The sequence below is a fragment of the Physella acuta genome, unplaced genomic scaffold (assembly GCF_028476545.2).
Source record: "Physella acuta isolate Inbredline_101_S28 unplaced genomic scaffold, ASM2847654v3 ptg000638l, whole genome shotgun sequence".
Lineage (NCBI taxonomy): Eukaryota > Metazoa > Mollusca > Gastropoda > Physidae > Physella > Physella acuta.
In genome coordinates, this window is record NW_026732157.1 from 205,748 (window position 1) to 277,836 (window position 72,089).

General features: G+C 36.7%; 4 protein-coding genes across 4 annotated transcripts; all 4 read left to right on the top strand.

Annotated features, from left to right (window-relative positions):
- Positions 1-7,525: 7,525 nt before the first annotated feature.
- LOC131948320 (uncharacterized) lies at positions 7,526-17,001 on the top strand. Its single transcript, XM_059309897.1, has 3 exons — positions 7,526-7,559; positions 13,510-13,646; positions 14,159-17,001. Exons 2-3 carry the CDS (start codon positions 13,513-13,515, stop codon positions 15,312-15,314), a joined length of 1,290 nt encoding a protein of 429 aa, XP_059165880.1. The 5' UTR covers positions 7,526-7,559; positions 13,510-13,512; the 3' UTR covers positions 15,315-17,001.
- A 12,301-nt stretch (positions 17,002-29,302) lies between these two features.
- LOC131948321 (uncharacterized) lies at positions 29,303-33,666 on the top strand. The gene is made up of 3 exons (XM_059309898.1): positions 29,303-29,317; positions 30,156-30,292; positions 30,802-33,666. Exons 2-3 carry the CDS (start codon positions 30,159-30,161, stop codon positions 31,958-31,960), a joined length of 1,293 nt encoding a protein of 430 aa, XP_059165881.1. The 5' UTR covers positions 29,303-29,317; positions 30,156-30,158; the 3' UTR covers positions 31,961-33,666.
- A 2,217-nt stretch (positions 33,667-35,883) lies between these two features.
- On the top strand, positions 35,884-42,563 carry LOC131948317 (nucleolar protein 11-like). Its single transcript, XM_059309892.1, has 7 exons — positions 35,884-35,996; positions 40,679-40,804; positions 40,973-41,095; positions 41,277-41,355; positions 41,479-41,559; positions 42,104-42,211; positions 42,387-42,563. The coding sequence occupies exons 1-7, from the start codon at positions 35,989-35,991 to the stop codon at positions 42,507-42,509; spliced, it is 648 nt and encodes a 215-aa protein (XP_059165875.1). The 5' UTR covers positions 35,884-35,988; the 3' UTR covers positions 42,510-42,563.
- A 4,415-nt stretch (positions 42,564-46,978) lies between these two features.
- On the top strand, positions 46,979-50,078 carry LOC131948314 (uncharacterized). Its single transcript, XM_059309888.1, has 2 exons — positions 46,979-47,079; positions 49,298-50,078. Exons 1-2 carry the CDS (start codon positions 46,979-46,981, stop codon positions 50,076-50,078), a joined length of 882 nt encoding a protein of 293 aa, XP_059165871.1.
- The last annotated feature ends 22,011 nt before the right edge of the window (positions 50,079-72,089 follow it).

The following is a 72,089-nucleotide window of genomic DNA, read 5'->3' on the forward strand; positions in this document are numbered from 1 at the left end:
AGGGTGCTATTTGGCGCGCTAGGTTATCCTCTGAGCACCATTGCGCTTACGTTAGTTTTAGTCAGTACGCGGCGCCCCTGCGGCAGTGTAATCGGGGGCTCCCGAGAGCGCCCCTCTACGTCCCTGACACCTGGGCGGTCACCAAGGTGTGTTCTACCTCACTATTACGGTTAAATATGATTCAAGCGTAGGCATTGTTTACATTTAAATAACTCAGTTTTAGAAAGCTAGGTCACACGTCTAAGAATTTAGGATTAGTAACGCAATGATAAAACAGTTAAAAGTAGACCTATATATTATTATTTTCTATATAAATTTCATTTTGTTCGGGGGGGGGGGGGGTAGACTTTCTTCGGGGGGGGGGGGGCGGATGTCTATAAAAAATATATTTAAGTAGATATAATATAGTAATATAGTAGATAGAGTTTATAGAATCTATAGTCTGATATAGATACTATAGACTAAAGTGACCCACGCTTTTCTTTATAGTTATTTAAATATTAGTAATTAGTGTATAATTTATTTTCTCCATTTTTAGTGCATTATTACATAAAAGCTTGTCATTAAAACATTTTTAAATAAATTTTTTTGTTATAATACAAGGCAATCATGTTTCGTTGTGAAACTAGATCTAGAATCTTGATCCAGAATCTAGGTCTAGATCTGTATATCTACCATCTAGAACTTAGCTCCCTAACAACGCGTTTACACTTACGACATGTATACTATATATTTCTGGAGCACAATGCCCGCCAAAAGTTATTTTTATCTGGAACAATTTTCTCCACAGAACATGTGTACTTTAGTGTTCACACTTACAAAACATGTTACAGAACATTTTATATAAACATGCATCACCTTTGACCCGGAGCGTCTGCTATAAAGGCCCAGATAATTAAAATAAAGAATAATAAAAGTAAAAAAAAAACGTAGATAGTGGGTACGCAGGTTTATTGTTATAAAAAGGAAAATGGTGTAGCCACGGGGCTTCCGATTCAACAATGAATTATCTAAAAATAGAGAACATGCAAGATTTTATAAATTTTATTGGAGTGCCAGCAACTGGAGCCAGAGTTTCTTCCAGTAAAGCCCCCCCCCCCCCCCCGAAAAAAATCCTACCGCCCCCCCCCCGAACTAAATGAAATTTATATAGAAAATATATACTTTTAACAGTGTCCGCCCCCCCCCGAAGAAAGTCTACCGTCCCCCCCCCCCCCCCCGGAGAAAAAAGTCTGGAAGAAACACTGACTGGGCACGGGTCGTAGACATGACCCATCCCTCCCTTCCCGCAGTACAATCATCAGTTCCCACCCCAACCCTGAGGTAGATTATGAATACAACGGAGACAGAAGCCATCGACATGTAAACAGCTTTATTTGTTAACCGGAGAGGACGGAAGTAAATGCACAAGGGACATCACTCAAGATAACAATATAAATATAATACTAATACAGAGAGTGAGTTCCCTTGACCTCACAATTAACTCAATCTATTACATCCCTTTACCCTTAGAACACAATAACACATCTCTCAATAGAACAATTGATAGTATCCTAAAATCACCAATTATATTGTAACATGAACACTATGGTAGATTACATCCTTACAAACAATGCACAATATGCTACAACATAATCAAAATACAAAACAATAATGTCAAAGTCCTTTTGACCTTTAGAATCATAGGTCTAACTTATTTGGGACTTTGATTGTCCTGCTTGACCTTCTCAGTGGCTTCTGATTTGGTGACTCAAGATTCTGACCATCTGGATTCTCTATCTCAGGAGGTCTAGGATTTAAATCATTAACTCCAGAATTTACATTTTCTGACTCTAGACAACTTGGTTCACTCATATCAACAGAACTTGGTTGTGGAACAAACTGAGTTGGTGTGAACTGATCAGACTTGGTGGGATTGACAGATTCACACTTATTATCTGCACAAGTTATTTTTAACTGGTCTGCATGTCTACGGACAATAAGTCCATCACTTGTTTTTACTTTATAAGACACAGGTCCTGTACATTGAACAATTTGACCTGGTATCCATTTTTCCTTTCTCCCATGATTTCTTAGATACACATTCTTATTAACACCAAATTCTCTTTCAATGAATGTCTTGTCATGATTTAATGGAACTATTTTTGAATTGGCATCTGGAAGTATTATGCTGTTATTCAGATCCTTAATTGACATAGATTTCTTTGATTGATCAATTTTCTCAGGTAATCTGATAGTGCTTTCCTGGTAACCAAAAAATACTGTTTAAAGTAATATTCTGGACCATATCACTTTGCAACTGTGATCCAGTATTTGAAGTGGGTGTATTAAATGGCAAAAATCTTTTTTTTTTCTTTTGATGTTACCCTTTTAGTTTCTGTAAGTGCTAATGATGTTAGCAAAGTTGTTTGATGATCACATTCCTTCTTACTAATGTATTCTCTTTAAAACATTTGAAATTGCCATATCACCATAATCATTTATTAAGTTACAAATACTTTGTTTAGGCAATTCTGACTGATAATGGACTGCATCTTCTCCATCTTTTATATTATCTTCACAAAGGGTTTTATTTCTTATTTAATATGGCTTTAAGTCATCATTCACAGACTCTTCAGGCCAACCATTCTTACAGTACTCATATACTTTTATTAAGCACTCATCTTTTTGTGTTTCTCTTTTAATATCATTCACATTTATATTGGAGTTATCCATGAAAGTGAAGAGAACAAATACATCTTCTGGTACATAGCTAAGGCTTTGGTTTTTTAAAAGTAATCTACTAAGACTATCTGCACTATTCTCAGATCCAGGTTTGTATTTCAATTCATAATTGTATGCAGTTAGTGTGATAGCCCATCTTTGAATTCTTGGTGAGGCATGCTCAGGTAGGGTTTTGTTTTCTCCAAATAAACCTAGCAATGGTTTATGATCTGTAAAGATGGTGAACTTCCTACCAAACAGAAACTTATGAAATTTCTTAACACCAAAAATGATGCCTAAGCCTTCCCTATCTAACTGAGAATAATTTTTCTCAGCCTGGTTCAAAGATCTACTGGCAAAAGCAATGGGTCTGTCACCCTTCTCATCCATGTGGGACAAGACTGCTCCTACACCATTTGGTGAAGCATCACATGTTAATATAAGTCTTTTCCCTGGGTCATAGTGAGTTAGTAAGGTGTCAGCAGACAAAGCCTCTTTTGCTGTATTAAAAGCAGCTTCTTGTTGTTTACCCCCGTGCCAAGTTGCATTTTTCTGTAGCAGCTTGTACAGTGGTGATAGTTTACCAGACAGATTTCCTATGAACTTTGCATAGTAATTTATCAAGCCCAAAAAAGCTCTTAGTTGTTGGGTATTTTCAGGTTTGGGTGCTTCTTTAATGGCTTTTGTTTTCTCAGGTTGAGGTCTGATGCCTTGTTTGCTTAATATATAACCAAGAAAACTAATTTCTGTCAGCATGAATTGACATTTATCTTTGTTTATCTTTAAACCTTTTTCACCAACAATTTTCAATACTTTATCAAGTGTTTTAAGATGTTCAGTGTCATTCTTACCAGTTATGTACACATTGTCAAAGTACACACAAACATTTGGAATATCCTTAAAAATACTGTCCATGACAGCTTGGAAAATTCCAGGGCTAGATGATATGCCAAAACATAGTCTTTCATATTGGTAGAGTCCTTTATGTGTGTTTATTGTCGTATAGACTTTTGAATCTGGATGCAGTTCTAGTTGAGTGTAAGCATGACTAAAGTCTAATTCAGTGAATTTGTCTCCTCCTGCCAAATTCAAAGAGATTTCCTCAATGTTAGGAATAGGGTACCTATTTAGCTCTATTTGCTTATTCAGTGTAGTTTTATAATCTCCACAAATTCTTATAGAACCATCCTTCTTTAACACTGGCACAATGGGCGACGCCCAATCGGAATAGTCTACCTTCTTTATGATGCCATTAGATTCCAATCTACTTAGCTCATTTTCTATTTTATTCCTCATTGCATAAGGTGGAACTCTAGCTTTGCAGTATCTTGGATTTGTGTCTTTAATGCTTAACTTCACTGTTCTATCATTTAGTAATCCTGGATTACTAAAAACACTTTCATTTTCAGATATAACTTTATCTAGTGAAGTAAGACTAGATTCTTTTGCATTGGTCAATAAACAAATACTCTCCCAATTTAACTTAAGATCACTTAACCAGTTCCTACCTAGTAATGGCGGTCCATTTCCTTCAACCACAAGAAGAGGAAGTTTAACACTTTGACCATTATAACTTACATGAACCATACACTCTCCTATTACCGGAACATTGTCACCAGTGTATATTGTTAGACACTTGTGACACGGCTGTAGAGACACTGATCCTCCTGTGACAGCGTCAAAATCTTTCTTTGTTATGACTGTTAGAGATGCTCCAGTGTCAAGTTGGAAGCTGATGCTCTTACCGTTGATATTAACTGGTACATTGATGGGAGCATGACTTATTGATTTCACAGAGAATAGGTTGAAATCCGGCTGCGAATCAGTTTGAGCATTTTCACAGGTAGAGTGGTTCATTGGTTGGGTTAGGTAGTCTTGGTGAGAGTTAACATAGTGCTGCTTTTGGTTGCGGTACTGTCTTGACTGGCTAGATTTAGCAACAGACGAAGACTTTGCAAAGCAGGCCTTGGCAATGTGACCTTGCTTACCGCACTTATAACAAGTTGCTAACTTGAACTTGCACCGATGAGATGCCTGGGGACCTTTGCATCGATGACATTTTTGATAATTATTACTAGATTTAGATCTAGGATTTGAACGAGCAGGCTGTTTAGCATAAGTTGGAATGCTCTGATGGGGTTGATGTTTATTGACTAACCTGCTGTTTACTGCATGGATCTCTGAAGGTGCTAAAGATCTCGCCGCATCTGATGACTGCTGGAATGACATTGCAAGTTGTATTGCTTTTTCCAATTTTAGATCTGACTCGAGCAGCAACTTTCTTTGAATATCAGGGCTGTTTACACCTGTCACAAACTTTTCACATAGTCTGTCAGACAGCGTATCGCCGAATTCACAAAATTCACTTAAATGACGTAAAGCAGCAACATATTCTGATATTGACTCGTTTGGTTGACGAGTCCTACTGTCAAATCTAGCTCTACATAAAAACTTGGATGGGGTAGGCGCATGGTGGTCTGTTAGCAATTTGCTCAGCTCGTTAAAGCTCTTGGTAGTTAGACTAGCTGGTGCGCATAAGTCTTTTAGTAGCCTAAATTGTTGAGGCCCTATGACTGTTAACAAAATAGCTCTCTTTTTGGCTTCTATCGTCACGTTGTTTGCTTCTAGGTAAAAGCTTAACCTCTCTAGGTAATCTTGAATGATTTCATCATTCGCATCAAATTCTTTTATTTGGCCATACAGCGCCATAATTCTAGAAATAATTAGCTAATAAGCTCTAGCAAACCTCTGTTTTGCGTAAGTAGGTGCTCTTTCTAGTAGATGTTTATCCTTCGTCGCCAAATGAGGTAGATTATGAATACAACGGAGACAGAAGCCATCGACATGTAAACAGCTTTATTTGTTAACCGGAGAGGACGGAAGTAAATGCACAAGGGACATCACTCAAGATAACAATATAAATATAATACTAATACAGAGAGTGAGTTCCCTTGACCTCACAATTAACTCAATCTATTACAAACCCCATGAGCCATTTCCCCAGCTTCTTTGCTTGTGAACAGGGTAAAATATTTGTTTGCTGAAAGGCCCGATTTCTTCGAAAACTTGCATCAGCCAAGTTCATCAAACGAATTGAGATCGCGTTATAACTATACTGAGTCTATTATTAAGAAAAAAAGAGGATCTAGTTTTTAGAGTAGGGCCTATGACACTCATTCCCTCCTTCCTTCCCCTCGTTGCTTTATGTTAATTATGTCCCATTTTAAACCTAAATAATTAGCCTATGACTTTTTATCTGCCAGTTTTTATAGTCATTTGATTATGTTTGATCCCACGAGCACATTCTGGCTGGCTTATAGATTTATTCATGTCAGACTGAAACTGAAAATATGTTGATACACTTAAAAAAAATATTGGTCAAGGAAAAATTGGAGATACATTAGGTTAACTTATATTTTTTAATTAATTATTATTTTCGTAATTAATACCAAACTGGTTTTAAGGCCAAATTGTAATGCCTTAGAATTACATTTTTTTCATTAAAACGTGTTTGGAATGTATTTAAAGAAATAATAAGTAATTATACAAATGTAATTTTTAGTAGGGCCTAGAGAAGTTATAAATTATGAAATCGTGTGCTCAAAAACTCAAGATCAGTATGTTAAATTTTGCAATCATCTGAGACCTAGGTGCGCTTATGGTGAACGGAAAAAAAGTCACAGAAAAAAAAACACAGAAAAAAAGTCACAGTTTTGCTAGGAAAAAAAGTCACAGAAAAAAGTCACAGTGGAAAAATTTTATCGGAAAAAAAAGTCACAGAAATAAAGTCACAGAAAAAAACAACAACACAAAAATCTTTTTAGAAATATTTTTATTAATTTGTTAAGAATTGTAAAATTGTGTATGTTTATTGTTGTGGGTTGTATTTTTTGATAGCATAAATTATTTATAGACGTTAAAAGCATTATGATTTATAACAATTGTAAGTTGTAAGTAAAAATACTAAAAGATAATTAACACAACAATCTCAACTTTTGTTACGTATTTAGTTAAATACGCGGTAGAAAAGTTAATTATAAAAGAAATTTAGGCACATTTTGCCGTAGGCTATTCTCTGGTCGGCCTCTCCTCAGTAGGCATTGTCCGAACATATTTTGTGTTGTTGACGTTATGCGTCAATGACAGCCTTTGAACGTTGTCGGCTTTCTGTTTTGATCCTAAGTTTTGTTATGTAATGAGCGTGATAAATGTGGGCAGCAAAGGTGGTTGAACTAAACATAACTATTGTTGCCATGAGTTGAGGGCAGCAAGTCAGATGAACTTACCATTTCACGGTAATTTAATATTGGTATTTGAAACAAAAAAACACGATGAAAAACGTGGACTTTGGAGCATTCTATTAAATGCTACTAATCTTAAGTTTAAAATATTACTTCATAATAAATATTTTTAGATGAATTATAAAAATTTCTATTATGCGTATACAGCCTACATTACATTTAATTAATCTTAAGTTAATTTGCACTCTCTAAATATTTAATACATTAAAGCATTAGCAAATATCATGCAAATATATATTTGTGACTTTTTTCCTGTGACTTTTTTTCCTGTGACTTTTTTCTGTGTTTTTTTTTTCCTGTTTTGTTTTCCTGTGACTTTTTTTTTCCTACAATCGCGCTTGTTTTATCTTTGTTTTCACTCAGTGCGAATACAAAAACTTGACCCAGAACATAAAAAGGGGCGCGGTTTTGTGCCCGGCGACTCAGAAGATGTTCCGTATACCCGTAACATGTTTAGTATACACTTTAGTAGGTCAAGTCTAGTACACATGTCGTAAGTGTAAACGCGGTGTAATAATACTACACTTCCATGCCAAAAGATTCAAAGAACTAAGAGTATCAGGAAACTAGGCCTACTATAAAAAAACTATTAAAAAACTATTAAATATAGATCTAGATCTAGGCCCACATCTATCTAGATCTAGATTCTAAATTTAGAACTAAGATCCTTACATTCTTAGTAGGCTAGAATCTTAATACGGCTAGAATCTATCCCCGTCTGGGAATATCCACTTCGTCTTGGCCTAAAAAAAGATGGCCGATGTTTTTGTAGACTCTTGTCTTGATCTAATTCTAAACATTCTAAAAATGTAAACATTAGTAAGTAATAGATTCTATATCGTTTTACGTAAAATCGGCCGAGACTAGTAATGTGAAAAACGGGCGCCTCATTAAATTTTAGTAATTATATCACATTTTTAGGAGGATTTAGGTTTCGAAGTGACTAGCCCTAGACTACTCGGAAGAAGATTTTTCATTTTCTCCCCAACGTCTCCACTTAATCGGCAAAAGATAGCTGGCAAAAGATAGCTCTGCGCATGCGCAGTGACCTATGGCTAGGGTTAGAATTAGGGTTAGGGATTGGGATAGGGTTAGGGATATGGTTAGGGATAGGATTAGGGTTGGTGTTAGGACTGTTAGGGTTCTGCGGTTGTAAACACACGCATGCCCAGTCCCATTGAAAACATCACCACGATGGCAAGTAGTAGTTTCTCTCCATTGCGCATTCGTATCTTATTCCTGCTAGCATCAGCCTTTATGTTTTAAACTTACAAAAAATGTTTCAAAGTTTCATTAATGTACCTGTTTCTATACAATCGTTACTGGTAAGGTAATCTATCGTTTTTAGGTACGTAAAATCGCCTGCGACTAGTAATGTGAAAAACAGGTCAGGTGACTCCTTAAATTTTAATAATTATTTCACATTTTTAGGAGGATTTATGTTTTGAAAAATACAAAAATGTTCCCTTGTTTCATTTAAGTACCTGTTTTTAAACAATTGAATTAAAACTTTTCAGTAATAAATGAAGACTAGCGATGTTTCCAACAGATGCAACCATGCTCATTTTCGATACCAGCCATTTTGTTTCTTTTTTTTATAGTAAACTTATAGCGCAAGATTCAGGGGAAGCCACTCTAACTTACAGATGGCCGCTTTTTACATAGCAAATCCTGCTCGCAAACACTGCTGTTTAAAGATAATTTCTTGCCTATATTGATATATTTAGCCATTGATTTAGCTTTATTATTCATTTATCTATAATATTTGACACAAATATATCACAATATACTTCTATTAAAGCCTTGACAATGAGTTAACTTTTTTGTACATTACTAGCCGCAGGCGATTTTACGTACCTAAAGCGATAGATTACCCATTTAAGGACAGTTTATTGAATTGCCCCTGATGGTTATATATTTATTTATTATTCAATTAGGCCTATCGGAATATTGATGGTATTTCCAGTGTCATGAGTGTCCAACAATAGATAATGACCATTAGTCATTAGGCCTATAAATATATAGATCTAGATCTATTTACATATATTTCTATTGTGAATAGTGAATACTAGTAAATTAGTGATAGTTCATGGACAGTGTACTATGGAAGTATGGCAGGACATGAACAGTCCACCATGTAGTACATGGACAGCCTATTTATTGTGGTAGGACATGGACAGCCTATTTATTGTGGTAGGACATGGACAGCCTATTTATTGTGGTAGGACATGGACAGCCTATTTATTGTGGTAGGACATGGACAGCCTATTTATTGTGGTAGGACATGGACAGCCTATTTATTGTGGTAGGACATGGACAGCCTATTTATTGTGGTAGGACATGGACAGCCTATTTATTGTGGTAGGACATGGACAGCCTATTTATTGTGGTAGGACATGGACAGCCTATTTATTGTGGTAGGACATGGACAGCCTATTTATTGTAGTAGGACATGGACAGCCTATTTATTGTGGTAGGACATGGACAGCCTATTTATTGTGGTAGGACATGGACAGCCTATTTATTGTGGTAGGACATGGACAGCCTATTTATTGTGGTAGGACATGGACAGCCTATTTATTGTGGTAGGACATGGACAGCCTATTTATTGTGGTAGGACATGGACAGCCTATTTATTGTGGTAGGACATGGACAGCCTATTTATTGTGGTAGGACATGGACAGCCTATTTATTGTGGTAGGACATGGACAGCCTATTTATTGTGGTAGGACATGGACAGCCTATTTATTGTGGTAGGACATGGACAGCCTATTTATTGTGGTAGGACATGGACAGCCTATTTATTGTGGTAGGACATGGACAATCAAACAACAATATCATTTTTAACTTAGATTTTTGCTTTACATTCAGAAATCCTAGCTTTGTTGCCTCAAAGCTTTTTCCATTCCTAACTAATAGCACCTGTTTAACATAGACATTTAAAAAAAATTCCTTGAATACTCACTACACTTAGAACTTTATCCCTGTTAAAATAAGAATAAACTGAAACTGAAATCTAGTTTAGTTTATTTTAAACTAGGCATACTGCCTAGCTTCGCTTAGGTTTTTAAAAAGCATTTGAGAATTTGTATACTTAATTATTTAGCGATGGATTGGGTGTGGAGTGCTTTAATTTAATAATTTAAACAGTAATGCTAACTTTAGAAAAAATGTTTTTGTTTGTCATTTAAATTCCGTTCTCAGAAATATATTGGAAAGTACGCAATGTATAACTAAAATGGAATTAGAACTACACAGGTTCCATGAACAGTATATCTCATAGTTTATATTACATTGCCCTTTGAAATTTATTTATTTATTTAATTATGATACGTAACTAAATTAACAACTTAATTTTGTACTAAAACAAATGCTATACTTTGTCATTTTCTGTTTAAAATAGTATACAATTATTTGAAAAATAATAATTTTATAAACGATACCTCCCTTGAAAACTGAACGTATGACGTATGTCTTTGTTTACCTTTTTTTTTTTTACAAACAGTTGCTATGCTTATATAAGAAATTACGGTATATGAACATATTTAACGACTATAATGGCTGTTTCCGAGGGGAATACATTTTTTTGTTACCCTCCAGGGTTGGTCTACAACGTCATATAATATTAAGGGGATTGTTCGTCAATTTATTTATATATATATCTCATATAAGGAGAACTTCACTCACGATCATCTTTTAGCCCTCGTCGAGGGCTTTGAGTCTGACCAACAGTTTTTCCATACGGCATAGTCATCTATAGTAGTGTATGCAAAAACTTAGCATGATGTCCAGACGATAAGTAACCTAAAAATTGTGTTATAATTTCCCTGTTTTTGCCATAAAATACAAAGATTATATAGGGAAATACGACTGGTCAGTTTTGACCCATTTCCCGATTTTTCCAGGACATGGCGAGTTTTTTGTAACACCCCAAAGTCTTCTTCTACCACCTCACAAAATTTCAAGGGGGGTCGTCGGAGGAAAACTTTTTTCGTAATAGAGCTCATATAAAGAGAATTTCTCTCGCTGTCACTTTTTAGCCCTCGTCGAGGGCTTTGAGTGAAACCGACAGTTTTCCCTAAAGGTCAAGCCATTCACCTAAGAGTATACAAAAAATTAGCCAGATATACTGAGTTTAAGTACACTAAAATCCGCTTTGAAATGACCCTCTGTTTTTCCCATAAAATACAAAGATTATATAGGGAAATACGACTGGTCAGTTTTGACCCATTTACCGATTTTTCCCGGACATGGCCAGTTTTTTGTGACACCCCAAGGCGTTCTTCTACCACCTCACAAAATTTCAAGAGGGGTAGTCGTCGGAAATTTTTTTTTGTAATAGAGCTCATATAAAGAGAATTTCACTCGCGGTCACTTTTTAGCCCTGTTCGAGTGCTTTGAGTGAAACCGACAGTTTTCCCTAAAGGTCAAGCCATTTACCTAAGAGCATGCAAAAAATTAGCCAGATGTAAAGACGGTCAGTGCCTTCAAATCCGTTTTGAAATCACCCTCTGTTTTTCCCATAAAATACAAAGATTATATAGGGAAATACGACTGGTCAGTTTTGACCCACTTCCCGATTTTTCCCAGATATGCTGAGTTTTTTGTGACACCCCAAGGCATTCTCCTACCACCTCACAAAATATCAAGGGGGGTCGTCGGAGGAATTTTTTTTTCCTAATATAGCCCATATAAGGCGCCGGTCAGTCGAGGTCAGTTTTGACCCCCTCTCCGTCGACTTTTCGGCCAACCGTCACCGGCCCTCGTGTTCTATAGACCCAAGGCACCATCGTGCCAAATTTGACGCGCCTGCGGCGCCGGGAAGTGCCCTATCGGGCACTTGACCACTTTGCTTTATATATATAGATAATAGAGCGAATAGTACTGATGACTTATATCTATATACTAATGCGTAGAACATGTCTCTGTTCAAATAATAAACCCTACTCTTCAGACAAGCCAAACAGCAGACCACATTTAAGATGTATGGTTGTGTCATTCGCTTCTAAAATCCACTCCTTCACAAGCGTTTACAGACATTACCATACATACTTTAAAAATGAGTACAATTCTTTTAAAGAAGTAAGCCACATAAGTAGTGGCATTTTAGGTATATGTAGTTCCATCTCTTTGGAATGCAAATTATATCTATACATATTGCTAGTTTTATCAATTTTCATCTCGTAAACTTATACGAGGGCAATATCCTACTGGGCAGGACAGAAGAGGAAATCGCTCCAGGGGCAATAGCGGGGGATGTCCAGGGGTTAATTGACGGGGGATAATGTTGTAGACCCATAGCCCTTACCCTAATTTCTAACCATAAAACTAAACTTGAGATTTTACAACCTAACACCTATTTTTGGAATAGTTTATTGTCAGAAATCAGTAACATAAAAAAGAATTCTTCAAGATAAGAATTTTATATATGTACCTTATTTATTTATCTTTACCCTTATATTTGTATCAATTTTATATTCATATGGTTAATAATTTATAATATAGTTAATAGATATATAGACTATTAGATTTAGAAATATTGCTTAGGCTATTAATAATTCAATAGTATGTGGATATGGCTGATCAGTAAGTAACCTAGGCTATAGAAAATTGAAGAATTTTTATTATTTCATTTTGTAATCTCATATAAAAATTAAAGAAAAACCCCAACAAAAAACTAACAAGAAACTCAGTTGGTGTCTAGAAAATAGATATCCATTGTCATAAATTCAATACCAATAAAACTTTGGTTAGCAGTAAAAACTAGGAAGTATTTAAAAAGAACAATATAGAAAAATCTAGTTTTTCCCCCCCATGCTAAAGTGTATTGTTAATTTTGACTTTGAAGGGGGGGGGGGGGGGGGAGGGAGTAGTAAGTGTAACTCTGAAAATCCAAAGTTTTTATTTACTCCACTTATAAACTATATAAGTATAATGCTGCTAATGAACCATCTTAACACCTTCACTTTAATTAACTATGTAAAACCTTCTAATGACCCATTTGGCATTTATAATAGACCAATGATGGTGGGGTACTTTTTAATACAACCAAGAAATAATGCTATAGAATAAATAATGAACTTGGCTAAAAGATTATAAGTAAAGGAAGTAAAAAAGTGGTAGTTGTTAGCTGTATACTATTTACCAAATTCATAATATTCAACCCTAACCCCATCCCTAATCCAAGTAAATCTACTACAACTTTTAAACAGTTTAAAAATAAGCTTGTGCTGTCATGAAATGTGCCTAAATCTAAACTTCTACATCTTGGTAGAGTAACATGACAATTTGAGATCTTTATTTGGAATTACCAGACAAGTAGCTACTTATGTTATACATATATATTGAACAAAATTCTTCTAACTTTCCTCTTTAACAGTAATCCACTTTTTAAATAGGAAAACTGTTTTTATTGCATAAGAGAAACTTAAAACATGAATGACTCAAATTATTAAAATATATATAGAGTTACATTTTGTGAAGATATTAATTGTGTTTGTTTCAGAAAATGGAAGTTCTGTTGTTTTTCTTGCTCATGTACGAGATAGGAATTACAGTATCTCTTGATCAGATGAAATGTACTACAAATTGTGAAGAAGGACAATACTGTAATGGTGCCACTTGTCTGCCTTGTAACTATGGGTAAAGAGATTAAACCAGTAATCAATTGTCATGCTTTAAAAACATTTAGATTAAAGAGATATTTTTGGATACAAGATTAAATAAAGTTATAGCATCTTAGTCTTAAATTGTTCATGTATTTTGTGAAATATGTTATTAGTAACATCCATTTTGTGTAAATCTGTCAGTTGACAAATGTGCATAGCATACATGACACAAATATGTAAAGTTATCTCAAGTTTCTGAAACAATTTTATGTTCACCTTGTTTAATTCAGATAATAGAAAAATAATCTATTAATGACATGTGGTCAAACTTTAATGATATCCAAATAATCCTCCCCACCCCCACATGCCATGATTATTGGTGTATTCTTCTCTTGTTTTGTCAACATCTTTATTTGACCATGTCACCACCTTTGCTTATCCCTATGTATCCACCTGCATTGGGGTGAACTTTTTTTTTTTATCTTCCAATGATACCATTCAAATTCAATGCAGGTGTTCTAAATTTAATTTCTTTCTTTTTTGTAGCTTTTTCATAGAGGAAAAATTACATCGTCATACTTCATGTAAACCTTGGACACAGAAATCTACGTCAGATCACTGGGAATTAGTTTCAAATGGGACAGCAACAAAAGACCGTGTGTGGCGATGTGAAGCAGGATATGAAGAACATTCATACTCTGGTGGTGAACATGACTGTTGGCCAGCTCCTCCCACGGTTCAAACTACAACAGAAAAAACAACAACCACATCAGCTTCTAGCGGCTCAACAACTGCTAGAATAGACCATAGTAAAAACGATAGCAGTGATTTATTAGGACATGAAATAGCTATACTAGTTATATGTTTAGTAGTCACTTTAACAGGATCCATCTTATTTATTATTTTCAGACGTAAAATATTTAAATGCCGGTCAACTTTTTTAAACACAGAACCTGTCAATAATAATAACACAGCAGAAACAGTTGGCTTTACTCAGATTTCAGTGGATCCACCTACACTTCACTATAGAGATGTTTTCAAATATTTCAATAGAATGGGTATTGGTGAATGTCATATATTTCTCCGCATATTACCTGACCCCAGTGGTAGGTTTATTGCTCCCAATGAATATTCTTTTAAGATAAGCGATACCCACGGAGACTCAATAAATGCTTTAATTTCCACCTGCTTAAAATGGGCACTAAAAAATCCTGGGCTTGATTACCAAAGTATTTTTAAAAAAACATTGAAGTACATGAAGCGGAATGATCTTGTGGAAGATGAAACAGACACTCTACTGGAACATGATCTTCTGCAAGAGAAAAGCTCTCCCAGACAGATCTTTAACATACTTTCCTATTTCCTCACAAATAATCTCACACGGAAGGATTTTTACGACCTGTTTTCACTGATATCATCCCCAACAAATGACTTTCTGATAAAGAGACAAAATTTGATGTCAAATTACAAAGACATTTCAGTGAGTGACATAGACACATTAGTGGAGTGGTGGAATTTGGAAGGTACCCAAGATACTGAAAAATTTATTGAAACTTTCACTGACCTATTAGGTGAATTAGAAAGAAACGATATAATTGAAAATCCACATTTTCAAAGCATAATTGACGTATACAGGGAGACTACTAATGTCAACGCAGGAACCACCCAAGCCAATGGTGCTAGCTGTGCTACCCCTGTCTAGAACCTACCCTGACATAGTAAAGGGGCCTACTGGCAGATGGGTCAGGTTTGCGGCCTACATGCATGTTTGTAAGGTTTCAACCCCACTGCCATCTCATGCTAGAGCCTTGCCGTGGCATGGCAGCTTGTGTACCCTGACGACCCCCAGAGCTATACCAGCGGGAGTTTAAACTCCTGGCAGGTTAACCCAAGCTGGGGAGGTCTGCATGGGTAGGGGTCAGACAAAAGCTAGCACCCTGGTCCTCCATTTGGGGGTTGAATGTAATGCCAGCACTACATTCTGCTACTGTTCTCACAAAATACTTCGATCACTGGTAATCTGTGATCTAAAGTTGCCAGGATTTCTTTTCTAAGAGCAAGTTAGCAGGTAAAGCGTATAAATGTGTTGTCTCTAGACTAAGTGTATGGTTGACTAACGATTGATTGTGGTTGAAATCACTCAAAAGACAATTTTATTGTTCAGATATGCTATTATTAGCAAATGTGTCTACAAGCAAGGGTGATGTATCAGATAGTTTTTGTAATCCAGACTTTTTTTCTGGTATTAGAAAATAAAATAAATTCTTCATTGTCTTTTTTACTTAATCTAATATTTTTTTCATCTGTCATCTTGTGCCTTAGTTTTTACCAAACGCTTATACTGATGGTTAAAATTTTTTGTCTGTCTATATTTTCTTGTTCCTTGTGTGGAGTTAGTAGTGTAGTGTCTCCCATTCAGAGCCTCCCAAGATGGCAAATAAGGAAACGCCATAAAAGAGTTGTCTATAGCTCTACCCTTCCAAATTGAAAATTTAAATGATGTAATTTTTCAGTTAGTGTTAAGGGATGGTGTGGTCATTTAGTGGTGTTTTGGTTGTAGGCTGAAGTCTGTAGGACATCGGTGAGTCCACCTCGCTCTGGTGGGTACCTGACACACATTAGGGAAAGTAAAAGCAGCTAGGGATAGTGCTGACCACACAATCCCTTCCAATTCTTAAGACACAAACATGTGAGTTCTTCTACATTAGCCGAAAGACCACCAGATTCAGCAGTGTCATTTTACTTCAAATCTAAATTAGTTTTATTTGAATAAATATTCAACGAACAGAAATATACATAAATTATTGATGTTTTTAAGTAAAAGTTATACCTATTAATATTGTTAACAGATAGTGGTGTAAATTAAATATGTTTGCAGTAGACAAAAATGTGATTTATCTTTGTGCAATGGTTGTATTGGCTGATTATGTTTTACACTACAAAATTAATGTTCTTTATTACATTTTTTAGCAATATATTGTGAACATATACATATTTAGCAATTATAAAATAATAATTTACTGGTAATTTCCTAATCTTGTTTATTTATACATAAACATACACATAGGTATAAATAAATAAATAAATACATAATATATAAATAGAAAAATATTTAGATAGATGGATGTTATCTTATGTATTGCAAAGGTATGAGAGTATGTGTGTTGTGGAATGATTTAGATTAATAAAATGTGACTGTGCAACAAAGTACAAAAGGATGTGATGTTTGAGTGAGAGTATGATCTTAGTGCTAGGGGAAATAGATGAGATAGTCTTCGTCATGTCGTGCCAGGTTGTAGAAATATTTGTCCGGTCGTCATGCATGTAGGTTTTGTAAAGTTGTGAAAGTGGCCTTCCATATCTGTTATGTATTTAGCCAGTGCAATAAACGATTGAGTGAATTAATGCAGTCCTGTTCAGTGATTTATATTGAATATTGGATTGTCATTGTTTGTCTCGTCCCAAACTCGCATCATGATAGATAGATAGATAGGTAGGTAGGTAGGTAGGTAGGTAAGTAGGTAGGTAGGTAGGTAGGTAGATTAGATTAGATTAGATTAGATTAGATGATTAGATTAGATTAGATTAGATAGATATATATTTCCATAGATTAGAATTAGAAAGATATATATTTCCATAGATTAGAATTAGAAAGATATATATTTCCATAGATTAGATAGATATATATTTATATATATGTATATATATATATATATATATATATATATATATATATATATATATGATGTTCCTGAGGTTCTTATTGCCTAAGGAGCTCATTTCCAGTTTGATCTTTGAGTTTTCTCTCCTAGCTATTGAGTGTCATCTGCCTGTGCACTTTTCTGGTTGACATATCTACCATTTATATACATACACACAAATATATATATATATTTATATATGTACAAAACTGGGATGGCATGGCCTAGACCTGATAGTCTGGAGAATCCTCTTTCAAATCAGTACAACGTTCATGAGTCCATTCTCTGATCTCAGCTCTGAAGGGTACCTAAGTCATGTAAAGTTGGATGGACATAGTGCTGACCACGCTATTCCTTCTTATGCCGAGGTCACAGAAAAGGGTGAACTTTACTTCATATAGGCCTATAACTCGAGTGTTTTAATTAGTCGAAATCTCTTCTTAGACCGCTGCGACATTCGTCTGGTGAGCTAGTTTGACAACCATCAAAATAAGTCATGAAATAAGATGAAACGTTCAAGAGAAGAGACGATGCTAGTTGCTATCTTTATAAGGTGAACCATCAGGTCCAAGCGACTGAAGATTACGGGAGTGTCTTAAACACAAAGGATCAACCCCTGAATATTGCGAAATGTGGTCACTACTGTCTTTTATAGCCCCTTCTATATCAACGAGGTGAGACAACCATCAAAAGCCGTCGCTCTTCGCCCACATGCATTAAGACAATACTAGTTGCTATCCTTATAAGGTGAACAATGGGGCACATGCGACTGGAGATGACGGGAGTGTACAAAGGATAAACAGATAGGTGGTGTTACCACCATATTTCGCAAAGAAACCGAATGAAGTAGAACGATCACGTGATTTGACTGTATTTTTTTGTTTTTTGTTAAAAAGAAACACTAAATTTGATATTAATAAACAAAATACAAGTATGCCTACATGTTGCATAATATACCTTTATCACTATGTAAATGGTTTTCAATAAAATTAAACATGTCTATATTTGTAGGTTGTTGTTTTATTAAACTTGTCGGTCTTTTGTCTTGTCGGCCTTATAGCAGTCGGCCTTTTGTCTTGTCGGCCTTTTAGCTGTCGGCTTTTTGTCTTGTCGGCCTTTTGTCCATGTCGGCCTTTTGTCCGGATCCCGTTTTAATGTTACATATAATTTTCTGACAGTTTGTAATGGCTGTTCATCGTTTGGTCACATTTCATCGATTTGATCTGGCAATACCTTAACACAAACCTAGTAATTCTGAATCTACTTTTTAGCGCAATTTCAAAAAAAGAAAAATTGCGTTTAATAATGTGTCATTTCTGGATGGATGGATGGATGGATGAATGTGTGTCCGCAGCTTTAAGTGGTATCTCCTCCTCAACGAAGCAATATCGAGGACTAGTTCCAAAGCAAACATGTTAAGCAAGTTCCGAGGATGATTGTGGGCCAAACAAATTCCCGGAATTCTTTCCTGGATTTCCCGGAAAAGCCAAAAAAACTCGAACAAATGCAGTTTTTTTATCCATATCTCGGCAACCAGACCACTTAGCGACTTGAAACATTTACCAATCGATTCCTGCCATAATTTAAACCAATATTGCCGAAGAAAGTTTTCAAAAATATCCTTTCGTTCGGTCACAAAAAGTTTTTTAACCCTTTGAGCCCTGGCCTCCCTGACCTAATTTCTCCTATTTCCTGAGCTCCCAGGCCCAAACCGATTTTCACTTATCTGCTTCTAACTTTGTGTATAACTTTTCAACCGTTTGAGACAATCAAGTCAAATTTGGTATCCAGACTCAGGATCAAACAACAATGCAGCAAGATTCTGAAATTCTTTATTTTTTTTTACATTGTATGAACAGAACAATGTATATAAAACGAACACATAATTATTGTTTTGATAGGAGATAGAAGAAACCAATTTACATTTAGTAATTGTTTTGTTATTATTGATACCTGGCCATACTAGTTCAACGCCAGAGGTCCACTTTTGTGTGATAACTTTCAAAACAGTTATCACTGCCGGACCCGATGCAAAGAAAAAAATTGCATGTTTTGCACCAGTAAACATTTTTTTTTCGTTTCGGCAAGTCTTTGTCCTTGACACCACGTGCATCAGAACGTACTTGAACAGTTTCATTGTCACTGTCAATTTCAATGTCACTGTGTTCAGTATCAAATTCAAAGTCACTATCATCACAATATAGACCAGGAATATTATCTTCTCCATCAGAATCAATAAGTAGTTGTATTGCCTGAGATGCAGTCATTCTACTTCTTTTGCTGATATTTCGGTCTTTATATATATATATATATGTATATATATATATATATATATATATATATATATATATATATATATATATATATATATATGTATATATTTATATATATGTATTTTTATATATATATATATATATATATATATATATATATATATATATATATATATATATATGTATATATATATATGGTAATCTATCGTTTTGGGTACGTAAAATCGCCCGCGGCTATTTATGTACGAAAACGTTACCTCATTGTCAAGGCTTTAATAGAAGTATATTGTCATACTTTTGTGTCAAATATTATAGATAAATGAATAATAAACCTAAATCAATGGCTAAATATATCGATATAGGCCAGAAATTAACTTTAAACAGCAGTGTCTGAGAGCAAGATTTGCTCTATAAACAGCAGCCATTTGTAAAATAGAGTGGCTTCCCCCTGAATCTGGCGCTAAAAGCTTATAAAAATAAAACTTAGACAAGATGGCTGCTATAGTAAATGAGCATGGTTGCATCTGTTGGAAACATCGCTAGTCTTCATTTATTACGGAAAAGTTTTAATTCAATTGTTTAAAAACAGGTACTTAAATGAATCAAGGAAACATTTTTGAATTTTTTAAAACATAAATCCTCCTCAAAATGTGAAATAATTATTAAAATTTAAGGAGTCACCTGTTTTTCACATTACAAATCGCGGGCGATTTTACGTACCCAAAACGATAGATTACCATATATATATATATATATATATATATATATATATATATATATATATATATATATATATATATATATATATATATATATCCGTAGAGGTTTTCTAAACATTGCAATGCATCGTAATGGTTATTTTTAGAATGGCAAACTGATGAAGCTGTTAATACGTGTTGTAAACGTAGACACTACTAGACTAGTACAATAATGCTTAATTGCTGCATGAAAAGAAATCTTGTGATTTACATAGATGTGTCGACCAAAACTATTTTTTTAACAAATATCATTGTTTAATACTTTGAGTTTAAGAAGTTTCCAAAAAGGCGCCACTTTGCTGAAAATGGCCAGAGGGGGAGCGGCTGCTCCCCCCTCCCCCCCCCCCCCCCCCCTGCGTACGCTACTGTGTATCACGCACCTGTTTTAGTTTATTCGACTCGAAACGCAAGCTAAGTAAGCGTGACTTTCTCTCGATGGCCTCGTTAAAGACAAATAAAAAGTTAGGTCAAGCTGCATTATTAAAATGTTAATTATTCGCCCCGTAAATACATGGGCAGTTTCGAGTAAAAATCTATCCGATTACGATACAATCCTTATTTTTAACTATCATGCCCTTCATGAGAAAGAAATGATTCGATATTTTATATATTTGCCCAAAACACGGGTGCTTCAAAACCGCGAGAACGAGACTTCACGAATCGAAAAGCCTAATGGTGTTAAACGTAAGTTCATTTAAGGACATTTTTTTGAATTGCCCCTGATGGTTATTTATTTATTATTCAATTAGCCTAATTGAATTAGGCCTATCGGAATCTTGATGATATTTCTAGTGTCATGAGTGTCCGACAATAGATTTAGGAAGGGGCTATTGGGACCCGGGTCCTAATAGCCTCGGCCGCTATAGGGACCCGGCATTAAGTTCATTAGTTAAGCACTTGTACAACCTGTATTAAAATTATACCTTTTATGTTTATTTTATTTTTCTTGTGGATTTGCTCGTATTTTGTTGTCCTTTATTGTAATTAGTTATGCGGATTATCTAGCGTTAGTTCTTGTGTTGTTATTTCTAAATACCCTATATTTAGCTGTGTATACAAAATTATTAAATACTGAGTAATTGGACCTGTACACGATTTTGCTTCCGCGTCACGTGATCCGGAGAGTCATTTTGTAAACACGGCCTATGCCCGCTATATTTCTATTGTCAAATCGACGGTGTTTTAAAACTGTTTCTCAATATTTATTTCTATTACTCTAAGTTATTTTAAACACTGCACATAAATGAGTAAACAGATCTGCACACAAGTCATGATAAAACAAGTTATCAAAGTAGATTTAATTAATAAAATTTAAATCGCCGGCTCTGCTCGACCGAGGACGACACAGACAAGGTTTCAAGTAGAATCTCGATCTATCACTCTAGAATGCCTACACATCTAACATGAAAGCAATCCCAAAAGCTGAGATGAAGCACATGTTATTCTGTGGCAACACATTTTTTTACTTGTAACTTCTATGCCTGGAAGAAATAACTGAGTTTTAAATTGGGGAATAATAAATCAATACGGAGTCGTTTGTGTACCCACAAAAGCAGCATAGAACTGATTCATTCACTGTTAAGTCTTAATCGGTAGTGCGGGGAAGCTGATAGTAACTAACCTGCTCACGTGACCGGCAGCCACTCAAATAAAGGTCTAATGGGGTGTTGGGAGATTGCGAGACGCGAAAAGCGAAATGGCGAGGCGGGAAAATGCGAGAAGATAATGCGAGACATACCTGCGGAATGGGTAAATAGCGAGACACTTTTGCGAAAAAAAAGTTTTTTTCATGCTTTTTTCATCTTTATTTATTTAAATTATTTTTGTTTGTTTGTTTTAAAATAAACAAGCATTTAGCCATACCCTTTAACACGAGTGTTGTATGTTGTTATTTTTTTATCTAGATTTTATTATATAGATAGATACTAAGAAGATAGATCTATATCTAGAGCTATCTATTTAAAAATCCTAACATCGTTACTGTGCTACTGTCATCGCCCGCTCTCGTTAGCGAGAGGAAAATCCCGTCTCAGTCGGCATTATTTTAAAAAATCTAGCCCGCTCCCCCTCATCACACATCGTCATAAAATTACAGACCCCCTCCCCCCCCTACGATTGTGACGTCATTTATGGAACCATTTATGGAAGACCCCAAATAACACCACCACCAAAACCAAAAAATTCAGATAAGTTCAAATTGGTTTTAAAAATATTGGAAGTAGGCCCATAGCTTACGACATAGCACGAGCAACTGATAATATCGGTGACGTCACTTTTATTTTTTCCCCAAACAGCAAGTAACTTTCAAGTAAGATTAAAAAAAACTGGGGGCATTCAGAGTTCATAAAAGCTTAGGAATAAGCAACACATAAGGGAGGGTTAATCTAGTCCCCAGCTTCACATAGGGCAGTAATCGCATACTTAATTTGAGGTTATTTTTTCTGACTTATTTATGGAAATAATAAATAATACATTTTTATATATATTTACAATTAATTAATAAATAATAATATAACATTTATGGGAAAATTCGGAAAAGTCACAACCGTGATATAAAAATCTAATTATAATACAACATTTCTATGCAACAATAGAAAATATGTTTGCGGCGGCAGCGCATTCGGGCACGGTGATCTTCAAAGGCGGTAAATCAGGCGGCCTCGGCGTTCCACACAAAAGACAGAAGTTGATCTATCGTCGGCGGTTTTTCGGGCGGTTTCGAACAAGGTGGTATTTTAAGTCGACACAAAAGATGGGGGGGGGGGGGGGAGGGGGGGGGGTGACAAATCATCAGTATGTCTAGCGACGGAAAAATTGGAAGTTTTAACAATGTAAACGAAACGTCTTTGAAGTCTGGACCAAATACCACTGAAAATAGGGTGCGGTAAATTTTTCGCAGAAATCTTCGCATTTCAACACCACCCAGCGTAAGTATCGGGTTGTGGTAAAATGCGAGACAAAAAGTCATGTGACCGACCGTTTTCGCGCCCTTCTCGCAATTTCCCGCCTCGCCATTTCGCTTTTCGCGTCTCGCAATTTCCCCACACCCGGTCTAATGGCGTAAGACGTCGTGGTCGAGTGGAGAACGCAGTACCTCGATCAGTTACGGGATCGGAACCTATCAAAGATTTCGTTTTTGCGTGAAGTAAAGTATCTAAGTCTAACATTCCATTGAGTTGTTTTCATACGTGTCTTTTTTAAAAATAGATTTTTTTTTCTAGATTTAGGTTTTTAAACACGCCAATTAGGCCCTATAAAAACATCGTTGCTCCAATAGATCGCCCGCTCGCGTTTTCTGGTCAGCGCAAGAAAAATACCAACACGGTGTAGCCAGGGTCACAGTGAGTTCACTTTGCTTTGGATTAGATGTGAACAGTGTTAGCGTATAGCATACGTCATAGCAAGACCATTGCTATGAGCTTGTCCAGATTTGTCGTCGCCGTAGTCCCTCCCCTCCCAAACCCAACAAGAGGGAAAAACGGTTTTGGGGTCATTGTGAGTTCAAATGTTACATACTGCTTGTTACAACGCATGTTACAACGCATGCGAGATGTTCGTGTTCAAGAAAACGGGCCCGGAAGATGTAGTCTGCAGCCTATATGAGCTATCTTATACAATTATTTATATATATATATATATATATATATATATATATATATATATATATATATATATATATATATATATATATATATATATATATATATATATATATATATATATATATATATATATATATATATATATATATATATATATATATATATATATATATATATATATATATATATATATATATATATATATATATATATATATATATATATATATATATATATATATATATATATATATATACAGTGGCGCAGCGAGGTCGGGTGTCACCCGGTGCTGCACTTGATGGTGTCACCCCCCCCCCCCCCCCCCCAGAGGCATGGTGACCCTTCCCGGGGACAAACTTTCAAATTTTCGATTTACACCCCCCCTCCCCCCTCAAACTATCGATTTGCACCCCCCTCAAGTTTTCGACTTGCCCCCCCCCCCCCTCAAACTTTCGATTTGCATCCCCCCCTCAAGTTTTTCTCTATATATTTTGCTATTTTTGCCTGTGTGTCACCCCCCTAAATGGTGTCACTCGGTGCGGTCCGCACCCCCCGCTCCACATCGCTACGCCCCTGTATATATATATATATATATATATATATATATATATATATATATATATATATATATATATGGCCGGATAGACCTATGAATTCAAATTACGTTTAACCCTTTCCCCGGCGACTGGGTGTAATCGACCCGAAGTCGCTATATTTTTGCTCATATCTCGAGTCTCGTTTTATAAATTTTTCTGGGCCTCATTCCCATCTATAAGGTGGTTGGGATGAACACATTGGAGGTTGTAAATTTTAAAAATATGCGTAAAAAAATTTTTTATGAGGGTTTGAAATTTTTTTATACGGTCCCTGGCAACTGGGTGCTACACACCCGTACACAATTTTGAATGGAAAAAATATTTATAACTTATAAACTGGCTTCTAACAATTTGTTTTTACTCATTGTGGGTTAAGTCATTGTGTTACGTTTTCAAAGTTTAACTATAAATTAACAATCTGAAGGTATTTGAGTAACAAAAATATCAAACTGGATTGAAGTAATCAGCTTTAGTATCAAAATAATAGAACATTAACACGTTTTAATAATTTGGACCTCAGAGAGCACAGTTGTTAGATAAAATTAAAATAACTGGACATTTCCTTTTGCTGGCAGGGAACTTTAGTTATTTTTATAAAATACGGGCACCCTTTTAGTGGTGTTACATGAGTCACAGGTCCAAAATATTTTAATTCCATACTTATCGGAATTGCTTGGTATGTATTGGATAAATCTACTCCCACCTCTAAAGTCAACCACTTGCTAATTAGTAATGATCTCTCCAGAAACATAACACCTTTCTAAATTTGAATGTAATATCTACCATAATGGAAGCAAATATACCATGAGCCTGATGGACTGTTAGTGTTATTGTTGTGAAATTCAATATGACCCAGAAGGTTGCTGAATTTCTTTATAGAAAATTCTGCCTTCAAAAACTTCCATAAGCAGAACTGAATTGACATACAACTAAATTGTTATTCTGCAGAGTGCCAGTGTCTCCTCTTGCTTTCTCTCCATCCCTGCTAATGCAGTCAAATATTGGTTGTATTATTTTTTGTATTCATGCACAGAAGAAATATTTAGGGTCAGGCTGTTTATAAATTTCCTGGGATTAGCACTTCAGGCAGTGGTCTAGTGTACTGTTACTTTGTCTTTCCTGAAAATATTTCTTTTTCTTCACTTTGCAAAAGCCGTTTCATTTCATTATGAGTGCCAACTGTTGACACATTATTGATAGTTGAAATGCAGTATATTCGGTAGACCTTGTCATCAGAGTTACTTGATACTGATGGCTGCCATTCTTCATCTTCTACCTCTGATACAAATAGTTCAGACTCAAAACTTGTTGGTCATTTTCACCTGCTATACTAAAACTGGCAAATATATTCCTTTATCATTAGCACTTGAGTTTAGACAAAAGCGTTCAAAACTTGTTTCTGTTGTGTTCTCAATAACGTTTGTGACTATTTATAAACCTTACTCTCAGGGTCACAACCTGTAGAACACCCACCCCACTCCCAGTTTGATCAATTAATTGCCCAGTATTAACTTTCAAGCAGCATTACAAAGTTGTTTTGCCTTTTTGTCCTCATTTGTACTCCTAATGAGTTTAATGTCAAGTTACTCTAAAAGGCTCGAATGTCTCTATCTACATTCCAGAGCTCCCTAAAAGAGTACAAATCACTATATATGTCCTCCCACAGGCAATCTTACCCCTGCATTTCATTAACCTATTGTAACTCTAAACTACAGTTTTGTCTGTAACTGCAAGTCAGAGCTCCACCAAAGAGTATAAATCACTACATGTGTCCACCCACAGGTTAACTCTTGCTTGAGAATCCCATCAACCACTAGTATCATATTACAGCTTTCCCATTGACAACAACATGTCTTGTGTTCCCCATGGCCACAATGCCCTGAATACCTAACTGTGTCAGTATTGTTACCCACCCCACAATGAACAAAGAAAAGAAATTACTATAAGAAAGTCTTTGGGTGTGATCCACCCAGTTGCCGGGGACAGGGTACCAAATATGTTGCCGGGGAAAGGGTTAACAAGAAAAAAATAAATAAAACACATTTTTACATGCACATTTTTACATTCGCTCGGCCATAGAAGTTCATACCATAGGCCAAAATTATTTTATATACCTAACGACACCCGCTCATCATAACATTTGTCCGTAATGCTATCGGGTATTTAAAGCAATATCTTAATATATCATTTAGAATTACAAGGAAAAAAATCACAACAGAAAAGATGTATTCTTCTGCATCTTAAAAGAATTTTTGTATAACTAGATCTAAATCTTAACAATTCTACTGGCTGGTCCCAATAGCGGCCGAGGCTATTGTGACCTGGGTCCGAATAGATGCATCCCTAGATTTATGAACATTAATCATTAGGCCTTTTATTATGATAAAATATAGATCTATAGATGTAGGCCTATTTACATATATTTCTATTGTGAATACTAGTGAATTAGTGATAGATCTAGTACAGGGGTCTCCAAACTATGGCCCGCGGGCCGGATGCGGCCCGCGAGGTCCTCTCATCCGGCCCGCGGAGATATTTTTGTCCAAGGAAAAATAGTTTGTTGGTGATGGCCGAGGAACTTTGCTCAGAAAAATCAAAGACATGTCTGGAACTAACTGGCCCCTGAACTGAAATTTGATAGTTAATGTGGCCCTCGGACTGAAAAGTTTGGATACCCCTGATCTAGTACATGGACAGTGTACTATGGAAGTATGGTAGGACATGAACAGTCAACCGTGTAGTACATGAACAGCCTATGGTAGGACATGGACAATCAAACAACATCATTTTTACTTAGATTTTTGCTTTACCTCAAAGCTTTTTCCATTCCTAACTAATAACACCTGTTTAACATAGACATTAAAAAAAATTCATTGAATACTTACTACACTTAGAACTTTATCCCTGTTAAAATAAGAATAAGCTGAAACTGAAATCAAGTTCAGTTTATTTTAAATAATAGAGCGAATAGTACTGATGACTTGTATCTATATACTAATGCGTAGAACATGTCTCTGTTCAAATAATAAACCCTACTCTTCAGACAAGCCAAACAGCAGACCACATTTAAGATGTATGGTTGTGTCATTCGCATCTAAATCTAAAATCCACTCCTTCACACGCGTTTACAGACATTACCATACATACTTTAAAAATGAGTAAAATTCGTTTAAAGAAGTAAGCCACATAAGTAGTGGCATTTTAGTTATATGTAGTTCCATCTCTTTGGAATGCAAATTATATCTATACATATTGCTATTTTTATCAATTTCCATCTTCATCTCGTAAACTTATACGAGGGCAATGTCCCACTGGGCAGGACAGAAGAGGGAATCGCTCCAGGGGGCAATAGCGCTGGATGTCCGGGGGTTAATTGACGGGGGATAATGTTGTAGACCCATAGCCCTTACCCTAATTTCTAACCATTAAACTAAACTTGAGATTTTACAACCTAACACCTATTTTTGGAATAGTTTATTGTCAGAAATCAGTAACCTAAAATAGAATTCTTCCAGATAAGAATTTTATATAGATCTATGTACTTTATTTATCTTTACCCTTATATTTGTATTAATTTTATATTCATATGGTTAATAATTTATAATATAGTTAGTAGATATATAGACTATTAGATTTAGAAATATTGCTTAGGCTATTAATAATTCAATAGTATGTGGATATGGCTGATCAGTAAGTAACCTAGGCTATAGAAAATTGAAGAATTTTTATTATTTCATTTTGTAAGCTCATATATACATATATATATATATATATATATATATATATATATATATATATATATATATATATATATATATATATATATATATATATATATATATATAAAACCAAACAAAAACTAACAAGAAACTCAGTTGGTGTCTAGAAAATAGATATCCATTGTCATAAATTCAATACCAATAAAACTTTGGTTAGCAGTAAAAACTAGGAAGTATTTAAAAATAACAATATAGAAAAATCTAGTTCCCCCCCCCCTGCTAAAGTGTATTGTTAATTTTGAAAGGGGGGAGGGAGTAGTAAGTGTAACTCTGAAAATCCGAAGTTTTTATTTGCTCCACTTGTAAACTATAAATATAATGCTGCTAATGAACAATCTTAACACCTTCACATTAATTAGCTATGTAAAACCTTCTAATGACCCATTTGGCATTTATAATAGACCAATGATGGTGGGGTACTTTTTAATACAACCATGAAATGATGGTATAGAATATATAATGAACTTGTCTAAAAGATTATAAGTAAAGGAGGTAAAAAAAGTGGTAGTTGTTAGCTGTATACTATTTACCAAATTCATAATATTCAACCCTAACCCCATCCCTAATCCAAGGAAATCTACAACAACTTTTAAATAATTTAAAAATAAGTAAAAATAAGCTTGTGATGTCATGAAATATGCCTAAATCTAAACTTCTACATCTTGGTAGAGTAACATGACAATTTGAGATTTTTATTTAGAATTAGGGGTCGGCATGATTGAGTCGGTAAAGCTCATGGTTGCTAAACCGAGAAATCTCGAGTTCGAACCCTCGGGCAGATGAGGCTCGTTAGCTGGGGACAGCCACTCTTCTAGGAGAGACAACTCCAAAATAAAATACTTAAAAAAAACTTTTAAAAAAAACACGTTTTTCTTGTGGACTAAAAAGTAGAAAATAATTTTTTCTTCCGACCCTAGGGGATCTACCAATGACTGCTCGTAGATTTTGTGCTTCATCGAACTGTGCAGGTTCTTGATTTGACGACAAAAAACGTGGGTACGTTCACCATCAAATTTCCTGACCCATCTGGGTTAGCAGTCCAACTCTCTACCGCTAGACCACTCCGCCACTGATAAAACCTCTTAATTTTGTTTTGATAAATCTGGATTGATAATTTATTTTTGCTTTAGAAACCATGTCCTCAATTTTATGGTCCTTGGGGCGTAATTTAATTAAGCTAATTTAGGTCTCTAATTGCTAGTTTTTATGATTGCATCTGAAATTGTTAGGCGAAAATAGCCTGCATGCCGAATTTCAGATGTCTAGAGCAATCAGAAGTGGGCTAATTTTCGTTGTCAATTTTAACAACAAACCCACAAACAAACGCGACGCCGAGTTAAGAAAAACGTGTTAATTAAACAACTGCTGCCTTGTAGTTTGTTCTTGGTTGGACAAAGGCTATGGAAGCAAATCCAAAAAGAAAAGCAGGCTGAAATCGGACTCAATGGCCTCAATGGCGCATAACCAGTTGACACGTAACGCTTAATTGTGTTGGAGGCGTGGTTGAGTTGGCAAAAAGCTCATGGTTGATAAATTCGAACAAAGTCTCGAGTTCAAACGCACTGGCAGATAAATCTCGATCCCCTTCAACACTAATAATTAAGAACGAAGAAGAAGAGAAGAAAGATCTAGAATTACCAGACAAGTAGCTTCTTATGTTATACAAATATATTGAACAAAATTCTTCTAACTTTCTTCTTTAACAGTAATCCACTTTTTAAATAGGAAAACTGTTTTTATTGCATAAGAGAAACTTAAAACATGAATGACTCAAATGATTAAAAAATATATATAGAGTTACATTTTGTGAAGATATTGATTGTGTTTGTTTCAGAAAATGGAAGTTTTGTTGTTTTTCTTGCTCATGTACAAGATAGGAATTACAGTATCTCTTGATCAGCTGAAATGTACTACACATTGTGAAGAAGGAGAATACTGTAATGGTGCCACTTGTCTGCCTTGTAACTATGGGTAATGAGATTAAACCAGTAATCAATTGTCATGCTTTAAAAATATTTAGATTAAAGAAATATTTGGATACAAGATTAAATAAAGTTATAGCATCTTAGTCTTAAATCATTCATGTATTTTGTGAAATATGTTATTAGTAACATGCATTTTCTGTAAATCTGTCAGTTGACAAATGTGCATAACATACATGACACAAATATGTAAAGTTAACTCAAGTTTCTGAAATAATTTTATGTTCACCTTGTTTAATTCAGATAATAAAAAAATAATCTATTAATTACATGTGGTCAAACTTTAATGATATCCAAATAATCCTCCCCGCCCACATATGCCATGATTATTGGTGTATTCGTTTCTTGTTTTGTCAACATCTTTATTTGACCATGTCACCACCTTTGCTTATTCCTATGTGTCCACCTGCATTGGGGTGAACTTTTTGTTTAATCTTTCAATGATACCATTCAAATTCAATGTAGATGTTCTAAATTTAATTTCTTTCTTTTTTGTAGCTTTTTCAGAGAGGAAAAATTACATCGTTATCTTTCATGTAAACCTTGGACACAGAAATCTACGTCAGATCACTGGGAATTAATTTCAAATGGGACAGCAACAAAAGACCATGTGTGGCAATGTGAAGCAGGATATGAACATCCGTACCCTGGTGGTGAAAAGGACTGTTGGCCAGCTCATCCCACAGTTCAAACTACAACAGAAAAAACAACAACCACATCAGCTGCTAGCAGCTCAACAACCGCTAGAATAGACCATAGTAAAAACAATAGCAGTGATATATTAGGACATGAAATAGCTATAATAGTTTTATGTTTAATAGCGATTTTTTTAAACGGATCCATCTTATTTATTATTTTCAGACGTAAAATATTTAAATGCCGGTCAACTTTTTTAAACACAGAACCTGTCAATAATAATAACACAGCAGAAACAGTTGGCCTTACTGAGATTCCAGTGGATCCACCTACACTTCACTATAGAGATGTTTTCAAATATTTCAATAGAATGGGTATTTGTGAAGGTCAAATATTTCTCCGCATATTACCTGACCCCAGTGGTAGTTTTATTGCTCCCAATGAATATTCTTTTAAGATAAACGACACCCTTGGAGACGCAATAAATGCTTTAATTTCAACCTGCCAAAAATGGGCATTAAAAAATCCTGGGCTTGATTACCAAAGTATTTTTAAAAAAACATTGAAGTACATGAAGCGGAATGATCTTTTGGAAAATGAAACAGACACTCTACTGGAACATGATCTTCTGCAAGAGAAGAGCTCTCCCAGACAGATCTTTAACATACTTTCCTATTTCCTCACAAATAATCTCACACGCCAGGATTTTGACTTACTGTTTTTACGGTTATCCCCAACAAATAACTTGTGGTTACAGTTTAAGAGACAAAATTTTGTGTCAAATTGCAAAGACATTTCACTGAGTGACATAGACACATTAGTGGAGTGGTGGAATTTGGAAGGTACCCAAGATACTGAAAAATTTATTGAAACTTTCACTGACCTATTAGGTGAATTAGAAAGAAACGATATAATTGAAAATCCACATTTTCAAAGCATAATTGACGTATACAGGGAGACTACTAATGTCAACGCAGGAACCACCCAAGCCAATGGTGCTAGCTGTGCTACCCCTGTCTAGAACCTACCCTGACATAGTAAAGGGGCCTACTGGCAGATGGGTCAGGTTTGCGGCCTACATGCATGTTTGTAAGGTTTCAACCCCACTGCCATCTAATGCTAGAACCTTGTCGTGGCTTGGCAGCTTGTGTACCCTGACGACCCCCAGAGTTATACCAGCGGGAGTTTAAACTCCTGGCAGGTTCAACCAAGCTGGGGAGATCTGCATGGGTCTGACAAAAGCTAGCACCCTGGTCCTCCATTTGGGGGTTGAATATAATGCAAGCACTACATTCTGTTACTGTTCTCACAAAATACTTCGATCACTGGTAATCTGTGATCTTAAGTTGCCAGGATTTCTTTTCTATGAGCAAGTTAGCAGGTTAAGCGTATACATGTGTTGTCTCTAGACTAAGTGTATGGTTGACTAATGATTGATTGTGGTTGAAATCACTCAAAAGACAATTTTATTGTTCAGATATGCTATTATTAGCAAATGTGTCTACAAGCAAGGGTGATGTTTCAGATAGTTTTTGTAATCCAGACTTTTTTTTTCTGGGATTAGAAAAGAAACTAAATTCTTCATTGTCTTTTTTACTTAATCTAATATTTTTTCATCTGTCATCTTGTGCCTTAGTTTTTACCAAACTCTTATACTGAAGATAGCCACTAAAAATGATTTAAATTCTTGTTTGTCTATATTTTCTTGTTCCTTGTGTGGAGTTAGTAGTGTAGTGTCTCCCATCCAGAGCCTCTCAAGATGGCAGATAAGAAAACGCCATAAACGAATTGTCTATAGTTCTACCCTTCCAAATTAAAAATTTAAATGATGTAATTTTTCAGTTAGTGTTAAGGGATGGTGTGGTCATTTGGTGGTGTTTTGGTTGTAGGCTGAAGTCTGTAGGACATCAGTGAGTCCACCTCGCTCTGGTGGGCACCTGACACACATTAGGGAAAGTAAAAGCAGCTAGGGATAGTGCTGACCACACAATCCCTTCCAATGCTTAAGACACAAACATGTGAGTTCTTCTACATTAGCCGAAAGACCACCAGATTCAGCAGTGTCATTTTACTTCAAATCTAAATACGTTTTATTTGAATAAATATTCGACTAACAGAAATATACATAAATTATTGATGTTTTTAAGTAAAAGTTATACCTATTAATAGTGTTATCAGATAGTGGTGTAAATTAAATATGTTTGCAGTAGACAAAAATGTGATTTATCTTTGTGCAATGATTGTATTGGCTGATTATGTTTTACACTACAAAATTAATGTCCTTTATTACATTTTTTTAGCAATATATTGTGAACATATACATATTTAGCAATTATAAAATAATAATTTACTGGTAATTTCATAATCTTGTTTATTTACACATAAACATACACATAGGTATAAATGAATAAATACATAATATATAAATAGAAAAATATTTAGATAGTTGGGTAGTGTTATGAATGTTATCTTAGGTATTGCAAAGGTATGAGAGTATGTATGTTGGGGGAATGATTTAGATTAATAAAATGTTGTGACAGTGCGACAAAGGATGTGATGTTTGAGTGAGAGTATGATCTTAGTGCTAGGGGAAATAGATGAGATAATCTTCGTCATGTCGTGCCAGGTTGTAGAAATATTTGTCCGTCGTCATGCATGTAGGTTTTGTAAAGTTGTTAAAGTGGCCTTCCATATCTATTATGTATTTAGCCAGTGCAATAAACGATTGAGTGAATTAATGCAGTCCTGTTCAGTGATTTATATTGAATATTGGATTGTCATTGTTTGTCTCATCCCAAACTCGCATCATGATAGATAGATAGATAGATGGATAGATAGATAGATAGATAGATAGATAGATAGATAGATAGATAGATAGATAGATAGATAGATAGATAGATAGATAGATAGATAGATAGATAGATAGATAGATAGATAGATAGATAGATAGATAGATAGATAGATAGATAGATAGATAGATAGATAGATAGATAGATAGATAGATAGATAGATAGATAGATAGATAGATAGATAGATAGATAGATAGATAGATAGATAGATAGATAGATAGATAGATAGATAGATAGATAGATAGATAGATAGATAGATAGATAGATAGATAGATAGATAGATAGATAGATAGATAGATAGATAGATAGATAGATAGATAGATAGATAGATAGATAGATAGATAGATAGATAGATAGATAGATAGATAGATAGATAGATAGATAGATAGATAGATAGATAGATAGATAGATAGATAGATAGATAGATAGATAGATAGATAGATAGATAGATAGATAGATAGATAGATAGATAGATAGATAGATAGATAGATAGATAGATAGATAGATAGATAGATAGATAGATAGATAGATAGATAGATAGATAGATAGATAGATAGATAGATAGATAGATAGATAGATAGATAGATAGATAGATAGATAGATAGATAGATAGATAGATAGATAGATAGATAGATAGATAGATAGATAGATAGATTAGATAGATAGATTAGATAGATAGATTAGATAGATAGATTAGATAGATAGATAGATTAGATTAGATAGATAGATTAGATAGATAGATTAGATAGATAGATTAGATTAGATAGATTAGATTAGATTAGATATATATTTCCATAGATTAGATATATATATATGTATATATATATATATATATATATATATATATATATATATATATATATATATATATATATATATATATATGATGTTCCTGAGGTTCTTATTGCCTAAGGAGCTCATTTCCAGTTTGATTTTGGAGTTTTCTCTCCTAGCTATTGAGTGTCATCTGGTTATGCACTTTTCTGGTTGACATATCTACCATTTATATACATACACACAAATATATATATATTTATATATATGTAGAAAACTGGGATGGCGTGGCCTAGACCTGAAAGTCTGGAGAATCCTCTTTCAAATCAGTACAACGTTCATGAGTCCATTCTCTGATCTCAGCTCTGAAGGGTACTTAAGTCATGTAAAGTTGGATGGGCATAGTGCTGACCACACTATTCCTTCTTATGCCGAGGTCACAGAAAAGGGTGAACTTTACTTCATATAGGCCTATAACTCGAGTTTTAATGAGTCGAAATCTCTTCTTAGACCGCTGCGACATTCGACGGGTGAGCTAGTTTGACAACCATCAAAATAAGGTGAAACGTTCAAGAGAAGATATGATGCTAGTTGCTATCATTATAAGGTGAACCATCAGGTCCAAGCGGCTGAAGATTACGGGAGTGTCTTAAACACAAAGTATCTACACCTAAATATTGCGAAATGTGGTCACTACTGTCTTTTATAGCCCCTTCTATATCAACGAGGTGAGACAACCATCAAAGAACCAAGTCAAAAGCCGCCGCTCTTCGCCCACAAGCAATAAGACAATACTAGTTGCTATCCTTATATTATAAGGTGAACAATGGGGTCCATGCGACTGGAGATGACGGGAGTGTACAAAGGATAAACAGATAGGTGGTGTTACCACCATATATATATATTTCGCAAAGAAATCAAAGAAACCGAATGAAGTAGAACGATCACGTGATTTGACTGTATTTTTGTTTGTTTCTTGTTAAAAAGAAACACTAAATTTGATATTAATAAACAAAATACAAGTATGCCTACATGTTGTATAATATACCTTTATCACTATGTAAATGGTTTTCAATAAAAAATAAACATGTCTATACTTGTAGGTTGTTGTTTTATTAAACTTGTCGGCCTTTTGTCTTTTCGGCCTATTGGATGTCGGCCTTTTAGCTGTCGGCTTTTTGTCTTGTCGGCCTTTTGTCCGTGGCGGCCTTGTGTCCATGTCGGCCTTTTGTCCGGATCCCGTTTTAATGTTACATATAATTTTCTGACAGTTTGGCATGGCTGTTCATCGTTTGGTCACATTTCATTGATTTGATCTGGCAATACCTTAACACAGACCAAATTCTGAATCTACTTTTATAACATGCTGCTAGTCACTCGATGTTTAAAAATCTCGTCTCACAGTTAAAACCCACATATTTTCATCATGTCTGTGTAAGTCTCTGGGTTTATCATGTTATCAGCTAGACTAGCTATTTTTGAAATGATAGATAGAAGCTATAAAGAGTTGTAGTTAAGTTATAGATCTAGAATCTCTATCATAGAGTCAGAGAATTCTCATAGAGTCTATGAGAATTCTCTGACTCTAGAAACTAGAATCTAGTTTTTTAGTAAAAGTAAAGGGTAATCTATCGTTTTGGGTACGTAAAATCGCCTGCGACTAGAGGAGCTTACACTTTTCGGACACACATAGCGAAAAAACGCAACGTAAAAATTCCATGCGGTCTCATTCAGTAACCGCTTAACATAGAAAACAAAAAAAAGTATCATATCTATCCGCAACCATTCTACTTTAATAATGTGTGTGTCATTTTGTATTCATACGCATAGAACTTAAGCTATTCTTGTTATAGTGACTGGGGGGTCTTAACGTGTGTTCGAACACATGTAATACAGTTTTACATGTGTTCGGACACCTTTACCCGTCATCGGACATAGCACTTTTTGTTCATTTAGAATAATTTAAAGTCAATTTAATGAATAAAAACATATATTATATGCATTTATATTGTGTTATTGATTGTTTGTGAGGTAATTTTAATAGTATAAAACCTTTTTCCCACACTCCCAAAGTTCATCCCATTCAGCCATTGCGGCTCGCGCAGTACGCTGCTAAGCCAGCCAGGTCACATGATTCCCCCTCCTCTTTCGCATTCCACTGCCTTCTTGACCTTATTTTGACCCTTTCCCTTCAATAACCAGCCCCTTTTATGCTCTAAATTCTTATTTAATAATATTTTTGTGTTGCTGTCCGATCCCATGTAAGGTCAAAAAAGTTAGCGAACACCCCTTTTTTATTGTTCAAGCACGAAAAAACCCATTAACCTTGACATTTACGATGCTCCATACATATATAGAAGCTATTTATAGTGTAACCTTTTAGCTAAGCATTGATTGGTTCAAGTTTTGCCCCTAAGTCCAACCCTAGGTCACTTCATCCGGCTGGTGTAAAAATAGAAATGTGCGTACCATGCAACGTTAAAAAATTTCTAAAAATAATTCTTGAGAAAGGAAACGGAAGTACTTGACACGGAAGTGTTCATAAATCAACAGTTTACGTGCAGGCGCCGTGGTTTCGCGTGAGACATGCTAATTAAAGTTTCTATGAGCCAAAAACCGACGAAGTGTTCGGTCCTACGTAATTTTTGGTGTGTGTCCGAAAAGTGTAAACTCCTCTAGTAATGTGAAAAACAGGTGACTCCTTAAATTTTAATAATTATTTCACATTTTGAGGAGGATTTGTGTTTTGAAAAATACAAAAATGTTTCCTTGTTTCATTTATGTACCTGTTTTCAAACAATTGAATTAAAACTTTTCAATAATAAATGAATACTATCGATGTTTCCAACAGATGCAACCATGCTCATTTACTATAGCAGCCATCTTGTTTAAGTTCTTTCTTTGTTAACTTATAGCGCGAGATCAGGGGAAGGCAACTCTATTTTACAAATGGCTGCTGTTTATATAGCAAATCCTGCTCGCAAACACTGCTGTTAAAAGTTAATTTCTTGCCTATATTGATATATTTAGCTATTGATTTAGGTTATTTATTCATTTATCTATAATATTTGACACAAATATATCAAAATATACTTCTATTAAAGCCTTGACAATGAGGTAACTTTTTCGTACATTACTAGCCGTGGGCGATTTTACGTACCCAAAACGATAGATTACCAAGTAAAGGCCTAACTTTAACTTTTTAGTGTAAGTAAAGTACTGTAGCGAGGCTCACTAACTTATAAATTTCGTTATTTTTCGACTTATACATTACTAATGAAAACTAAAGATCAATCTTAAATCTATCAAATACTTAATAATTTGTTGATGATAAACTCATTTGGAGCTTAATTAGTTATATGGCCTATGGTATGAACTTCTCTGACAGAGCGAATGTTGAGCGCACATGCAAAATGTGCGTTATTTTTTTTTTTCTTCTGTTGAACGTAATTTGATTTTATAGGCCTATCAGTCCAAATACAAAAAAAAAATAATAATTGTATAAAATAGCTCATTATAGGCTTCAGTCAACAGCTCACGGGCTTGAACACTAATATCTCGCATCATGCATTGTAGTTTGCTTTAATAAAAGCAATATAGGCCTTTAACATATGAATTTACAATGACCCCAAATCCGTTTTTCCTCTTGCTGGGTTTGGGGAGGGGAGGGGGATGACACGCTCATAAGCAATGGTCTTGCTATGACGTGTGCTATACACCTACACTATTCACATCTAAACCAAAGTCAAAGTGAACTCACAGTGACCCTAGCTAGACCGTGTCTGTATTTTTCGCACGCTGACGAGAAAACGTGAGCGGGCGATCAATGGAGCAACGATGTTTATAATTGGAGTGTTTAAAAACCTTAATCTAGATAAGATATATAATCTATAAAAATCAATTAAAAAAAAACACCTATGCAAATAAATCAATAATCAAAACTGAACATTAAACTTTGTTAAATGCTCTTTACTTCTCGCAATAGGATAGCTTAGATTGGTTCCAATACAGCAACTGATCAAGAATTGGGAGGCACGACGTTCTCCACTCGGCCACGACGTCTTACGAGAATTTCTAAATAGTTAATGATTTTGTTTATAGAGCTTAATAGAGGATATTTAGATATAACTAAACAACACAAGAACTAATGCTAGCATATCCGCATAACTAATTACAATAAAACACAACAAAATACTAGCAAATCCACAAGAAAAATCAAATAAACATAAAAGGTATAATTTTAATACAGGTTGTACAAGTGTGTAACAAACTTAATGCCGAGTCAGAATAGTGGCCATGGCTATAGGGACCCTGGTCCTAATATTGGCCGCGGCTGTTAGGACCTGGGTTGGAATAGCCACTTCCCTGAATAATAGACATCCATATTTAGGCACTAATTTTGAGGTTTTAGTTTATTTTAAACTAAATTACTTAATTTAATATTCATTGTCACTCACAGCTATGACACGACACACCCTTCCATAACAACCCATGTTATATCACTCTTGCGTTTGAGGCCACAGCAAACCAAGAATCAGCTCGACTTTTTAATTGACTTTGCACCAGAGTTCCTCACTAGTGATCAACCAAATAGGGGTCACATGGTTTTTTAAATTAAAAAAAATTATTTGTGATATGAGCATCCGCCTTATAAAAAAACAGCTCACAATATTTGCTTTTTTCATAGACTGATAAAACTGAAAATGCTTTACTTACTTGCTTATTTTTGTACTTACACCATTGATATTTTTAAAGTTATATCAATTTTAATGAAACCAACTTTTGAATTTAGCCTTCATTCACCAAACCAAATTTTAAAAAGCTTTTCTGGCAAATATATAACCCTGCCACCTATGTTTTGTTTTATAATGTGAAAACCCCACTATTTTGTGCGTGGCAAACATTTTAAACAGTAATTCTAAGAAGGTCACTGGAACTGAGACAAAAAATCGTCGGAAGTAATACATCTGGTGTGTATGCCATATGGTTGTTAGCAACAGGTCATGCACCCAGGCTAGCGAGCAATGCTAGATCTAGTGCATAATACTACTACTAGTTAGTTAAAACTTAAAACTTAGTAATATTAGGTACTGAAGACAGTGTTGGTAGAGTTAGAGTCAGTATTATGAGTAGAGTATATGCTCACTAAATCTATAAGGCTAATTTACTCAATTTTCAAATTTAACATGATCACTGAATAATAGACATCCATAGGCTTATTTATTTATTATTTAGAAAATCTTCCAGTAGGTCTAGTGTCAGCAATTATCTGGTAATGTTTGTTGACTTTTGTAAACATTAGAAACTGAACTGGTAAACTAAACCATGGTTTATTTGACGATTGAAATATGATTAAGTTGTTAGGACTAACTAAATTAATTATAACGAGCTGACCCATGGCGTAGCATACGCTGCTATTTAGTTGAAAGCAGCCATCCATGACGACAGTTTACAGAAGATAATGAAAATATCAAGCACAACTTGTTACCTCCCATTCAGTTTCAAATAGTTAAAAACTAAGTTATCTGCTCCTAAGAGCTGTCACTAATTCGACCTGGCTCTATGATTGTAAACATTCAGCGCAAATCACAGCTCAACAGATTGGTGGGGGGTGGGGGTGATAGCAGTATGGTCTGTTGCGCATGCGTGGAGAGCATGTTTTAGATGTTTTAGCTTAATTTTAAGTTTAATCGACATAAGAAAAAAAAATAGATCTAGATCTAGTATATCTGAATAATTAGATCTAAATAATAATAATAAAGTCAAGTGTAGGCCTAGTACTTTTTTTAGTAGCCTAATTAATTTAATGTTTTTTCTAGAAACACAGAAGTAAAAACTTGCATAGGATTTGTGCAAACAATAAGATCTAGGCCTAGTACAAATGATTAAAAAAATAGTAAAAATGACTAGAACAGCAGCAATAATTAGTAAAACACAGCTCATAAGTTGTAATAATTTTTTTTTCAAATTTCATACAATGTTTTGTTCAAATTATAGATTCTGTTGGATATTATTACCTTCATTGTTTGTGAAGATTGTTTATTATGCTTAACATTTTAAATTTTAATACATTCAATCATATAACACCAGAATTTTTTTATGCTCATGCATTACAGAAATGACAAGCAAGCTGTGGAGTGTTGTATACAGGATGGTGATTTATCTAAACTGCTTCGGCTACCACAGAATTTAGATGACTTTTCAGAGGCCTGTATTATTAAAAGTGTTGATTGGATTCTTCAGTAAGTAATATCTCATTTTTGAATATATTTTTGAAATTTACCTGATTTGTAAGTCCCAGTTTTATTTCTTGCGTTTAAATTTGTTTAATTAAAATGCACCAAGCAGTCGAAATAGTTTAATTATTTCTCTTATTATATCGGCGTGCATTTAAAGATTTTGTTCTCCAGGTTGAATGAGCAGCAGATAGAAGAGGGAACTAAAGACTTGCAGGAAGCTGATATTGAAGCTGGGGTACCCTGGGCTCAACACAGTGTCAAGTCCCCTTTCACCAACAGAAAATGCTTCATCTTGTATCCCTTTTTCACAAACATTTTGTTTACCTTGTACCCCATTTGATTTAATACACACTTTCAGAATGTTTTAGTTATGTTGTTTTTAGATTCATGCACTGTTTAAATGTAAAAAAATATTATATTTATTGATTTTTTCTGTGGTGTTTTTGTCACCATTAATTTCTTTAACTAATCCAAGAAATGGAATGATGAGTAGAAAGTTCAGTCCCCAGTTCTTGCAAGAAGAAGTCAGAGCCATGTCCTTTGACAGTGTTTTGGTAAGAATCAAACTCTAAATATGTGGCTGTATAGTTCAACTATGTCTAATCAAAGTGTAAAGAATGCTGTTGATTTGTTTAACTTTGCTACAAATCCATTATATCAAAATCTTTGTCCTCTAGATTTTGATCCAGTACTTACAGTTCCTTCTGATGTGGTCATCTGTTCAGGAAGATGACCAGCCCATCCCTTCACTAGAACAGGTATTGTAAGAAATTTTCCCCCCTTTTCTGGTGCTTATACTTATTTGTGAGTAAGGTTTAAAACATACTTTAAAAAAAAATTATGGTGGATGAAAAGTGGAGTAACCTTTTTAAACTGAACAAAATGTGCTTAAAGCATAAGGGAGATTGGCTAACATGTACAAGGGATTGAGTGGCTAACATGTACAAGGGATTGAGTGGCTAACATGTACAAGGGATTGAGTGGCTAACATGTATAAGGGATTGAATGGCTAACATGTACAAGGGATTGAGTGGCTAACATGTATAAGGGATTGAATGGCTAACATGTACAAGGGATTGAGTCGTTAATACACACACACAAGCCTGAGAAGCCAACACATAATGCAGGTGGCTAAAACAATGTAACCCCTCATAATCATAATTTTCTTATTGGTAAAAATAAAGGTCATCATTGCTATGCATGCATGGACACAATGTTTTAACCATTAACTGTAACACAATCCACCTGTTTCCACTCATCCAACATGGCAATACCATTGTATTTTTCCTCTGATTCACACAGGTTATACATTGGCTGAATGCGCTCATTGACAGCCATTTTCAGCAGCTCAAGTTGGCGGAGGATGCTGATGAGGTTATTGTATCTCTACATCAACAGATCACTCACATGGTAGGTTGACTGCCACTTGATACCCTACCAGTACCTAATGTCAATGATTAAACTAGATTTTTACCATGTTAGTGTAGTTATACTTATCTAAATTAATGCTTTAACTGTAAAACATCTAATAAACTGATTGATCACTTATATTAAGATTGTAATTACATATTGATTATTTTTACAGGCCCATTGGCAACAAGAGTGTAAAGCTTTACAAGGAATGTTAGCAGAGCTGAACAGAAAATTTGAAGAACAGCAGAAAAGCACAAAGATCGGAGATTATTGTATAGAAGTTATTTCGTTTTGAATGGTTTTAAATTTGCATTTATTTCTCAATTACATTACATGTCATCATGTCGTATTCTTCTGTGTAGTGTTTTTTTTTTAAATTCTAATATTCTTTGTCTGTGAGTTACTAAAGTGTTAGGTCTATGATCTAGTGCTGTACAATGTTTAAACAGAACAATTGTTCCTCCGACTAAGTTCTAGTTACAGGCAGTCTTTAGGTTTGTGTAATACATTTTAATACGCCACAATAGTTTTTAATTCTTACTAATTACTAAAATGGGACGGGAGTGGCCTAGCGGTAGAGAGCTGGACTGCTAACCCGTAAGTCTCGAGTTCGAATCCGGGTTCAAGTCAGTAGACCGTCCCTGAGTCCACCCAACTCTAATGGGTACCTAACTCACGTTAGGGAAAGTAAAGGCGGCTGGGCATAGTGCTGACCACACTATCCCTTCATATGCTGAGGTCACAGAAACAAGTGAACTCTACTTCACTTGCCCCATAGACCGTCAGGTTTGAAAGGGAAACTTTACTTACTTTTAATTACTAAAAGGCCTATTGTTGCCTGGTGAAAAAGGATAATGGGTAATGTGTTTTTTCTAGGTGAAAATAATTAACAAAAAACTGAGTATGGTTCTGGTAAACAGTTGAAATAAAATAAATTTTAACAAATGGAAATTTAGAGAAAACCGATGGGTAAAGGAAATAGATTTACTTTTAAGGTAATTGGTTGGTTGTTTGAATAGTGACCAACGGTCCTCACCTTGTTGCATGGTGGTGATGTGTACTTTTGTATGCCTATATAAGACAGTGATATTGTGTACAGTTGTATACCAATACTTTTAGCAGATAGTATTGTGCGAAGTAACCAACCCACAACAATTTTAGTCCTCTAACTAATTTCAACAGCAATTTTGTACATCATCAATACCATAATTGGCATGCTATTTTAGATTTTAAAAAACATTTGTGTAAGTAACATTTCAGCTTGGATCACCAGCAAAAAGTCTTGAGAGACAAGATTGTTCCTGGTACTCAAGTGTCTGATCAATATCTTACGTTTAGAGAACGCCACTTCACAAGTTTTGCAACTTTCAGTATTAAGTCAATAATGAAACTAACAATTCATTGTGTACATGTAAAAAATGTCAAGTTTCAGAGAAACCTTAGCTGCGAATTCTACATTGTGTACTTGTTGGTAGTCAGCCATTATATTACTAATGATAGGGAGATTCACCAGAAAAGTTTCATCTTTGGATATGATGACAAAATATCACCATGTTTGTGCAAAGTGTTTGTACAAAATATGTTTGTACAAAATAACATGTTTGTACAAAAGAACATTTTTGTACAAAATATCAGGTTTGTACAAAATATCAACATTTTTGTACAAAATATCGTTTGTACAAAATATGTTTGTACAAAATATCACCATGTTTGTACAAAATATCACCATGTTTGTACAAAATATCACAATGTTTATACAAAATATCACCATGTTTGTCTAGATGTTTGGAAAGTTGTAGACAGTGAGATTTGAGGAGATGCTGCTATATTACAGCATGTCACTTGTAATCTGTAACTGTCAGAAGAGATCTCAGAATAAATTGTAACGGTTGTGTGAATTAGAGAAAATAATAAACTTAACGTACATGCACGATTACGAGGACAAAGTAACAGTGATAGTCATCCGCTTGGGGGTCCTACACGTTTGTCTGTCGGAAAGTGGATTTGTAAGATCAGAGAATAAAAGGATAAAAAATTTGTACAATGCCAAAATTTGCCACCCACTTGTTACACATTGTCACAAGATTTTGCCGTCCCCCTGAACCATCCAAATATTCTCAATACACATTTTTGTTCGATCCCCCCTCCCCCCTCCCCCCCACTTCCTATTCCCCACCCCGCTGTTCCCCTAGGAACATACCGTCATCAAGATAACAGGAGCAACAACATGTATATTATTATTTATTCTCTATGGGAAGCGCGACAACTCTATTAAAATTATCGACAGCATCAACCAAGCTTGGTTACCTCCCCTTACGAAAGAATAATTTCTCAATATGTGATGGGGGTATTTCACGCCCCCCCCCCCTTTCCCATCAACTGTCAATATAGAACGCAATATTAAAATTAAATATGAAATATATATTTTAACCATCGTAAATCATTAGTAAATTGGTAGAGAGGGAGGGGGGGAAGTGGAATGACTATGAGGTAAAAAACAATAAAAAAAATTAGCTCACTAGTTAGATCCATGTCGTATCTAACACAATACATTATGTATGTTTTATTGGTGAGTTGTTTAAAAACCATACTTGTCTGAATATTCTAAAAGAAATTTCCACTTTAATTATAGATATATCAATAATAATACATATCTATCAGTTTCTATTTTATATACAAAAGCCAACACATCTATCTTTTGTGTCTGCCTGTCGGTCTGTATGTCTATCTATCCGTCTATCGATCTATATTCAATTATATATATATATATATATATATATATATATATATATATATATATATATATATATATATATATATATATATATATATATATATATATATATATATATATATATGTAACCAATGAAGTAAACACTTTTGTCTTCTACTCAATGGTAGGTTCGATCTTTTATTGACAAATAACATCAAACTAAAACGAAAAACCCAACAGACCTCCAAAGTCTGTAGAGAAATAAACAATAAATAACAATTAATCCTCACAATCATCTAGTCTTTCACTTCAACAACCTATTAACCTAACAACTTACATTCATACTCCACATCCCAAAGTATCAACTAACAACGCACAACATACACCATTCATACACACCATTCACAATATATCCACTAACAATGACAGCTAAACACAATCTTACTCACCCCTAAGTCCGGTAAACAGTAAACACGTCGGTACTGGTTCCTTCTATCTTGGTCTGGATTTACAACTAGTACCACGACCAAAGTCTAGTCTCCCGTCTCTCGTGTAGCTTCTGGTTAAAAGGGCCGGTCTTGTGTCGATGTCCGTATATATACGCTACCACTAGAATCTAAGAATGTTCCTGAAGGTCAGGTCATACCCTAGCTGTAAAAGTGTCAGTTCGTCTTCCCCGTAGGTTACCTGTTCCTGCTATTCCTGGCCTATTGTCACGCTCCGGTCAGTTTCGGAGAGTTTATCGTGTCGTAAACTGTCAGCCGTCCTGTAGTCCGCGAGCATGCCTTTGTGTTCAATTTAACAGCTTGTCCAGTACAATGCTGTCAGCGATCGTCTTTCTGGGGGCCACAGCAATTATGGTCACTCTGGCCACGCCCGGTCGACACGTGGGTATAGGTGATACGTCGCGTCGCGCTGTCCCCACCCCTAAAACAGCAGGGCCACTGTTGTCGTAACTTATCCTAGTTACATCCTCCCCCTCCCACTTTCTTCGGTGACCACACCGAAGCCCAAACATCCCATCAAAATTATCTACAAAAACAATTATCAATTACATCCTTTCATATCTCATGACATACAATATAATAAAGAAAACCTTGGACAATTTCCTACCATATTAGTCTCTTACTTTCATCCTTCCTTCACACATATTCTCGTCTAACACACACAGACGAAATTCCTTGATGTTTCGAACACTGCTTAACCCTTTAAACGAGTTAGATTTTGTATTTGAAATGTCCCATTCCTCCCCTCCATTTTTCTAATGTGTTAGCTAATAGATCGGCTATTTTACCTAGCTGTTCTACTACATCCTCAACCTGACAGGCCTTTTCTTTACCGGCATTTATTTTACACCCATGTGAACGGTTTGAATTCCTACTCATCTTTTCCCTATACCATGGTTTTCGTAAAGCCTTTTTATTCCTAGCTCTATTGTCCCCTGAATGCACTGCTTAAGTGGACATTTTCTCACACTACACTCTATCTTATCTACAACTACTCTAATAGTACCTTGAACGTGATGGGCGCTATTCACCACTTGATTAGCGACCCTATCCCTAGTATCTCCACTGACTAGTTCCTCTTTCCTACTTCTAGACCTATCCCTAATTTCATGACTGTTCAGTTTTAGGTCGCTACCTGCGCGAGCCATCCTATCATTTCTGTCGTTTAGCTTCCTCTGCCATTGTGACACGCCCTGATACCTGACCCTAGCATCAACTTGCCGGTCATAACCCTGGTTCCTCCAGTTGTGTCGGCATTGTCTAGTGGTGTGTCCAGGTACTGAGCAAATCAAACAATGTGGTCTGCCATCTCCGACCACTAGCGGTGGTACCCTGGTCACCACAGGCCGTTCCAGGCGATTGACCCCCGTATCAGTAGCGTTCCCTCTTTCTACACCTGCTTCTATACGTGTTAGCCTGTGCTCTAATGACTGCCATGTATTGAAAAGCTTGGGCAACATGGACTCTACAGGACTACGGACATCGGCATTTGTCTCATGTTGCTGGTTATCTGAAGGCCTCGGTGAATCTATCAACTCGGTAGTCATGACGTCATCATACCACCGCAAGGCCATGTTTCGTATATCAATGAATCGTAGAAGAGGGTTTCTATGTACTTCTTCTCTAAGCTGCCGCGTCAACGTACGGTTAGCTAGGCCCTCTATAAACTGATCCCTTAATAAAGTAGCATCCACTGACGGTAGCTTTAACTGAACAGAGTCGAATGCTTTCTTTAACCTATGTGAAAACTCCCTCACCCCTTCACCGGGATTTTGTTTACATGCACAAAATATCTGCATTAACTGTGCACCCGACCTATTGTCCCCAAACGTCGCGGCGATCAACTCAAGTACCGCCTCTGGATCTTTCTGTACCTGTATGTCATGACATCGAATTTCAGCCCTAACCAATTCTCCGACACTTCTAAGTATTAGTCGAAGTTTCTCCTCTTTTGTCATCGGTCGACACGCCCATACTTGTTTTATTTCTTCACAAAAATCTAAACAGCGGTCCCTGTCCCCATAAAATGTGTCTACTTCGTATTCTCCAGCTCCAACCATAACATAAGTATATGCCATTTTTTCAATCTAACATAGCAGCTAAAAATAACATCTATGTACTAAATCAGTCTAACAATAACACACATTGGTATTACTAATTAACTAATTACTTGCTTGCATTTGCCTCCTGAAATGTCACTTATAACTGTTGAAAGTTCCTGTTCCTGAAAAAGTAAACCAATACACGTCTAACGTTCAAATACTCCAAGAAATAATGCAATCACCTCTGCTACAGTCCTAATACTCCACGAAATTGTTCTAGATTTGGCACGGTTAATTAATTGAAAAACTCGCTCTGGGTCCCAGGAATCAAGAATATCATCACACAAAGTTCAAACTTCTAAATCTTGGGGAAATAAAACAATCCACTAGTACAGTTCAGTCACCACTGTATGCCTGTGTTGATACTCCACGATTGATGACAGTGAACTTTGTGCACGTCCAACATGCACGGGTCCTAACACAACCTCGCCGTCGGTCTTGTCCGCTCCTCCGGTAGGCTTAGGGTGCCCTCGTCAGGTAGGCTCAGGGTTTCCTCGTCAGGAAGGCCTAGGGTGCCTCCGTAAGGTAGGCCTAGGGTGTTCTCGTCAGGTAGGCCTAGGTTGCCCTCGACCGTTGACTCAGCGAACAATGGATGCCGTTAAAGGCTAGTCTTGTTGGGTTTTACTGCTCGCAGCGCCAAATGTAACCAATGAAGTAAACACTTTTGTCTTCTACTCAATGGTAGGTTCGATCTTTTATTGACAAATAACATCAAACTAAAACGAAAAACCCAACAGACCTCCAAAGTCTGTAGAGAAATAAACAATAAATAACAATTAATCCTCACAATCATCTAGTCTTTCACTTCAACAACCTATTAACCTAACAACTTACATTCATACTCCACATCCCAAAGTATCAACTAACAACGCACAACATACACCATTCATACACACCATTCACAATATATCCACTAACAATGACAGCTAAACACAATCTTACTCACCCCTAAGTCCGGTAAACAGTAAACACGTCGGTACTGGTTCCTTCTATCTTGGTCTGGATTTACAACTAGTACCACGACCAAAGTCTAGTCTCCCGTCTCTCGTGTAGCTTCTGGTTAAAAGGGCCGGTCTTGTGTCGATGTCCGTATATATACGCTACCACTAGAATCTAAGAATGTTCCTGAAGGTCAGGTCATACCCTAGCTGTAAAAGTGTCAGTTCGTCTTCCCCGTAGGTTACCTGTTCCTGCTATTCCTGGCCTATTGTCACGCTCCGGTCAGTTTCGGAGAGTTTATCGTGTCGTAAACTGTCAGCCGTCCTGTAGTCCGCGAGCATGCCTTTGTGTTCAATTTAACAGCTTGTCCAGTACAATGCTGTCAGCGATCGTCTTTCTGGGGGCCACAGCAATTATGGTCACTCTGGCCACGCCCGGTCGACACGTGGGTATAGGTGATACGTCGCGTCGCGCTGTCCCCACCCCTAAAACAGCAGGGCCACTGTTGTCGTAACTTACCCTAGTTACATATATATATATGTAGTTTTGTCAGTTATCTGGAAAATAAATTCCTATTTTATAGTTTGAGGAAAGTGATAACAGTGAAGAAATTTTCCCTTAACTTATACAAGTATAACTGGGGAAGGTATGGGGAGAATTGTGACACACCTCTGAAGGCGGTTCTGTCAGCCCCACCCCAGAGCATTGTTTTCTCGTTCCGCCACTGCCCCGAAGGATGAAGAACTTTCTGGACAACCTAAAACAATCAGGGGAGGGTAACACAACAATCCAGGTGTTTCTGTAGCCGTCATAAACCTTATAGGAGGTTGTTTGATAAACCTTATAGGAGGTTGTCTGATAAACCTTATAGGAGGTTGTCTGATAAACCTTATAGGAGGTTGTCTGATAAACCTTATAGGAGGTTGTCTGATAAACCTTATAGGAGGTTGTCTGATAAACCTTATAGGAGGTTGTATGATAAACCTTATAGGAGGTTGTCTGATAAACCTTATAGGATGATGTTTGATAAACCTTATAGGAGGTTGTATGATAAACCTTATAGGAGGTTGTCTGATAAACCTTATAGGAGGTTGTATGATAAACCTTATAGGAGGTTGTATGATAAACCTTATAGGAGGTTGTCTGATAAACCTTATAGGAGGTTGTCTGATAAACCTTATAGGAGGTTGTATGATAAACCTTATAGGAGGTTGTCTGATAAACTTTATATGAGGTTTTCTGATAAACCTTATAGGAGGTTGCCTGCTAAACTTTATAGGAGGTTGTCTGATAAACCTTATAAGAGGTTGTCTGATAAACCTTATAGGAGGTTGCCTGCTAAACTTTATAGGAGGTTGTCTGATAAACCTTATAAGAGGTTGTCTGATAAACCTTATAGGAGGTGGTCTGATAAACCTTATAGGAAGTTGTCTGATAAACCTTATAGGAGGTTGTCTGAAAAACCTTATAGGAGGTTGTCTGATAAACCTTATAGGAGGTTGTCTGAAAAACCTTATAGGAGGTTGTCTGATAAACCTTATAGGAGGTTGTCTGATCAACCTTATCGGAGGTTGTCTGAAAAACCTTATAGGAGCTTTTCTTAGGGACTTTGGGACTAACTGATCTGTTTGACACGTCTTAGCTATAACTATTAGTAATCATAACTATCATCGTTTATATATAATTTTTTAACTAAAAAAAACAACAACAAACTACCATTGGCATTTATTTTGAGAACCGCTAAGGCAGACTACGATCATCACTAACATAAAAATTAGCGTCTCTTGTTTGATCAGTAATACTGTACTACTGTAATGATCGGCCATTGCTTTTGAAAACCTCTAAATACGCAAAAAGTTAATGGCTGTTTGTGTACACAGTGGAGACTTTGATTCTACATCGCAGGCTTTGTTGTAGGGTTTAATTCATCAGTCTAGGCTGGCATAGCATGCTTCAGTCTAACCCCAGGCAGATGAGATGGGTCAGCGCTTGCGTTAAGTTTGTACAATACTCGTAAATAAGGATTCGATCTAGATCTATCTCATACAACTGCAGAAGTTACATTTTTGAATACAAATTATAATATTTAATAATTGGAATTTAGTGATTTAAAACCATGTTTTATGATGAAATATTAATTTAATGGTATTGAAATTTTGAAAAAAAACAAAACAACAACGATTTGAACTAAAAGTAAGTGTAATTTGACAACTTATATACGCAAAGAAAATGCGTTTACAAACAATACTTGTGTGTTTATTATTCAGCTGTTTTATATCGTGTTGCTCCGGAGAGCCGGTGGAGGCAAGTTTTTCTGTGTTAGACATCACGGAGGTGAGTACTGTAACCATGGGAGACAACTTATACACGAGAGAGAACTTGGGTAGTGAAGTTATAAGAACCAGCGATGTTTTAACGTCAAATTTAGAAGTATTGACGGATGTGGTTCAAGGCTTGGATTTGCGAAGTGTTGAAGAAATTGCCGAGGTGACTCCAGGAAATAGTTGGTCACCGATTGCACTTTTGTCTAAATCAAGTGTCACTACTCTGCCCGAATCAAGTGCCACAAGTATATCTGAATCAAGTGCCATAATACTGCCTGTATCAAGTTCAACAACTCTAACTGAATCAAGTTCTGTAATACTGCCTGAATCAAGTGCCATAATACTGTTTAAATCAAGTCCCACAACTCTGCCTGAATCAAGTTCCAAAACTCTGCCTGAATCAAGTTCCAAAACTCTGCCTGAATCAAGTTCCAAAACTCCGCCTGAATCAAGTCCCACAACTCTGCCTGAATCAAGTGCCACAACTCTGCCTGAATCAAGTTCCACAACTCTGCCTGAATCAAATTCCACAACTCTGCCCGAATCAAGTTCCACAACTCTGCCCGAATCAAGTTCCAAAACTCTGCCTGAATCAAGTTCTAAAACTCTGCCTGAATCAAGTTCCACAACTCTGCCCGAATCAAGTTCCAAAACTCTGCCTGAATCAAGTTCCAAAACTACAATACCACTACAACATCAAACGGAAACAACCCCAACATCACCTCACCAAAATTTGATGCCCATTGCAACAACACCACCCAGTTGCGAGCCCTCCCCTAAAGATGTTCAACCCACCATCCCGACACCTGATGACCCATACACTCTCCCAGAATCCAACACCAGCGACGCCGCGAACCACACCAAAACCATTCAAATCACCGATTGCTGCAACTGTGACTCAATCAACTACCAAACAGAAGTCGTGATAACTCCTTGGATATCATTCTTTCCGTGTACTTGTGAGCGTCCTGCGTGTGACACATACGGCGTGTGTTGCCCGGATGTACCAGGATTTCCGACTTCCGACTACCCGGAAGTAAACACAGACTTGACATTGCTTGGATGCGATGATACGTCTAAAGAGAGGTCAGTCTTGTACATCTGGTCATGCTCAGGCAGCTACGGCAAAAACGACTCGTTCGCCAACTGTGTCATAGACTTTCCTTGGCGGGAGGTCAAGGCTGACCTCGTGACTCGGGTACTGGATACGTCTACGAACATTGTCTACAGAAACACAGACTGCGCTCTTTGTAATGGGGTTCCTGAAGCTAACGTAAGGAAATGTTTAACTATAACATTTAGCCTAGTTTTAGAGCATCTAATATTGACATATTATGAAGCATGTGAACCAACCTCTCTCTTTTTCTTACACATATCCTTATACGCAGAGTTTCTTTCAGGCATCCCTTCGCCCCCCCCCCCCCTCTAGAATGTCCCCCCTAAAGAAATAGAATTTATATAGAAAATAAATACTTTTATCCCCCCCCCCCAGAAAAATTTAGTCCGCCTATTCGAAAATTTCAAGTCCACCCCCTCACCCCGCAGTAAAAAAAAGTCCGAAAGAGACACTGCTTATATGGAGGGATTCCATATAAACTAGTAATAATGTCTCCTTCCTAGTTAACTAGTAAGTAAAATACCATTTCTAGCCTAGTGGTCCATGGGTAGATGAAGTAGAGTTCATGTTTCTTGACCTCGGCATATGGAAGGGATAATAAGGTCAGCACTATGCCCAGCCGCCGTTACTTCCCCGAAGGTGAATTAAGTACCTATCGGAGCTAGGTGGACTCAGGGACGTTCCACTGACTTGATCCCGGATTCGAACTCAAGAATTTCAGGGTAACAGTCTAGCGCTCTACCGCTCGGTCACGCCGTCCCACTTTATAATCCTGCAAAGGAGATTTTTAAAATACTATTGTTAGCTACATAGGCTACGTACGCCCCTGTCAATGAATCCTTCCAGTATTAACCTTAATTTTTTCCCTGCATTGCACTAGTACCGGAAATAATATTCTCAAAAAAAAAACTGCAACGGAAATAGAAATATGCGATATGCCTAAATTTCACTTCAATGATCCAAAAATATTTATAACTTTTTAATTTGGCACTCAATTAAAAAAAAAACTCATTGACTTTTTTGTTTGAATTAAACAACTGTTTAATAATGATTTTCCTAATTTAAGTTGCAATAACACTTGTTCCACATTACCTGCTCAGCTGGTGAAGTTCAAGGTCAGTCTGAAATGTGTCAACTACTTTCAAGTCTACGCCGCAACAACCCAAGAAGAGTTGCTGCGGCTGGCGTTCCAGCCAATCTCAGGATGTCAGGTGGAGCAGAGTTTACCTAACCCCACAAATGTGACCTCCTGCGACAGCAGATTTTTCAGGTAACTCTTTATCAAGCTTTGATTGTATTTGATTGTAATCTATAGCGTAGACAGGAATCTCTCTTAAATAAACCGGGAGTGATCTCCCCTAAACTTTCTCGAATATTCTTATATAAAACAACAGGGGATGGTAACTGGGGATATAGTTATGATTTTTAATCCATTTTAAATACTTAAACTTTTAAAAATAGAATAGAATCTCATAAAAAAAACATTGCGCACCAAGCAAACGCCGAATAAAAACGCGTATAATAGTGCGCAATATTATTAGTACTTTAAAAATTTACATTAGTTTTTTGAGAAATCGGAAGTAGCGTAAATTACTACTTCCAGTCAACGGAAATTACTCAAAATTTAACAGAAGGTAGAGAATTAGATCTTTTACTTACATGTGAAATTTCATTTATCTATCTGAAATAGTACTCAAGTTATAGGCTTTTGAAAAATTCAAAGTAGGAAAAGTACCACTTCCGGTTATCGGAAATCGCTCAAAAGTTGATACGGATCTACGATTTTGATAAAATACTTATATATGAAATTTCATCAACCTAGCTGTAACGGTACTCAAGTTATCGTGTTTACACACAGACAGACAGACAGACAGACAGACACACACACACACAGACATACGGACAAGATTGCAAAATTATGTTTTTCCGTATCAGTGAGGTGTAAAACGTCGAGATTTGTAAAAATCTCGATTTTTTTTTTTTGCACGATTACAATACTTTCTCTATACTACGTATATACGAGAAAGTAAAAACGTACAGTTGTAGTTTTTTTTGACATTGAAAGTTTTGAAATTTCAAACGGTATTAAAAAAGTAGTATTTTAGTTTTTGTGACATTCAAAGTTTTGTAATACCATACGATTAAAAAAAAGGAGTATTGTAGTTTTTATTAAAGATCAAAATTTTGAAATTGCTTGCATAAATCGACACGAGCGCATTGTAGTCAATAGCTTTAACCTAAATATAAGACAACTATCATTTTCGGATCAGTGAGTATGTGTGTGGGGGTGGGGTTGGTGTAAGACCCTCTCACCCCCCCCCCCCCCATACACCTCAAATATGCCACCCCATTGCCAATATTAACTGAACCTTGCTACCATTGTACTGATCAGTGCTGAGATGATAGACACATGTGACGACAGCTCTAACGTGAGCGAATACATCCGTACATCCTGTCAGGAGCTCAAGGGCTACGTGTACAGAGTGTACTCTCAAGCCACTCAACTCCTGTACAAAAACATGTTCTGCGCCATCTGTAATGAGGTGAGGAAAATATTACATTTTCAGATTTCTCTTAAATCGTTGCGAAGACGAAATAAGGCATCTTGTTAGTAAATGCGATTTAAGTTTAATTATTAGGTGAGTGTAAAATAAATATTGTCTTTTGAGCAATATTACTTTTACTTTACTTTTAATAACTAGTAATTCTAAAAGGTAAAAATATAAAAATAAAATAAAAATTATATATTGATTTAAAAATAAAATACTCTTTAGAAGGGTTCAAGATTATGCAGCTAATTAAATTTTGAAATCACGAATAGGTTATTTTGTGAGTATCTTGTGCTAATGTCAAAGTCGGATAAACTTGAATATAAAAGCATAAGGCCAACGGTATAAAAACAGTAGATCGTATCATACTACTATTACTAAGATTATATTCTGAACTCCCAAAATATTATCCATCTGGCATTTAAACATATTTTCTAGGATGTTTCTCCAGATGTATCCATGGATGCCACCGGCGGATCACCACATAATCCAATATTTGTGCCAGGAACGAGCATTATCTTACCCTTCTCGTTTCTGTTTGACTTCGGCCAGTCCGGTGTGTTTGTTGAAGACGATCCGCTGTACAAGTTCAGCAATTGTTCGGCTGGTTACTGGCCAGCACCGGGCGTGAGTAGAATTCTGATCAAATACCTAGTAGTGAGGTGTTGTGTGAAAGTATTTATGTGCCTGTATGTGTTCGTTGAAAGGGACGGCGTGGCCTAAGCGATAGAGTGCTAGCACTGGTTGTGAGTAGAATTCTGATATTGATGAATGAAATACCTAGATTCTAGTAGTGAATTGTTGTATGAAAATATGTATGTGCTTGTGTGTTCGTTGAAAGGGACGGCGTGGCCTAATCCGCAGAGTGCGGTTGTGAGTAAAATTATGATATTGATAAAATACCTGGAGTGAATTGTAGTACTACAACATTTAAAAAAAATGTGCTTAAATATGTTCATTGGAAGGGACGGCGTGGCCTAAGCGGTAGAGCGCTCGAGTTGGAATCCGTGATGGAGTCAGTAGATCGTCTCTCAGTCTACCCAGCCTTGATGGGTACCTAACTTATGGTAGGGAAAGTAAAGGTGGCTGGGCTGGGGGGCAAAGTGCTGACCACACCTTCCCTTCATATGCCGTGGTCAAGAAAAATATGAACTCTTCTTTATCAGCCCTTAGGATAGCTTGGTCTAAAGAGGATTCTTTACTTTATGTTTTCGTTGGCGATTGTGTATATGGCCGTGTAAACACTGAGAGGTTATGATGTTTTTGTGTATCTGGGTATGCAAGTCTGTCTTGTGTCGGTATACATATGATCTGATTGGGTGAGGATATGATTCTGTAAGGATATGCAGGCGTGTTTATTTAAATATTGAGCTAAACAAGACGTTAAAGCACAGTTTTAAGCACAGCTTCATCGTGTATAAGTTTCAAATATTTCACAACAGAGTCGCTGCCTGCCCGTCCTATGCTATCCGGGTAAAATACTAGTCAACGGAAATTGCGTCACAGCGCTGGACGAGATTAGAGGATTAGCCTACAAGCTGCGGTTAATGCTTACTTCAGTATGGAGTCAAACTTCTACAGTTTTACCTCGTACATTGTTACCAGCTTTATGTGCCCAGGTAGTTTTTTTTTATACATCCTTATCTTGCATAGTGTGTTTTTTAAATACATTATTATAAATTGAATTAGTACAATTGTGCACACACACAAAAAATAATAATAATAAAAAAAACAAAAACAAACTAATAAACAAAAACAGACTATTTATTGACTAAAAAGTATCACACATAAATTATTGAAGATATGTTTGTATCACTTTAACGGTTTTTGGGGCTGAAAAGTATTTGAAAATTTAAAAACAAAATTATCTTACTTATTGGTTAGAAATCGCCTTCAAACAAATGACAGATTTACAAGTTTTATAAGTCTTTTCATAATAACATGATTCAGTTTGTAATTAAAACAGATATAAATTTTCAAAAGAACCTCACGCATATTTGATTAAGAACATTAGAACTACAGCAAATAAAATGTATAATCAACACATTGTCTTTAATATCAAATCAGAATCCGGTGGATTTACTGAATTAATCTCAGGTCTAGTCTTGAACTATGATTCTTAGACTTAATTCATCTGTTTTTCTAAGTAGAACAAATCGAGGATTATACCGTATTCCAAACAGAAAAAAAAATGTTAGAAAGTTAAATAGTACGACTATATCGCTTACAAAAATAATTAACAACAATATCTGTGTTTTGGGACTTTTTGTGGCTAAGTTTTAAAAAAACGTAGCTTTAGGATCCTTATCATGTTGAGAATGTTTATTTCAGATTTTTAACTCGGTTTAGGTATCCTCATTCGCAGGTGCAGACGTGGTTAAACTATCTAAGCAAAGATTATGACTGCAGCATTGGGTATTTACTGGACACTCTGACGTCACCAGCGGGCAACGTCACGCTCTGGATGGACTGTTTGGTCATTGCCAGACGAGATCTGACACGTGATCATGTCGACCAATCGCTGTTGGAGATTTTTGTAAACACGTCTTTTACCGTAAAACTGTCATCAGGATTGAGCCTGACTTTAAAAAGTAGCGTGTGGTATTTGGAGCCGGACGTAACCTTCGACCTTTATGCCAGGGAACATGTCAAATGTTCCAACGGGAACCTCATCTCATCGGACAGTTCCCTCAATCCTCTGACCGTGTCTAGTACACTCACGTGCGGTTACTTGAGTTTCGACCAATCATATTTCAGCTTTGAAGGTCACCTGACGACCTTACCGCAGAGTGTCAGAGTTACTTTGGATCTAAACGTGGTCACTCTCACCTTCACAGAGGTCAATGACCTGAATATGATGCAGGTAAACGAGGACGAATTGAACGTGTGTCGTGAGCTGTTGGATAAAACACTACAAAGACAGGGAGAAGAACACAGGCGACACAAGATGGAACAGTTTCTTGCTAGTATACAACAGCAGACGTTCGGTCTGTATGTTCTGACCTTGACCTGTCTGGGTGTGTCCATGCTGTGTCTGGTGCTGACCTTGGTGACCTACATCAGGTTTCCTGTGCTGAGGACAGTTGCTGGGAGAAGTAACATGTGCTTGTGTGCAAGTTTGTTGTTGGCCCAAGCTTCGTTGTTGGCTAGTTCACATTTGTAAGTTGTTGGCAAGTTCACATTTGTAAGTTGTTGGAAAGTTCACATTTGTAAGTTGTTGGCCCAAGCTTCGTTGTTGGCTAGTTCACATTTGTAAGTTGTTGGCAAGTTTACATGTGTAGGTTGTTGGCTCAAGCTTCGTTGTTGGCAAGTTCACATTTGTAAGTTGTTGGCTCAAGCTTATGTTGTTGTCAAGTTCACATTTGTAAGTTGTTGGCTCAAGCTTATGTTGTTGGCAAGTTCACATTTGTAAGTTGTTGGCTCAAGCTTATGTTGTTGGCAAGTTCACATTTGTAAGTTGTTGGCTCAAGCTTATGTTGTTGGCAAGTTCACATTTGTAAGTTGTTGGCTCAAGCTTATGTTGTTGGCAAGTTCACATTTGTAAGTTGTTGGCTCAAGCTTATGTTGTTGGCAAGTTCACATGTGTAAGTTGTTGTCTAGTTTGCATTTGTGAGTTGTTAGCAAGGTCAATTTTGTTGGCATGTTCACACTTATAACATGTTGGCAAGTTCATATTTGTAAGTTTTTGGTAAGCTACCATTTGTAATCTTATATTTCTTCTTAATTAATTATCAATTGTAAACATCAATTGTTATATATTATTTTGCAAATTCTCTGGTCTACTTTCATGTGTAATTGTTAACGTCACTTGTTAATTAAAATTTGATAAAAGTTAAAAAAAAAGAACCAACCTTTTAACGTTCAATGAAAATACAATATTTAACTAATAAATGAAACGCATTTACGCATTCTTAGTTTTTTAATTTTAGTTAATAGTTATTTCCATGTTTTCGGTCTATATGCGTGTAATCTAGATCTATCACGTTCCATTACATACCTGGTACAATGCTCGCTTATGTACCACCTTCCATTACACACCTGATAAAATACTCACTCCTCTACCACCTTCCATTACAGACCTGGTCCAAACTTCCTGTGCTCACTCCTCGGCGTGCTGACCCACTTCTGCTGGCTGTGGATGTTCGCCTGGAGCTTCCTCTGTAGTCTGCACATGTTCCTGGTCTTTACCGCCAAGACCCGACCCGTCTGCTCGACTGACAGGTCCCAGCTTCTGTATCTGATCAAACAGGTCGCCGCGTCAGTTCTTGTCCCTGCTCTTGTCATCGTCACCGTGATGGTCGCATCCCAAGTGACTTCGGCGGGGAAGATGATTGGCTATGGCGAGAAGAAATGTTACCTAGATACGCCTCTACTTGTTGGTAAGCCATGATGATTTTTATTGAAAAATAAAGTCCTTAATAGGGTAGAGATAAATGATTTTTTTTTTAAAACTCAAAAATACATTTTCATATAGGCTAGAGAAGACTAATAACACCCCTGACACAAATTTAATTGTTGATTGCTTTTTATTTAGCGAAATCAAACGCGTTTAACGATACTCAAATAATTTTGGTAAATTTACGACCAACGCTTTTATTGTTTTCTATTATATTTAAAAATAGTTTATTTTTATTTCAATTTTGTTTTCATTTAAAAATTTACTACAATGTACGTTTTTAACAAGTGTTTTAAAAAATTGACATTAGAGATATCCCTGATTGGGCCTCTAGCGGCCATAACTCTGGCCAACATCACATTTTTCGCCGTGACCGTCAGACGTATTGAGCAGGTGAAGAAACTCCAGGTGACAGATTCTTCCAAGGGCGACGACTCCAGCAACATTTACATCTACGTCAAGTTGTCGTCCATGGTTGGACTTTTCTGGACAGTCTCGATATTGGCAGAGGCGCTAAACGTGGACATACTCAGGTGTGTCTTGATGTTCCACAATTGTTATAAACTTACGTATAGAAAAAAAAACATTATAAATAATTATCAGGAAAAACTAAACTTAGTTTAAGTTTAAAAAACAGCTAATATATGTGACGAGCGAACATTTATCCTGCCGACAACGCCAATTGTAACGAGCCAACAGTTACCATGCTCGCAACGCCACATGTAATGAGACCTAATTGCCTGTAGTGCCACGTGTTAACGAGTTTAACCACTCATTCTAGACAACATTGACCACAGTATAGATACTCAAGATGCAGGTTCGCTATTGATCCTTTATTACATGAATCAAGAAATGCTTCATAATAACACAATAAATCAACAGGAATGCTTCTCAATAATAGTCTGAATCAACTGACCCCTAACAGTCCTTCACTAGGCTTTATATAACTGAATCCACATGTCTATAATCCTCCTTAACACAATACGGCTAACCCGTTCTATAACCGACTTGACATAGTCACACAGACTGACTGATCTAAGCGAGCGATGAAGATGGAAGAGAGCTCGCTGAAACGGGAAGAGAGAGAACGAGTCCTGCCGTGCCCTCCTATTTATGCCTTGTATCCGTACTCGTCCCCGTACTTGTATTCCTCCGTAATCGATACTTGTACTCGATCTCCGACCACCAGTTGCGTAGTTCAAACGTACAGACCGTAAAATAACATCTGCGTCCTATCCATCAAAGTTGACAGGCCGTCTGAATACCGTTTCCCAAAATAGCACGCGTTGGCTTTGAGGTTGTTATCAGCCCGACCCAATAAGCCACCTGTTATCGGTTGCATCAGACCAACACTGTGTCTCGGCTTCTCGTTCGTTATCATTTGTAACTGGTAGTTAGGCCTACCCCAGTTACATCCACCCCTGCTTTTTTTGTGTGTTTTCAACCACAAACAACGCCTGGCAGGTGCACTCCTGCAAAGTCAATCGCACAGTCGTAAAAAAAAAAAAATCTATTGTTCTACTCACTGTCCACGACGTTCCATTCGTATACGATTGACAGTTCTACCTATTTCACATATCAACTGTGTCTACATCATCTTTCTGAGACACAAAACAGTTCTAGAATTCACATCCACCCTTTCCATTTGGTGCCTTCACCAGTTCACTTCTATAGCTCTTTGAACAGTCTGTTTTCATACCAGCGCGACCATGAAAGAATTGATGGTTGCTGACAAAAAATTTCGTATTCCTTCTGTTCCTTAAACTTCTCCGCGGACCACTTATCTGATGGTCTACTGTCTCTCTGCTTCTGGAGGGACCGGGATCCTCATTGTTGCCGGTATCCTCCCCTTGCGTATCGCTGTTGTTCTGTTGATGGTGATATGGTTCCGGAATGGGTATGTGAATTTCCGTTATAACTTCCGGTTCCCTAATTGTCTTGGGTTTCTGTGTGTGTAACTGCTCTTCTTGCCTATTCCAATATTTCTTTAATTGAGCAATATTCGCCCACCGATCCGGTTTGGCGTGATCGATGGGTCTTATCTTAAAGGGGCCACCTGCTACTTTAGGCATCTCCACGACTTGCCATATCTCCTGTCCCCAGAGATCGTGGATTTTGTTTCTGCCTAACGGGTGGCTACGCAGTAATACCCTGTCATTCAGTTTGAGTGGCGGGTCCTTCGTCTGTATCGGCGGTTCCCTTCGCCGAGATTCATGTTCTAGTCTTTCCTGTACTACCCTGTACATTTCTCTAATTCTTCTCATATGTTCATTCACATATTCCAGTGCGGTGTATGAGCCAGTCATACTCTCCCTTTTTCCTAGGAACAAATCAAGAGGGAGTCGAGCCTCCCGTCCGAACAGCAACATGTATGGCGAAAAGCCGGTTGTGGCATGTGGTGTGCAGTTGTATAGATATACCAACTCTGGGAGAAAATCAGGCCAACGTTTTTTCTGTTCAGGTTCTAGCGTACGCAGCAAATCATGCATGCTGCGGTTGAACCGTTCGCACTGTCCGTTTCCTTTCGGATTAAATGTGGTTGTTCTAGATTTGTTGATCCCGTAGTGGCTGCACAGTTGGTTAATTACTTCTGACTCGAAAGCCCTTCCTTGGTCAGAGTGTAATTGTCTTGGTATGCCATATTTGATGAACCAATGTTGTAATAAGACCTTTGCCACTGTTTTGGCAGTCTGATCTCGTGTGGGCACCGCCACAGTCCATTTGGTGAATACATCAGTCATTACCAACACATGTTCCGTCCCATCCGATGATTGCTCCAACGACGTAAAGTCCATAGCCACAATCTCTAGTGGTTTTGTCGCTAGTAGGTGTCCTGATGGCTGTTTCATTTTGACAACTGGCATTTTCGCATGCTGACACCTCACACAAGCCTCACAATGGCGTTTGACCTCCATTTCCATATTGGGCCAGTAACACCTCCGTCGTAATATTTTGTGGGTTCTGTCCTGACCCTGGTGTCCTGCCCTGTCATGTGCCAACCTTAGCACTTCTCCTCGTAATTGTCCCGGCACCACCACCTGGTGTATTGTGCCATCAATTTGGTCATGAATTCTCCGCATGAGAACACCATCCTTTATACTGAGACGGTTCCACTGACTCAGTATTTTCTTTGTTTCTCGACCAAATTGTTCTCTTTCCCTCCTTCCTGGGAATTTTTGTTCCTGGACGTGTTTCAATAGCGGTTGTAAGCCACTATCCGTTCTCTGGGCATCTCTTATCTTTTGGTGATTAAGGCAATTAAAATCACTACTGTCCATATGTTCGGGTTCCGTGGATATGTGCTCCACCCCGGTCTGCCCGTTTTGCATCACTTGTACCCCATGAGGGATATCTGTTGACGTTCTGACCTCACATATTCCTGTCAGTGTTTCTTCCTCATCACCCGGTGTCTCGTAAGGATTCCTTGATAAAGCGTCCGCATTGCCATTGGACCGCCCCGGGCGATGTTTTCTCTCTAGGTCAACGAGTGCCAATTCTGCTGCCCATCGCTGTTCGATGGATCCCAGCCTTGCTGTAATTTGAAGTTCTTTTTCAATATCTGATAATTTTTCTTCAAGTCTTGTTTGAGACTCTTTCATTCCTTCTAGTTTGCCAACACTGTTCTGTTGTCTAATATTTTTATTTACTTCTTCCGATAACAGACACTTTAAAGATGAACATTTCTCCTGTGCTTTTGATTTGCATGAACTTTTCCTATCCAGTTTCCTGGTTAGACTTTGAATTCCTTTATTAAGTCTACCAATTTTCTTCTTATCATCATTTTTCTCTACCAACAAATTGTTCACTTGACACTTTTCAACATTCAAGTTCATTTCACAGTTCATTTTTTCCATTAGTTGTGTTTTACCTTTCTTTTTCTCCTTACTGTGTTTCTGTGTCATTTTGTTTACCAAGTCCTTACCTCGCCGCTCTGTAGCCTTGACCTGCCTTATAGAGGGCGATCGTTTCACCGGACAGTACCGTGCCATATGTCCGGGTTGTGAACAGGACAAACAAATTGGTCGACCGTCTGCCGTCCATTGGAGTGATGGCTTGGCAGGACGCGGCCGTCCAACCCGTCCCTGTTTTGTCCCGTTCTTTTCCTGATTCTCAGCTGTTGACCTGCTTTCCAACCACTTCAAGCGTTGGTCAACCTTCTCTAGGTGGGCCAACAGTTGAGCCATCATGGTCTCCATCGTGTCGGCCCCTGTGGGTGGGGATTGTCTCTGTTCAGGCACAGAGACTTTGTCCACCGAACAGTTCGATTGGTCCTCATCCTCGGACCTGCGGATCGCTGAGTTCCTGACCTGAGGGAAGGTCAACTGCTGGTCTCTGTGGACCTCCTCTTTCAACTCTCTCCTTAAGATCGGGGTTGCTAGCCCCTCGATGAAATGGCCCCTCAGTAGGCGTACATCAATGTCCGGTGATTTGCCCTTTACCAAATCAAAGGCCCTGTTCATCCTGTGTGAGTACTCCATCACACTCTCCGCCATTCTCTGCTTTAAGCCCACGAATCCCGATAGCAGTTGCACTCCCGACCGTCTCTCCCCACAGGTCTCCATAATCAGATCCAGCACCTTATCTGGATCTGATTGGACGGTCCTATCGTGGCACTTAACCTCTGCCCTAACCGTTTCACCTATACTGCCCATCAGCAGTCTTAATCTTTCCTCTGGTGACATATGTCTCGAGGCCCAGGCCGCTTTGACCTCTTCACTGAACCTGTTGGTTAAAGTTGGGTCTCCGTCCCCGTAAAATTTGTTAATATGGGACTCTCTGGGTAGGACCACTATATGGGTCTGCTTCTCGTCCAGAGTAGACATTTTCTTCCTTAAGTACTAAAAAAAAAGAGTTCTTTCTTACCGTGTGTGTATGAAAAATTTTTCCTCGTTCCTCAATTTTCACAGTTCCTGAATGTCCGAATTCACACACACACTAAACACAGTTATGCACAAGGTTGACTATAGGTGCCTTAAACGGCAAGTCTAGTTGAATTCATCCTGATCGCAGCGCCAATTGTGACGAGCGAACATTTATCCTGCCGACAACGCCAATTGTAACGAGCCAACAGTTACCATGCTCGCAACGCCACATGTAATGAGACCTAATTGCCTGTAGTGCCACGTGTTAACGAGTTTAACCACTCATTCTAGACAACATTGACCACAGTATAGATACTCAAGATGCAGGTTCGCTATTGATCCTTTATTACATGAATCAAGAAATGCTTCATAATAACACAATAAATCAACAGGAATGCTTCTCAATAATAGTCTGAATCAACTGACCCCTAACAGTCCTTCACTAGGCTTTATATAACTGAATCCACATGTCTATAATCCTCCTTAACACAATACGGCTAACCCGTTCTATAACCGACTTGACATAGTCACACAGACTGACTGATCTAAGCGAGCGATGAAGATGGAAGAGAGCTCGCTGAAACGGGAAGAGAGAGAACGAGTCCTGCCGTGCCCTCCTATTTATGCCTTGTATCCGTACTCGTCCCCGTACTTGTATTCCTCCGTAATCGATACTTGTACTCGATCTCCGACCACCAGTTGCGTAGTTCAAACGTACAGACCGTAAAATAACATCTGCGTCCTATCCATCAAAGTTGACAGGCCGTCTGAATACCGTTTCCCAAAATAGCACGCGTTGGCTTTGAGGTTGTTATCAGCCCGACCCAATAAGCCACCTGTTATCGGTTGCATCAGACCAACACTGTGTCTCGGCTTCTCGTTCGTTATCATTTGTAACTGGTAGTTAGGCCTACCCCAGTTACATATATTTTATCTGAATCTAAAGGCGTAACTAGGAGGGGTGCAGGGTAGGTAAGCCCCGCAAGGCATTTTATTTCTGTACAATAATGCTGGTTTTTGCAGCAAAATTTTGGTTGGGATATCGATCTTTTATTACGCTCCCTATCGTGTCTTACATACAGAAACGCACGCACTGATCCACTTGCATTAAAACTAGTAGTAAAACGTGTTAAATGAAAAACAGTTTAACATTAAGTAAACAAATTCTAGTGAAAATACGCAAGTATTCCAAAATGGGAAACGAAATATAAACTGCTGGTATTTTAGCCAGATAGTTAATACATGCTTAGCCATTGTGTCACCGTGCTCTTCTAGTATTCTCTATCCAACTGAAGGTTGGATATCCGCACAAAAATGTGAAAAATATACTGGTAATTTTACTTAAGTGTGTGCCCGTGTTTGCTATTTTGAAAGCTATATATATTCGCTTGTGATGCAAACATTAAAGCATTGGTCTTTTTGGTAAAGAAAAAACAAACAATTACGCTGTAAAGTGAAATTTACTATAATTTATAAGAGGGAATTTTGGGGCCCCTTAAAATCAGGGGCCCTTGGTTGCAGTCCGCTCAGCCCCCCCCTCTTAATCCGCTGCTGTTATAATACCTCTCTCCTGCACAGTAAAACAATTTATATTATCCTACTGTTTTTTTCCTTCACACAGGTACATCGCGGTTATCCTCAACGGCCTGCAGGGGGCCTTCATCTTCCTGTCATACACCTGCAACAGGCGAGTGTTACACCTGTACCTGCAGAGCTGTGGTCACGTGGTCAGCAGGAGCAAATTATCCGAGTCCAGTTCCAGGTCAACAAGACTGGACACCCGATCTGGCAGAGCAGGCAGTGAGACAGCTGACCAATAGAAAACAGACAAGTAGAATTAGTGACCAGTAGATTACTGACCAGTAGAAAATGGACCAGTAGAGTACTGACCAGTAGAGTACTGACCAGTAGAGTACTGACCAGTAGAAAACGGACCAGTAGAGTACTGACCAGTAGAGTATTGACCAGTAGAGTACTGACCAGTAGAGTACTGACCAGTAGAAAACGGACCAGTAGAGTACTGACCAGTAGAGTACTGACCAGTAGAAAACAGACCAGTAGAGTTACTGACCAGAAGTTTACTGACCAGAAGAAAAGAGACCAGTAAATTACTGACCAGTAGAGTACCGACCAGTAGAAAACAGACAAAGTAGTTAATGACCAGTAGAACACTGAGCAGCAAACAAGCGACCAACAAACAACTGTTAAGTGTCAAACTCATTTCGACTCTAAACCAGTGATAAGCTATTATTTCAACTGTCGTTCTGGATTTCTTAGCATGTGATATGTTTGTCAACTGTGTTTGCAACAGTTTTTACGAAGTTTACTGTGATTTATTTTGAAAAAGAAATGTTTATTACAAATGCTTCAGAGCACTTTATTAGTTTATTTTTGTTAATTACTTTATACTTAATTTGAACTACTACACAAATAGTTCTAATAGCACGATGTTTTTTCATAATAAACTTTAATTGACACAGTTTTGACCTTATTTTCTATGGACACACATGTTTTTATGTGTTTTTTTTCTGTCAATTGTATTGTAAATGTGACTAATTTACTCCATCACGTAAGGTAAACACACTCAGCCACGCCTTTGAATATCATTAGCCTCGCCTTACATCAATAACGAGTAGGCCCTGCCAGCAAAAAACTTTTTTTTTTTTTTTTTACAAAATATTTGCTTTGAAATTAATTAATTGTCTGCTAAAACAACCACAATGTGTATCAAAATAGCTGTATAAAATGAAAAACACAAAAACACCACCCTCCACTTCATATTTTTGAACAAATAGCATTTTCAACCAGATTTCGTCACTTCCATTTGAACGTCTTGTTTGTTTAGCTAATGCCTAGAGATAACTCTACAGAGAAACAACTCAATTTATACACGTCATTAACCCAAGCCACCAATTATTGCCGCGGGTTTTGTCCCCTCTGTAAACAATTTTAAACACAATCGTATAATTGTACAGTTTCAAAAGAGAAATACACATTCGCGGACCGGTGATTGCTATTCCAACAGTTCTCGCATTGCATCTTTTCTTCTCAGTTTTTAATTAAGATTGTGCTAATGGCTATCTGCCGCGAATACAGCAACTGTGCCAGAATCAATAGAAATTAAAACATTTTAAAATCCGTAGATAACCCGCCATACATCTCTGCTAAAAGCTCAAATGTTAGGCCTAACTCTATCCTAGGCTATCATTCCGTTGTTGTTGATATTTTTAATTTAATTCTTAGTCAGTAGATGTTTTTTTGAGAAGTTAATAAAAAAAAAAAAAAAAAAAAAAAAAAAAAAAACAACAACTGTGAAATTAACATATTTCTGAAACAATCTAATAATAAAAAGGTAATGTACAGTAAATAAATACGTTAAAGAAAAGTTATTGAAGTGTTCGCAACATGGTTGAGGTTACCAACAGCAGTAGGTACATACTTTCTTTAAAAACTTTTTCTTGCATATAAGGGAGTTGACGAATACTCCCGAGAATGTTTCTGGGGTGGGAGGGGGGAATAGGGGTGGGTGGGTAGTGGAGAAGGGGGGATTTAATTTTGCATGGGCGGCCCCTCGGCAGGATGCAATTTGGCGCCCTGGTCTTTCCCGTTAGCGCTATGGTGAATACGTTCGGTCTAAACAGTGTGATAGACAATGGATAAGATGGGGCGTTACAAACGCTTACTAAATAAAATCAGGCGTGTCCTCTGGCGCCCTGGTAGGGTACGATTAGGCTGCAAATAAAAATGTCTGTTTCGGCCCCCAAAGGCTCATATGGGCAGCTGAGGGCCATGCAATACGTTTTATTTTAATAATCAGAAAAATTATCCAAGGTTAGATTATTAACTGGGATGTTTCTTTTTGTCTGTAAAAAAATCCAAACAGTTTCGTCACTTTGCGAATGATGCAATTAGCATCTATTTTTAGATAATCCAATCAGAAATTGAGACCGAGCATCTAAGAATAGACCATTAGTAACGCTAACATATTGCACCAGTCACACTGATGTTGAAAACACGTCGAATAATTTTTTTAACCTGTTAAATAACAAATCCTGTTCATTTTTGTCACTTTAGGGAATGACGCATTCTGTATCATTGTTAACAGGATGCTATTTGGCACGATGGCGCCTGTTAGTTTTAAGGAGCCAGGGGTAGTACGCCGCGCCTAGAGCGCCCCTCTACGTCTCTGTCACATGGGCGGTCACCAAAGTGTGTTCTACCTTATTATTTCGGTGAGTGATTAATGTACACTCAAGGTTTTCATTCGGTAGTGTAGGTAAACCCGTGTCCCGATATTTATGATCCAAGCGCAGGCACTGTTTACATTTAAATAACTCACTTTTAGAAAACAAGGTCACGAGTCTAAGAATATAGGATTGGTAACACATGGATGAAACCCTTCATATAAATTTCGTCGGACTTTCTTCTATTCCCGCGGCAACGCGCTGGGACGGGTACGCTAGTATATATATATAAATGAAAGCATATTATATTCGAGAAAGTTTAGGGGAGATCACTCCCGGTTCATTTTATACTAGCCGTCCCGGCCAGGCCCTGCTCTGGCTTCTGTGAAAAACCTTTCTGTTAAAGACCATTACCTGTGTGTTTAGTAATCATCATAAACCCGGCATTGCCCACCCAAACCACAACCAACCAAAACCAAAACAACAAAACGCAAACATAACGCTAACACAATTACAAATACAAATGAAAACAAAAACCTAACAGCAAACCCAACCACAATCACAAACACCAATACAAACACAAAGAAAAAACAAACGAAAAAGCAAACGAAAACAAACCAAATCCAAACGCAAAACCAACCACAAACACAAACCCAAAGAAAAAAACAAAAACGAAAAAGCAAACGAAAACAAACCAAATCCATACGCAAAACCAACCACAAACACAAATACAAACACAAACCCAAAGAAAAAAACACAAACGAAAACGAAAAAAAGAAAGAACAAAAACGAACCAAATCAAAACGCAACCACTAACGCAAACCCAACCTAAATACAAAGAAAACACTAACGCGAACATAAACGCAAAGTGCTCACAGTCTAGTTTCAGCTTAATAATCGGCTATAGTACCCCAACTTATTCATAGTCTTTTGCACTCACTTAAACGAATGTAGGTGCCAAACCAAACCAAATGAACAATTATAATACTCCAAGCTTATTCGTAAAATACCTACAACATTTGCACTTGATCAATCCCCGCTAATTATGTAATTATTTTTTTCCCCAACACCAAAACAAAGTAATAAAAAGTAAATTCTTTTCCACTAATGCAATGTTTTATAAAGGGAAGTAGTTGTGTTTTCCTAATTTATCAAAGGGAAGTAAGTGCTAAAGGACTAAATATAAATAATTTTCAGACATAATTAGAATTTTTGTTATTTTTTAAAAATTGTGTTTAATGAACATGCCGACAATTATTACTATCAGTTTGAAAAATGAAAATTATTTCCCAACACTTTCAATAGTAATTTTTTAACTCATAAATGTAGACTATGAGCACGATAATAGTCTAACACTTAAATCCATAGAAGTATGTCAACGACAAACAAACTTTTTACATGTTACATACATATTTGAGCTTTATATATTAGAAATTTCGTATTCGAGAAACTAGCAAAGGAAATTAGTAGTCCCAATCCGTCAGGTATCTAATCCTTAAAATCTGTCCTTTTTGTTATATATAACAATGGTATAATCATAAAGTCAATGTATTTTATTTTCAATTTTTTGTACATTTAAAAAAAAGTTACATTAAAGAAATATATTTTTACCAAGATATTGAAATATATATTATAGTTAATAATATGTATTAACTTTGTACTTTAACTTATATTTCTAACATACAAACACATATTCTTTAATTAAATTTTAAAACGTGGTATTTTATTTGCGGATTGCCTCCCCTGTAATATATTTCAGTAGCTAAAACTAGTCACTAATCTTATTAATAATATTAAGTTGTATGTAAACACACATACTCTCACTACCAATAATGACTAGCACAATTAATTTTATTGGACCACAAAAAAATGTTCTTTGAGTATTACAAAATAAATATATAAAATAACATTTTCTTTTCCTAACCCTTTAGATGTATACAAGACATTGGAGATATCTCCAGCGTAATTAAGTATTACGAATCAACATGTTATGCGACACTGATTTGTACATACCCTTTGTCCAACCAAGAACAAACTTCAAGACACCAGTTGTTTTCTCTCCTAAAAAAGTTGCTGTCCCCATGAGCACTCACACCGACTCGACCACGCCGAACCCGATGCAAGTTTAATTTGAGCTTTTTGTTTCAACAATATTTTTGTGTTCACCATGCACATGTTTTCAATGTACACTATCGCAGGCACGTAAACGTATCTAAATTTAAAAAAAAATATAATACGTTTAACCATGTGTTGAGGAATAATTACAACTGGGACTAGGTTTTTATTGTTTGTTATTACCTTTCAACAAATGATGACATATATTTTTTTTACCGATGTATGATATTTCATCTAATATTTAGTTACGAGCCGCTATTTAGTTGTTTTATTTTCTACTTTTCAGTAATTCATAATTACTAAGTATTAGCAGAGGCGCTAAATGTGGACATACTCAGGTTTGTCGTGGGCTTTACAGCACATTCAAACTACAGAAAACAGCCTGAAAAAGTCAACAGAAAGAAGGGAATTTTGAAATGGTCAGATTTTAAAATACACTTAAAGTCGTAGCAAAAAGTGGTGCGGGCCCTCAGCCTATTGTAGTTTTTTTAGCACTATTTCTCACAGTGGTTTGTAATGGCACGATGCCTTTCATACTAAAGTTTTGACTATATTTTCTATCAGTACAAATATTGTTACTGTAAAATCGACTAATTTACTCGGTCACGTAAGATAAGCACTATCAGCCTGGGTAGTGAAGCTCATTAACCTAGTCTGACGCCAACAACTAAAAGTACACCGAAAAGCTTTTAAACAAAATTTACTTTGAAATTAATTATTTTTATTTTCTGAAATAACCGCGCTCAAAATCAATATAATCTTCTAAAATAAAATTAAAAATCCCCATGTTCAAACAAATAACATTTAAAAACCAGGGCACTGTTCAATTTGATTACTCTGATTTGACCAGTTTGTTTGTTTAGCTAATGCTTAGGGAAACACCATCACAACCACAGGACACAAGAGAAATAACTCAATAACCACAGGACATTAATCAAAGGGAGATAGCCACAAATCGTTGTCACGGGTTTTGTCCCTTCTGAACGATATTTTTTTTACAACACTCTTTTAGCGATTGAGGTTCAAAAGGGCAACCACTCACAACCGAGAACCGGTGATTGCAATTTCACGAGTTACGTCCCTGTATACCGTCTCTTTATTTTTTAAAGCTGTGCTAATGGCTATTAGCCGCGAATGCAGAAACTATGGCTAGAGTCAATAAAAATCAAATTTTTTAAAAGCCCTAGATAACGGTAGCCATTCTCTGATAGAACCTCCATTGTAAGGCATATCATTCATTGCGTTGTTGTGGACAGGTTTTAGATCTGTTTTTAGTGAATAGATTAGGAATAGGATTGTTGGTTTTTCTTGTTTTTGAAAAGTTAATGATACAAAAACGTCTTTGTGAAATGTACACAGATTTTAAAAAATCTGAAAATTAAAAAAGTGATGTTTGGTGAAAGATTTCTTTAAACTGGATTTTTTAAAGGGTTTTTCAGCATGGTTAATTCTAGCAGTACGTATAATAAACACGTGTTGAAATCTTTTTCTTGTTTATGTATTTTGGTTCTGGTCAATGGTATGTTGAATACGGAAAAAACAATTCACAGTCAAGAAAACTTTACCATTTTTAATACTTTAAATATATTTTCTGAAGTGGAGGCTGACCACACTAAAGCATATAGTACAACCATCAGCTCTGTAGAAAATTTAATTGATCCAGACTTTCCTCAAGATGACCAGACACCAGTAGAGCACGAAGATGCTTCAGCAATGTCCAACGCCATCCGCTTGACTGTCGAGAGTAACAGTAGTTTGGAGGATGTTATCTTGCAAGCGTGCCCTCTTCGATGCAGCAACGGACAAGTGGTCAGCCTAGCTGGACAGTCAGATACCTGCTACTCAGTCCGATGCGTCTCGTGTCATTGTAAAAGACCGGAATGTCAGTTCTATGACATGTGCTGTCCTGATTTATCAGATACCATGACTCCACCTTACCAGCAATCGAATCAATCTTCGTCTATTCGTCTCCTCGGTGGATTCAACATTCTTGACTCCAAGGAAGTGATCCCAATTGTTGAACTAAGCTTTTCTATTCTTGACCAGACTGGACTCAAAGATCGAACAC

Coding starts and splice junctions, on each gene's coding strand:
- LOC131948321 (XM_059309898.1), top strand. CDS start 30,159: ATGGAAGTTTTGTTGTTTTTCTTGCTCATGTACAAGATAGGAATTACA. Junction 30,293..30,801: donor TGTCTGCCTTGTAACTATGG/GTAATGAGATTA, acceptor TCTTTTTTGTAG/CTTTTTCAGAGAGGAAAAAT.
- LOC131948320 (XM_059309897.1), top strand. CDS start 13,513: ATGGAAGTTCTGTTGTTTTTCTTGCTCATGTACGAGATAGGAATTACA. Junction 13,647..14,158: donor TGTCTGCCTTGTAACTATGG/GTAAAGAGATTA, acceptor TCTTTTTTGTAG/CTTTTTCATAGAGGAAAAAT.
- LOC131948314 (XM_059309888.1), top strand. CDS start 46,979: ATGACGTCATCATACCACCGCAAGGCCATGTTTCGTATATCAATGAAT. Junction 47,080..49,297: donor AGCTGCCGCGTCAACGTACG/GTTAGCTAGGCC, acceptor TAAACCTTATAG/GAGGTTGTTTGATAAACCTT.
- LOC131948317 (XM_059309892.1), top strand. Junction 40,805..40,972: donor AGTGTTGATTGGATTCTTCA/GTAAGTAATATC, acceptor TTTGTTCTCCAG/GTTGAATGAGCAGCAGATAG. Junction 41,356..41,478: donor TGTCCTTTGACAGTGTTTTG/GTAAGAATCAAA, acceptor TTTGTCCTCTAG/ATTTTGATCCAGTACTTACA.